Source organism: Arachis ipaensis, chromosome B6 (genome assembly GCF_059453495.1).
Source record: "Arachis ipaensis isolate K30076 ecotype BB chromosome B6, ASM5945349v1, whole genome shotgun sequence".
In the NCBI taxonomy this organism is placed as follows: domain Eukaryota; kingdom Viridiplantae; phylum Streptophyta; class Magnoliopsida; order Fabales; family Fabaceae; genus Arachis; species Arachis ipaensis.
In genome coordinates this window covers 40947626-41019714 of record NC_142441.1, presented here as the reverse complement: position 1 = coordinate 41019714, position 72089 = coordinate 40947626, and the positions used below count along the sequence as shown (strand labels likewise).

The 72089-nt window shown below is 37.6% G+C and overlaps 1 pseudogene; it reads right to left on the bottom strand.

The window, feature by feature from the left end:
• Positions 1-21051: 21051 nt before the first annotated feature.
• On the bottom strand, positions 21052-60232 carry LOC148555267 (uncharacterized; annotated as a pseudogene).
• Positions 60233-72089: the final 11857 nt, after the last annotated feature.

Genomic DNA, 72089 nt, shown 5'->3' with positions numbered 1-72089 from the left:
TGGGTTTCTAATCTAAGATTGGAACCTTCGTGGTATAGGCTAGAATTATTGGCGGCCATTCCTGATATCCAAAATGTCTAAACCTTGTCCGTGGTATTCTGAGTAGGATCTGGAAAGGGATGACTGTGACGAGCTTCAAACTCGCGATTGTTGGGCGTGTGACAGATGCAAAAGGATCAATGGATCCTATTCCAACATGATCGAGAACCGACAGATGATTAGCCGTGCAGTGACAGCGTGCGTAGAATATTTTCACTGAGAGGACGGAAAGTAGCCATTGACAACGGTGATGCCCAACATAAAGCTTGCCATGGAAAGGAGTATGAATGATTGGAAGAAGGCAATAGGAAAGCAGAGGTTCGAGAGGAACAAAGCATCTTCATATGCTTATCTGAAATTCCTACCAATAAATTGCATAAGTATCTCTATCTTTACTTTAGGTTTTATTTATCTTTTAATTATCAATCCTCCATAACCATTTGAATCCGCCTGACTGAGATTTACAAGATGACCATAGCTTGCTTCAAGTCGACAGTCTCCGTGGGATCGACCCTTACTCGCGTAAGGTTTATTACTTGGACGATCTAGTGCACTTGCTGGTTAGTTGCGCGGAATTGTGACAAAGTGTGATTCACGTTTGAGAGCTCCAAGTCTTTGGCGCCATTGTTGATGATCACAATTTCGTGCACCAGCCCAGAAGCAGGAGATAAAATTTCAGTTGATGCTTGTGTCTTTGTATTAATGATAAACTATTTTCATAAATTGATGTTTGCTGACGAAGCAGCGAATGATACTCCCGGGCCACCATGGGTGGTGTACTGGACAGGGAGGAGGCTGGTCGACAGGATTGCTTTTGAGGCAAAGAATGAAGTAGTAACTAAACAAAACCATTTCCCTTGAAATTTTGGTTCAGTTGCTTCTTAATTATTGTGCTAACTAAATAAGTTTCTGTTTATGGCCTCGTAAAAAGAGTAGAGCTGAGGGAGGAAGAGAGAGAAGAAAAGAAGGGAAAATGAAGGAAAAAAAGAAACATGTCATCCTGCATTCATCTTCGGAAGAAGAAACTGATTCTGAATATGAGTATACTTCTCACCATGACATATCAGAAATTATCTATTTATTTAAAGTAATATATTGTTATTTTAACAAAAAATTTTGTATGTATTGCAGAGGAGAAGAAGAAATGCAGAAAACACCACCAAAGAAACAAAAACAACCACAAAAAATGGCGAAGAAACAAAGCAAAAAAGGAAGATTGTTCAACCGGATTGATCTTTGGAAATCGAACTGAATCGAAATATGAGTAAGATTCAAAAATAATTATTTTATTATTGTAAATATATATTCTATTTTTATTGATGGAGTCTTTTTTTTTCTGCTTGTTCAAATCTGAACTAATTTCAGTTCATTTGGGAATTAATTGAAGTTCACTTGATGATGCTAATAAGTATTGACCAAATTTTTTATTCCTTAAGTAATTTTGGTTCATTTCTTAGTTTAGTTGAGGTTCATTTGATTTAGTTTCTCTTTAATTTGCTGAACTTGTTCATGTGTGCTTGTTTGGTTAGTTATAGCTCTGATATTTGTCAGCTTTATACATTCAATGTATTTTTATTGATGATTGAGTCTTTTTGACTGCTTGTACAAATCTAAACTAATTTCAGTTTATTTGTGAATTAATTGAGATTCACTTGATGGTGCTGATAATTATTGACTAAATGTTTATTTCTTTAATAATTTCGGTTCATTTTTTAGTGTAATTGAGGTTCATTTGGTTTAATTTTGCTTGAATTTACTGAATTTTTTCATGTGTGCTTGTTTAATTAGTTATAGCTTTGAAATTTGTCAGCTGTATACATTCAATGTGTTTTTGGTCATGATTGAGTCTTTTTGATTTCTTGTTTAAATCTGAAATAATTTCGGTTCATTTGTGAATTAATTGAGGTTCACTTGACTGCTTGTTTCTCTGCTTGTTTTCAAACATGGATTGTATGTTGCAATCATTTAAAAATTTTGGTTAATTTCATTTTGAATTAAGGTTCATCCTGATTTTAAATCAAAACCTTTTGTATGTATTGTTAGAAGTGAAGAAATAGAGGAGATCAGTAAAAAAGGAAAAGAAACAGAAAAAAGAATGAAGAAAAAACTGGCAATCCTGAAAAACAAAAGTAGCTCGAGCTTAAACACAGAGAAATGACTACAACTCGACGGACGCGCGATATGATTCATCACAGACATAAGATTCAGTTTCTTATATAAATTTCTTTTTCTTTCTCTGCTAAATTTTCCTAAAACCTGATGTAATTTCTTTGGTTTTACGGAATAATATTTATTTATTTTTGCTTAGATTGCCAACTGTAAACTTGGGCAGTGAAAATGAACCTGTGTTTCAAACATAAAGAAGCTTGGAACGGTCTGTAAACGCACCGAGCAATACCATGTAATTTCTCTTAACATTTATTTACTATTGCTTTTAATTAGAATATCTTGGTTGATGATTTTAATTTGGTATCCTTGTTATTAGAATAAATACCCCTAAATCCCCAGTTAGACTTTTTACAAGAAAAAATGGCATGAAAAAAAGGAAAAATAGAATTTATAACCTAAAACTATGTAAGTTTACATAGTTACATTGCTCTGTTAATTTTAGGTAATAATAAGTTTTTTTTAATTATTGACATAGAATTTTATTTACTATGAGTAGTCCAACAACTGATCGTAAAAAACAAATCCTTGTAGTTCGACAACAAAGTCCGTCTCAACCTCTAGATATGTGAGTTTTTCAATTTACTTGCCTATTCTAATCAGTGTGCATATTTCATTTAGTGCAGATTTCTAATTTACTTTATTGCATGTTAACTCCTTTCTTGTTTACCTTCATTAGAGTTCCTATTGCAATTGCTCTTCCATGTTCTCTTGAAGAAGAGCTAAAACAAGCAAAAACCTTTACCTCATGAAAGAATGTTACCGTCGGTCTAGAATTTTCACACAAAAATAATCTCGTCAAAGTATAGATCTAAACCAACAAACAACCCTCAATCAAAGTTTAATTTTGGTTTTCACAAGTTCAACCCAATAAAAATAACCGAGAGTATTGCTCCCGGGTCGTTCTCCCTAGGAATTGCAATCAAGTTCTCAAGGTTTTCTATCTTAATCATAACACAATAATTATCAAGAGCTAATCCTATTTCGTTATCTCCAACATCGAGAGAAAGTCAAATACGTCTAGTTAATCTCAATCCATAAGTCATAATCAACTTACTAATTGAATTAGCAAAAGATTAGCGTCAATGGAAACAATATTAACTTACAACTCTAGATCCCCAACATAATTTGGGTATTAATGACTTAAGAGCACCTAATTTCTCCTTCCAAGCTAAGAATGCACAAAATCTACTCTGAACCTAAATCAAGCATTTTATCAAACACTTGGTGTGCATAAAAATAAAAGCATATTGAATTACAAGAAATAATAAAATTTACTATTACCAAATGCAAGAAAATAACAACAATAACTCAAACAAACAACAAGAAACATAAAAAGACAATAATTGCATAAAATTAAAGTGGCATGAAAGGGAAATTAATAAGAAAAACTAAGAGAATAAAGATGTAAGAACAAGATATTACAAGAAAATCTATTTGAAAACAAGAATTAAACCATAAATCTAAGAGAGATTAACCTAAATCTACCCTAAAACTACCCTAAAACATGTTTTTACACTATCCTAATTGCTTCCCATTATTCCCTCTTGAATTCTGCCTCAAATAGCTTCAGAAATGAGTTGGATTTGGGCATGGATAAGCTCAAAAATTGCCCCCAGCATGTTCCTTTAAGTTGGTCACGTGTACGAGTGACCTGGCGAATTCCTTCCTCACGCGTACGCGTGGGGCACGCGTGCGCGTCGCTATGATTTTTGTAAGAACCGGTTTAATTGCTTTAGTAAAAATAATAAATTTTTAGTGCCCGAAGTAGAATCAAAATTTAGAAATTTTAATTTGAAATTATAAAGGTGAAATTTGAATTCAATAGATTTTTCTGACTTGGAAAATGTATCTTTTTCGAAAAATTTTGTAAAAATGCGTACTAGCGCTTAAGCCGGCAGTACCGGCTCTAGTCTATCCAGTACCGTGTATTTTGAGAAATAAGATTATGAAAATTGATTTATTGTTTTGAAAGGATAAAAATAATTTGAAAAATCGAAAATCGGGCACTAATCTTTTTGGCCCAAAGTGGGCCAAACGGAGCAAAAACACTAACGGGTTGGACCGGGCCCAAGGCCCAACATATATAAGTGAGTTAAATGAGCAACTCAGCTCATTTTCAGCTTCCAAAAAGAGAGAGGCGCGGTTTGAGAGAAGAGAGGAGAAGAGGTGATGTCACTATTCATCATCACCTTCCGGGAGCCATAACTTAAGCTACGGAACTCCGATTGACGAGCCGTTTACGGCCATGCAAAGCTCTTGATGAGCTCTTCGTTTATATTTACGAAAATCTGGTAAGAAATAAAAAATCATACCGCAGTTTTCTGCCCTAACTTTCTGCATTTTTGGGGTTTGGTTTTTGAGTAAGTTTTGTGATTTTGGTTGTTTAGGTGATCTCTAGTAGTGGGTAATTATTGGATTTTACTCCTAATCTCGTTGGATAAGGTAAGTCTCTTTAAACTCTTGTGGTTTGATGTTTTGGTTAGCCATAATGTTGATTCTTGGTATGTTATGTGTATGGCTTGATATTTGGTGAATTCTTGGAGGTGGTGTTGGTGCTTAAGGCTTGTTGATCTTGTTGGAATCAAGTTTTGGGTGTTTGCGCATATTGGCAATTGGCCAAGGTATGGTTTCAGTTTCCTTTATGTAATATGTAATATTTCTAGACACTTAAGCTAGTTGACCTTAAGATAAGATTGAATGTTTGGGTGTATGTTTACCTGTATGTAAATTTGATGTTTGATGATAAGTTGTATAGAGGTAGATGATGAATGTTGTGATTTATTGTTGTTGATGATGAGTGGGAGGTTGATAAGGGGCATGAGGGTTATTGGTGTTGATGATATATTATGATGTTGGTTGATGTTGATGAGTATATATGTTGATTGTGGTAATATGAATGTTGATAATGATTGCTAATGTTGAGGTTAATTGATGAGGAGTATGAATATTGATTTTGATGACAATTGATGAAGGATGTGAGTTTTATGAGGATAATGTGAGGAATAAACATTTAAATGGATTTGGTTAATGTTAGATATTATTTTGTGATGGTTATTGAAATTGATGACAATTTGTAGTGGTTGTTGATGTTGTTGTTGGTTGATGATGATTATGAGTATTTATGATGGTTTGGATTATTGAATAGTTGATATGGTTGAGAACTATTTAGTATGGATTCATGAGTGATTTTGGTATTGTGGTGAGTTGGCTTTGATTTGGTTTTAAGTTGAGAGTTGTGGTAAAATGAATTTTCAAGGTTTTGGTAAAAATAGATTTTTGGTGAACTTTGACAGATCATAACTTGAGTCTCAAAGCTTAAAAATGAATGAAACTTATTTTAAATTAAAGATGGCTTTAAGAGCTTTAAATTGATATAAAGTTTATAGAAAATAGATTTTTGTAGAGTGAGTTATGATCATTCAAAGTTTGGTGTTGAAATCTGAATTTTGTGAATGCTGCAGAATTTAGAATTTCTGGTTTGTGTGCGCACGCACAGCCTTATCCGCATGCACACTCCTGTGAGCTTTTGAACCTGTGTGCACGCACAGCCTTGTGTGCACGCACACACAGGGGAAGGCTTGCTGATGAGAGCGTTAGCACACCCTGTGCGCACACACAACCAACGAAGTTTTGCAACCTGTGCGCATGCACAGCCCTGTGCGCACGCACACGTTGGAAGGTGCACTCTATTGAGGGCGTTTGCACGCCTTGTGCGGATGAACAGAGTTGAAATTTTTACTACCTGTGCGTACGCACACCTCTATGTGTACGCACACATTTTGAAAACTTTCCTGGGCGTGCACACGCACACCCTTGTGCGTACGCACATGCCCTGTTTTTCAACTAAAACCTTGTTTTTAACTGTTTTACCTTCCCGGAAAGCTTGCAAACTTTCGTAACACTTGTTTAAAACCTTTTTCCAGTTTTAGGTTCTTGAGTCAAGGGGGAAAACAAGAAAGTGATAAAAAGTGTATTTTTAGTTATGAACTTAGAGCCGGTGACTAGGTTTGGAAGGTTTGTGTAATTTCTAGTTGAATTGGTGAATGTGGAGTTGTAAAGTATACGGTTGAAGAGATTTTTGAGATATGGAATTGCTTATGATGAACTTGAGAAATATGAATGTTTAAGGATGTTAATAGAAATGATGATGGTTATGATGAGTTGAGGACTCAAAAAGGAATGATGATCTTGTTGAATGTGGAAAGTGTGCCAGGCACTATATCCTTGGAATAATAGTGTTTAAAGGAGAGTGTGTCAGGCATTATATCCTTAGAATATTGAGAATTGATAATTGAAAGTGGATTAAGATAAGAAATGGTGATGACTGGCGATGATTTGAGGTGGATGGACTTGTTGGATGTAGAAAGTGTGCCAGGCACTATATCCTTGGAATGATACTGTGCTAGGCACTATATCCTTGGAATGATTTATGATGAAATAGATGTTGTTGTTGTTTTCCTTCTCTGCCGCAAGAGTGTGACAAGCACTATATCCTCGGAATGAGCATGCAAGTGTGCCAAGCACTATATGCTCGGAACGATAGTGTGCCAGGCGCTATATCCTCGGACGTGGCAGAAAGGCGACATCCGGAAGGATGTGTTGGGTTGGCATTCATAGACCGACAAGTGATATCACGAGCCAATTGAACAGGCATTCATCATGTGCATCTACTATGTGTTTTGTTTGCTTTGCCTAATTGCATCTCTTGCCTAAATGAATAATATGCTTATTTGCTAGTTGTTTTACTTGTTGTACATGTATATTACTTGTGATTTACTTGCTTGTATTACTTGTCATTGTCTGGTGCTGAGGAGATAGGTAGGCGGTGGCAATGGGATCGCACGGAGGTTAGGTTGGCGAAGGTTGTGGGATACAGGTATGTGAATAGTATTAGTTAGAATTTCTCCTAAGTTTAGATAACCCGGTTTATGGTTTAAGTTCTTTATTTATTTAATTTTTGTTAAGGCTTGAATATCCGTATTCGATGTGAAGTTCTAGGATTGCCTTCGGCATCCCGGAGCTTTACATCTTACATATTGGGAACTGTTACCATACTGAGAACCTCCGGTTCTCATTCCATACTTTGTTGTTGTTTCTCAGATGCAGTTCGTAATTCACCTCGGTGAAATTGCAGACATAGTGGCAGAGCGGAGTATGGTTTCTTCCTGGTTTATTCAGTTTTATTTTGTTGTAGTACTTTCTCTCACCCTTTTGTTTTAGACTTTACGGCCTTAGAGGCTTATTTGAGAACTAAGTTGTATAAGCTATTTTAACTCCAAAACTCTGTATTTTCTATTTGTAACTAGTCGGCTTAAACTCTGCAAGCTGTGGCTAGTTGCCTTATGATTATTATACTCTTATATCTATATATGTCCTATTCTCTTGCATCTATACCTTGTGTCTTGTACGTTAGCTTTGTGTGAACATTTTGCGCTTTTGTAATTCTATCTTTGAGCTTAATTCTTCATCGGGCTTCTAGAATATATTATTTCCTTCTATATAAATATGTATAAGCCTTAGAATTGTCGTAACCTTTGATTAACCTTTGCTTTACGGCTAGAGGTAAGGCTTAGGGTAATTAGGGTATTACAATTTTCACCAAATTCTCATTTCTTCATGAATTCTCTACTTTGCATGCTTTTTCTTCACTTCTTCAATCCAATCCTTGCCTTGTAAACCTGGAATCACTCAACAAACATATCAAGGCATCGAATGAGATTAAAGTGAATTAAATTTAGCAATTTTAAGGCCTGCAAAGCATGTTTTTAATAATCAAGCACAATTTAGGGAGAATTCCAAAACCATGCTTATTTTATTGAATAAATGTGAGAAAAGTTGATAAAATTCACTAAATTTAACACAAGATAAACCCTAAAATTGAGGTTTATCAACCTTTCCACACTTAAACTAAGAATATCCTCATGCTAAACCAAGAAAGATACAAGAAAGGGGTATCAACATTTATTCAATGTAAACTATCTAAATGCAACATATCTATATGCATGCAACTACTTGGTCAAAATAAATCAATTTCTAATAATACATATATGAACATAAGGGCTGAAGCAATCACAATCAAATCAAATCCATAATTGAATTGAGTTATTGAAAAGAATTTATGAACTTGCAAGATAAGAGATGATCATGGGTGAAAACATAGAACTAAGCAATCAAACCCCTCACTGGATGTGTATCCGCTCTAATAGCCCAAGTATATAGGGTTGATTCACTCAATTATCCTTTAATCATGCTTTCTAAGATTTGTTTTTCATCTAACAATCAATAATTATTCAATGCATGCATACAAAAATCATGAGGACTTTTCAAGGGTTGTATTGGGGCTAGGGTCAAGGTAAGGATATATATGGTTAAGTGAGCTTGAAATTTGCATCTTTGATTAGTCTAAGCTCTCACTAAACACATATAACAATCTATATACTTCTAATACAATACCTAGCTACCCGTTCTTCACTTTTAACGCATACTCATGCATTTTCTTTCAACCATAACGCATATGCATTGTTATTATTACTCTTCTTTGGGGCATTGTGTCCCCTTTTTATTGCTTTTCTTTTTCTTTTTCTTTTCCTTCTCTTTATTTTTCTTTTTATTTTCTTTTTTTCTTTTTTTTTTTGCAATGAAATATATACAAAAGTATCAATGCATATATTTTAAATATTTAATGCATGAGTATGTATCCAATTTCCAAGATTTTCAATAAAACTATAAAATACACTTTTTTCTCACCCAATGTTCCCAAACTTCTCGTACTTAAAATGATATACACTCTCACTAGCCTAAGATAATCAAAGATCCAAACAAGGGACATTTATTATTTTTCACTTAGGGGTAGTGATGTGCTAAAATTAAGAACAAAAGGAAATTAAAATAGGCTCAAAATTGGTTAACAAAGAAAGATAAAAGGGTAGGCTATTTGGATAAGTGAGCTAAATGAAATGATAGCCTCAATCATATAAATGCATTGATACACAAAATAATGGATATAAAGAATCAAAAAATCAAGGATTACAATCATAGAAAGAGAATAATACACACAAGAATGAAAATAGTGGTTAATATGATGTAACCACACAATTAGACTAAAAACTCATAAGCTTATGTGTTCTTAGCTCAAAAATATGTTCCACAATATGTAATTCAAGCAAGTTATGAAATTTTATTTTCTCAAATCAATTGGGGTGCCCTATAGATAAATTCTTTGGAAAATTTCATTATTTTGACTAAGCTTATTATATATATATACAAACCAAGAAAATGCAACTAAAAATTATAAACGACCTAGTAATTGAAGAATAATAAAATGTGAAAGTATTAGGATTAGAAATTTTTCACCCAAAAATTGGCTGATTGGTCGGACGACCTCTCCATACTTAAAAGTTCACACCATCCTCGGTGCATTCAAAGATGAGCAAGGGGGTATGGCGACTTCACGGATTGCCACCTTCAGTTGGTGGATCAACCGGCTACTGCATGTTCTTTCTTCTCTTCCCTTTTTGCTTATGGTGGGTCATCCTGAAAGATAGGAAACAGGATAGTAAGATGAGTAAATGAAAAAGCAAGGAAGCATAGATTGTTAGAATGAGGTAATTATCACTAAAATGAAGTGAGTGAAATAGTGTGTGACATTGATGAAAATAAGTATGTGAGTTCTAAGTTGCTTGCGGTTTAGAACACACACACTAGCATTGAAAACTATGTCACAATTACATAAAAAGAAGCATACACTTCACCCATTCTAGTGTACTTGAGAAACTCTAAAGAAAACTTGTCAGTTAAGACAAACAAACAAGCAATAAGGAGGCATGAAAGCACTCAAGCAAATAATCAAGCAATTGTGAAATGGATGATGAATGGATATTGGTTGATGTGCAAGAGAACTTAACAAATCAAATGAAATATAGAACTCACACATCAAACAATGACACACATTGAAGTTTGTTTGCATCACCTAATTGACATGAAGTAGGACACATGGTTGCTATGCATCTTAGGAAAACAGAGATAGAAGCAGAAATCGATCACATAGCAAGCATGATCCATATAGCTTAAGAATTTCAAAAAAAATGCCCCTATGTGAGCTTACAATCCTATTTCACAAATGAAACATTATGCCAAAATGAATAGTTTCAAGTATGTATAGAGCACATAGTTAAACAATTAAGGGTCAACATGTCATTAAGGCATAATCATAACATATGGATGTATATGATCAAGCAACACAATGCATTAAGATAAATGCACATCATCCGACATCAAGAAATTGCCTAGTCATGGTCAAAGAATTTAAATCACATGGTGGCCAAAACATACAATTCAAAATATTTGGAATGCTTTGAAGGCAATTCACAAGTACTTGGCATGTAAAAACATCAAAGAAGAAAAATTCAACAAGACACAAATTACAACCTCAATAAGGGAATCCAACAATAAAAAATTTCAGCATCAAGAAACAGCAAATCAAATCAATAATCTAATACTTAGCACCAAAAATAAAAAATTAAACTAACTAACTAACCAACTAACTAACTAATTAAAGGAGATGATGGTTGATGGTAAATGGTACTGATGGATGATGGTTGGAGAAGGGAAGAAGAGAGGAGAAAAGAAAAGAAGAAAAGAAATGGAGAGAAGAGAAAAAAAGAAGAGTGTGTGAACAGAGGGGGGGTCACGCGTACACGTGGGTCATGCGTACGCGTGACGAGGAAAAATGGGAGATGACGCGTACGCGTGGGTCATGCATACGTGTGGGTCACGCGTACACGTGGGAAGAAATTGTGCTAGATGCACAATTCCCACACACTACGCACACAACTCACTGTTTGGACCGTGCAATGGCACAATCCACGCACGATCCTGTTATGCTTAAATTCTGGGGGTTACACGTATGCGTGGGTTAAGCGTACGTGTGATAGGGCTTTTTTTTAAGAAGTATAAAAAAATAGAACAAAACTATCCCAATCACTATATACATTCTTAAAACCAACCAAAATTCAAATTTACTAAAATTCTTAACTCTTTTTGAAAAATTTTTCAAATATTCCACTAGGCAATTCAAACAAAGATGAAATTCAAAACAACTAACCTACAACTTAAGGCATAATTCTAAAGAAACAAACTAACACGTAAGGCAATATATACAAGAGTAATATAAAGAGAGAAAAACACCTAACAATGGCAACTCAATTCATTCATCAACTATATATACAAGAGAATGGAAAGAGGTTACCATGGTGGGGTGTCTCCCACCTAGCACTTTTATTTATTGTCCTTAAGTTGGATAATTTGGGAAGCTCCTTGTCATGGTGGCTTGTGCTTGTACTCATCTTGAAACTTCCACCAATGCTTGATCTGCATTGATTGCCAGAATTTCCAACCAATTGTACCAAGTCTTGATAAAGTTCCACAAAAGCTAAGGGCTCCCAAAGTTTATCCTCATCACATATGCCGGGATCCCAAACTTTGTTCTTACACCCATCTTCAAGTTGGTTCTTATGATTCCATCCAGGTGATAAGCAAACAGAATTCTCATTTGAGCACCAAGACATCCTCCTAGACCAAATCAATTGAGAACTATACTAACCCTTGCATATAGACCTTAAACTTCCAACCATAATAAACCTTGATTTACAATACCGACCACTAATCATCTCTCTTTTTCTCTTAAAGTCATAAAGAGCTCTAAGTTGGCTATCCGTCTCAAGCAAACCATATTCAAGTGGGAAAGTAAAGCTTAGGGATAAGAGAGTTACCCACTTGAATGAAAGAATGGATGGTTGCTTAGTGAGAGAGGCTTCCAACGGCCTTGTAGTTTCCATTTTCTTGTGCTCTTCTTGGATTACCTCCGCCTCTTGACAAGCTTCCCCAATTTCAATTCCTTGTTCACCAACTTCTTCTATACATTCCTCATTTCTCAAGCCATGTGTCGGAGGTTGTGCATGGTCCTCCTTGTCATCAATCTCACAACACAATGAGGGAGGTTCAACAATTTCAAAAGGCACATTGGTTGGTGCAGAATCATCTTCAATCGTGGAGCTTGCTTATTGCTCAACCTCTTCTAATCTTTCATGATTCATACTGTGCCTTGGAGGTTGCGTGAAGAACTGATTCTTGCCAATAAAAAATTTTATAAAAAATAATAATCACGTTGTAAGTATAGTTTCTAAACCAGCAAAGAATCCTTTCGTACAAAAACTTTGGTTGTCACAAGTAACAAAACTCAATAAAATTTATAACCGAAGTATTTAAACCTCGGGTCGTCTTCTCAAGGAATTGCAGGGAGGTGTGTTTATTATTGGTTATGGAAAAAGTAGAATTTTGGGTTTTTGAAATAGGGAACAAGTAATTTAAATGGCAAGAAAAATAAATTAATAATTATAAAGACTCTTGGTAAGGTATGAGAACTGGAAATCCCATCCTAGTTATCCTTATCAGGTGTGATGAGAATTGTTTATTGCTCCCACTTAGTTAACTCTTACTAAATAAAGAAAAGTCAAGTGGACTAATCAACTTGATTCCTCAAGTCCTAGTCAACTCCTATGGAAAGACTAGCTTTAGAGGGATCCAAATTGATCAGCAAATTCTAATTTTCAATCAACAGCTGAGTTTGACAACTCAAGTGTCACCAATTACTCAACAAAAGCAAAAGGAGAAAAATCTAAATTATTTATATCATAGATAGAAGAAAGCAATTATAAATCTGAAATACCTCAATTTTCATTTAAACATAAATTTAAATCTAACATAGGAAGATTCATAAGCCAATTTGGCAACATAAGTAATTAACACGTAAAAGCGTTAGAGTAAATAAAAGTATAAGAGAAACATAAATTAAAGGAACATTGAACCTGGAATTAAGGAGAAACAATCCCAAAATTAAGAGAAATCCTAAATCCTAAATCCTAAGAGAGAGGAGAGAGCCTCTCTCTCTAGAAAACTACATACAAAACCTAAAATTGTGAATATGAAAGTTGTATCTAATTGTGTTGACAAATGGATACATTCCCCCACTTTATAGCCTCTAATCTATATTTTCTGGGCCGAAAACTGGGTCAAAAACAGCCCAGAAATCGTCCCCAGCGATTTCGGGTACGTACAGGTCACGGCAAAGTCACGCGTTAGCGTCGTCCACGCGTTAGCGTGAATTGGGTTTTTGCCAGGTCACGCGTCCGCGTGATCCATGCGTTCGCATTGCCTGGCTTGAAACAGCTATGACAAATTATATATTATTGTGAAGCTTCAGATGTTAGCTTTCCAACGCAACTAGAACCACTTCATTTGGACCTTTGTAGCTGAAGTTATGACCGTTTGAGTGCGAAGAGGTCAGGCTGGACAGCTTTAGCAGTTCCTTCAGTTTCTTGTATTCCTTCCACTTTTGCATGCTTTCTTTCCATCCTCTAATCCATTCCTACCCTATAAACCATGAAAACACTTAACACACATATCACGGCATCGAATAGTAATAAGAGAGGATTAAAATTAGTTAAATTTAAGAGCGACGAAGTATGTTTTCAATCATAGCACAAAATCAGGAAGGAAATTGTAAAACCATGCATTTTGTATGAATAAGTGTATGGAAGATTGATAAAATCCACTCAATTGAGCACAAGATAAACCATAAAATAGTGATTCGTGTGGGCATGCTTGTGCCTAAGGCACGCCTCCAGCCACGCTTTCGCGTGACTCGCTACTTCTTTTCTTCCTTGTTTCTAATGCACTAATGACGCGGATGCGTCAGCAACGCTTGCGCGTCGAGTGAATTTCTTTTTATGCAGTATGCAAATGCAAATGCAGGCTATATACAGCTATATGCAGAGATTATGAGAAAAGTCATTAACAAAAATAAAAATAGAATAATGTAAAATAAAACTAAGACTGAAACTGAACGATCATACCATAGTGGGTTGTCTCCCACCTAGCACTTTTAGTTAAAGTCCTTAAGTTGGACATTTGGTGAGCTCTTTGTCATGGTGGCTTGTGCTTGAACTCATCTTGAAACTTCCACCAATGCTTGGACTTCCAATAAGCTCTATCAATACCAAGTAAATTTCTCAAGCTTTGATGGAGTTCTTCACAAGCTTTGAGCTCCCAAATTTGATCCTCATATATTCTCGGATCCCATATCTTGATCCTACACCCGTCTTCAAGTTGATCATCATGATTCCATCCGGGTGGTAAGCAATCGAAATTCTCACTAAGGCATCCAAACAGCCTCCTAGACCCATTCAATTGAGAATTGTACCAACCTTTTTACTTCAATTTGGAGCATGCAACCATATAGAACCTTGCATGACATTTCTTACCACTAACCATCTCCCTCTTATTCATAAAGCCACAAAGAGCTCTAAAATGCCCATCCGTCTCAAGCAAAGCATATTCAAGTGGGCTAATTAAGCTTAGAGATGAAAGATTTACCCCTTTGAATGAAGGGATGGATGGTGATGGCTTTGGGGGAGAGGTCTCCAACAACCTTGGCAAGGTGATCTCCAGCTCCATTCCCTTGGGCTCTTCTTTGACAACTTCCACCTCCTTGCAAGCTTCTTCAATATCAACCTCTTCCTCTTGGTAGCTTTCTTCCAATTCGATCACTTCTTTATTGTTCACCAAGGGCTTGGGAGGTTGTGCTTCTTCTTCTTTAATCTCCATGTCAAGTCCAATGGGAGAGGATTCAAATGTAGATAAGAATTCATCAATGATTGAATCTATCTCTTGATTATTCCCTTCAAAGTCTTCAACCATGATATGCCTTGGAGATTGTACACCCTCCTCAACATCAAATTCAAACTCCTTAGAAGGGGGTTCTATGACTGGGCTTTCCCATGGACGTTCTGCATCTCCTAAGTCTTCGACCAATTCTTCTTCTTCGATAATTCTGGCTTCCTCCACTTGTTCCAATACAAAGTCATGCTGCTCACTGTCCACCGGAGTTTCTAGTATTTCCTTCATGCTACGTTCTTTATTAGATTTTCCACATGATGCCATAGGGGTTCCTTGAGTGTCCGAACGTCTGGAAGGTAATTGATTTATTGTTTGCTCCAGTTGATGAAGGGTTGCATGAAATTGATCTACTGTTTCTTTGAGGCGAGCCTGTGGTTCTTGGGTCGATGGTTATGGACATGGTGTATATGGAAGTGATGGTTCTTGGGAGTAATTGGATTGGAATTGATGTGGATAAGGGTTAGGGTCATATGGAGGTGAATGGTTGTAGGTGGTTTATGAGTATGGTGGTTCAAAGCTATGTTGAGGAGGTGGTTCATTGGCATATGATGGAGCTTGCTGGTAACTACAAGGGGGTCCACCATATCTATCATCTTGGTACGTACCTTGGAATGGCTCTTGACCATAGTAATTTGGTGGAGGTGGTTTGTCACGAAGGGGTCCACCATGACTATTGTCTTGGCATGCATTGTAGAATGGTCGTTGTCCATGGTATCTTGGAGGGTGTTGCTGCCGAAAGGGTTGATTAGATCCTCGTGGCTCCTTCCATCTGTGATTTTTTCGACCTTGATGCATGTTCCTGTTATAGCTTCCATTCCTTTCAACAGCATTAGAACCAAACTCAAAGCGACGGGGGTGAGAACTCATAGTAGCTAATGAAAAATTAAAAACAAAAATAAAAATAAATAAACAAACAAAATAAAATATTTACAATAACCAATAATAAGGCACATGTTTGCAATTCCCCGGCAACGGCGCCATTTTGACGAACTGATTCTTGCCAGTAAAGAATTTTATAAAAATAATAATCACGTTGTAAGTATAGTTTCTAAACCAGCAAAGAATCCTTTCGTACAAAAACTTTGGTTGTCACAAGTAACAAAACCCAATAAAATTTATAACCAAAGTATTTAAACCTCGGGTCATCTTCTCAAGAAATTGCATGAAGGTGTGTTTATTATTAGTTATGAAAAAAGTAAAATTTTGGGTTTTTGAAATAGGGAACAAGTAATTTAAATGGCAAGAAAAATAAATTAATAATTATAAAGACTCTTGGTAAGGTATGAGAACTGGAAATCCCATCCTAGTTATCCTTATCAGGTGTGATGAGAATTGTTTATTGCTCCCACTTAGTTAACCCTTACTAAATAAAGGAAAGTCAAGTGGACTAATCAACTTGATTCCTCAAGTCCTAGTCAACTCCTATGGAAAGACTAGCTTTAGAGGGATCCAAATTGATCAGCAAATTCCAATTTTCAATCAACAGCTGAGTTTGACAACTCAAGTGTCACCAATTACTCAACCAAATCAAAAGGGGAAAATCCTAAATTATTTATATCATAGATAGAAGAAAGCAATTATAAATCTGAAATAACTCAATTTGCATTTAAACATAAATTTAAATCTAACATGGGAAGATTCATAAGCCAATTTGGCAACATAAGTAATTAACACATAAAAGAATTAGAGTAAATAAAAGTAGAAGAGAAACATAAATTAAAGGAACATTTAACCTGGAATTGAGGAGAAACACTCCTAAAATTAAGAGAAATCCTAAATCCTAAATCCTAAGAGAGAGGAGAGAGCCTCACTCTCTCTAGAAAACTACATCTAAAACCTAAGATTGTGAATATGAAAGTTGTATCTAATTGTGTATGATGAATGGATGCATTCCCCCACTTTATAGCCTCTAATTTGTGTTTTCTGGGCCAAAAATTGGGTCAAAAACAGCCCAGAAATTGCCCCCATCAATTTCTGGTACGTACAGGTCGCGGCAAAGTCACGCGTTAGCGTGGATTGGGTTTTTGCCAGGTCACGCGTCCGCGTGATTCACGCGTTCTCATCACCTGGCTTTAGGGCAGTTATATCAAATTATATATCATTGTGAAGCTTCGGATGTTATCTTTCCAACACAACTGAAACCACCTTATTTGGACCTCTGTAGCTCAAGTTATTACCGTTTGAGTGTGAAGAGGTCAGGCTGGACAGCTTTAGCAGTTCCTTAAGTTTCTTGTATTCTTTCCACTTTTGCATGCTTTCTTTCCATCCTCTAAGCCATTCCTACCCTATAAACCCTGAAAACACTTAACACACATATCACGGCATCGAATGGTAATAAAAGAGGATTAAAATTAGTTAAATTTAAGAGCGACGAAGCATGTTTTCAATCATAGCACAAAATCAGGAAGGAAATTGTAAAACCATGCATTTTGTATGAATAAGTGTATGGAAAATTGATAAAATCCCCTTAATTGAGCACAAGATAAACCATAAAATAGTGATTTATCATTGAGCATTATCCTCCTCAACATCAATTTCTAGCTCAATGGAAGAAGGTTCAACAACTTCCACAAAATCATCAACAACATTACTTGGTGTAGAAGTGTTCTCAAGCTTGGAATCCATCTCTTGTTCAAATTCGCCTAGGTCTTCAACCACTTCTTCTTCTTGAACAATCTCCATCCCTTCCACTTGTTGCAAAACACACTCCATCTCCTTGTTCTCAAGTTAAGATTCTAAGATCTCTTTCATGCTCCGCTCTTTGGTTGATTTTCCACATTCATCCATGGAAATGCTTTGTATGTAGCATGAATCCAATGAGTCCAAGTTGGCTTTAATTTTGGCAAGGTTAGCCATGATAGCTTGGTGAGATTGATTACCATTGTCGATCTAGAATTTCCTCAAAATAAGAATATGTTCGTTGCAAGTATAGCCTAGACCAACAAACAATCCTCTCAATCAAAGTTTAGATATTTTCAATTCAAAACATATAAACCGAGAGTCTTTCAACCTCGGGTCATTCTTTCCTAGGATGCAATTGAAATGTTACTCCCTTGGTTGTTAAGGCAAAAAGGGATTTTGAATTAAAGAACAAAAGATTAAAGAACTAAGAGATGATCAGAATTGTAATTAATGCAAGTAAAGAGAAGATGAGATCAAAACTAGTGAAAACGCTATAAATGCAATAAGAGCCTTGACTTGGAAATGAGGATCTAAAGAATCCTATCATTGCCATAACCACAACTATGGTAATTATCATGAGTTAATCTCGCCTAGTTAACCCCTAACATCGAGGAGTAAGTCAAGCAAGCATAATTGACCTTAATCCATAAGTCCTAGCCAACTTACCAAACTAGTTGATAAAAGGCTAGCTTTAATGGAAACAAGAGTCAAATAACTTCCCAAGAATTACCACTAAATGTCAGACATTATGACTTTAGTATCCTAGGAACTCAAATCCCAAGCCAAGGTGGGAAAATCTACTCAAAATCTAGAGTTGGCATTTTCACAAACACCTTGTGTGCATAAAAGTAAAACATGAACAAAACCAAATATAAACAAGCAATCAAACATAAAGGAGCATGAAACATAAAATTCATTGATCAAAACTTCAAGAAACACAAAATTGCAAATATGAACAAAGTGACTTGAACCAAAGGAAATTGAGAATAAACACAATGTAATTAAAGAGGAATTAAAGAGTACTTACAATTAAAGATGATCAAAATCCAAAATTAAGCTTGCTATAAAATGCTACAATGGAAATTGATAAATCCTAGGAGAGAAATTCTACACTACTCCTACTCCTACTCCTAATTACTCTCTAAAAACTATCTAAGTGAGCTCTCCCCTTAAAGCCTTTGTTGAGTTCCCCTTCATATAGCACTCCAATTCAGCATCCAAGCCTTCCAAAATGTGCCAAAAGGCCTCAGAAAATGCGCTGCACGTGTTTCATTAATAAAATCACGTGTTGGGACCTGTGCAGATGGAGAGATGTGTGCATCTGCACACTTGGCTGAAAGTTGACCTGTGCGTATGCATAGGTACTTGTGCGCACGCACGCAAGCTTGTGCGGACGCACACTTCGCTGTGTGTGCTTTTGCTTGTTTTCTTCATGTTTTCTCCCTTGTACATGCTTTCTTCCACTTTTGGCTATCCATTCTTGCCTCTAAGGCCTGAAAACACTCAGCAAACATGTCATGGCATCAAATGGAATAAAAGTGGAATTAAATTGCTCATTTCAAGCACAAAATTGCATGTTTTCACATTTAGGATCAAATTGGGGACAAAACACAAAAGTATGCTATTTTGGTGCTTAAGTGTGAGTTCATGTGCTAGAATCCATCCAAATCAAGCTAAAACATATCGGAAAATATGGACTCATCAATTCTCCCACACTTAAACAATAGCATGTCCTCATGCCAAACCAACAAGAAAAATGATCAAAGGGGAAATCAACTTATTAAATGCAACTATCTATATGCATGCAAGTATACTATTTACTATCTATATGTATCTATCTATAGTTTCTATTGAATTGGTGAAAATAAACAATCAGATTTCCAAGCAAGTATAGACAAACAGGGCCAAGCAAGGAAATAATCCAATGCAAGCAAAATTCTAAAGAATTGATTTAACTCATCAAAAATGAAGCAACTTGCAAGAACTCATGATAAGAGATATAGGAACATAGAATTCAGTAATTGAACCCTCACTAGGTGTGTATACACTCAAATCACTCGGTGTCTAAGATCTATTTACTCAAATCTTTTCCTAATCATGCTTTCAAGGTTTTGCTTCTCATCTAACAATCAACAACAAGTGATACATGAGTGAAATTATCATGAGGACTTCATACGGTTGTAATGGGGTTAGGGTAAAGGTGGAATAGATATGGCTAAGTGGACTAAAATGGTTTGAATCCTTGATTAGTTTAAGTATCCAACTCAACATATTTCAACCAAATCACAAAAATGCATTCTAACGACCCATTACTTCTTTTTCACAAACACTCATGTATGATTTATTATTCACAACACATATGCATTCCTTATTCATTTTTCTTCACTTAGGGATAACTTTCATCCCCATTTTATGATGATTTTTTTTTTTTGAAAATAAAAATGCATATGATTTTAGTAGTTCATACATGATTATTCCTATTTTCCAAAATTTTCCATAAAATACCCAGATTAGACATTTTCAATCACTACCAATGTTTTCCAAAATTTCTCCCACACTTGAATGAAACACACTCTTTCAACCTAAGCTAATCAATGATGCAATCCAAGGTAAATTCATGGTTTTCCGCTTAAGGTTGTAATGTGCTAATATTAAGAACAATGGGGCAAATAAAGCTCAAAAGGGGTTAACAACGGTAAATGCAAAGGCTAGCCTATATGGGTGAGTGAGTTATGCAAAGACGGCGTCAATCATGCTCAATGAAATTCAAAACATCAATCATTGGACATAAAGAATCAAGCAAAACCAAGATTACAATCATAGAAGAGATATAACACTCAATAAACAAAATTAGTGGTTGAAATGTGTAACCACTCATTAAAACTCAAAAACTCACAAGGTATTTATTCTTTATTCTTCTATGTTCCAAAGAGAAATCATTCAAGCAAGTGTAAAAATAGTTTTCCAATCAATTCCATAGAATGCCCTTTAAACAAAACTCTTGGAAAATCTTGTTGTTTTTCACCAAAATTATTTCCTATATGTATGTATGTTGTGATGGATGCAAAATTTTTTTTCAAAATTTCCTAGTTCTTTTCCTAATTTTCAACAAGCAAAAAGTAACATGAACAATTAAGATCAAAATGAACTAGGTGCTATACTATTCACATCATCCAATCATAATCCATATATATACTATATACCATGCAAAACAAGCTCAAGACATATATATATATAAACTAAAGTACTAAAATGTAGTGTATAAGACAAAGTATCAGAAATATTTACAAAAGGCATAGTAAAAACTGAGAATAAACTAAAAGAAAAGTGTTTAGGAGAGAATGTTTACACCCAAAAATAGAAGATCCTCCCCCACACTTAAATCATGTACTGTCCTCAGTGCTCAAAAGAATCAATCTGAGGGGATCAACCATGAGAAGGTCCACCGTGAGATGGTGGTGGGTAGTGATGACGCTGATAAAAAATGATGGCTTGGGATGTCTCTGTGGTGGTCTCAACTGTCGGCTCCTCAACTGGCTGGTCAGCTGGCTCTGCTGCCATCTCTACTGTCTGCTCAGCTCCAGCTGCCGGCTCCTCAACTCTCTGATCTGCTCCCTCCTCAACCATGGGCTCCGCCGGTCTCTGCTCAAGGGGTCGACTGCATGGCCAGCTTCAGCTGCTGGCTCCTCCGGTTCAGGCTCCTCGGTCTCGGCCTTGGGTTCTGGTGTATCTGGAGGAGGTGGCCCAGGGTCTTTACCCTCAAACTTTGCCACTATCCACTGGAAGCGGCGAGCATTGCAGCGTTCGAAATGGTAGAGGAGCTGAATGATCTCCCGACCCAGCTCATAGGGTGTCTGAAGTCGTGGTGTGGGTGCGGGAGATGTAGGAGGTGCTGAGGGCTCTGCTTCTGATGGTGGCTCAGTGGTCTTTCTCTTCTTCTGTGGCGGTCTGTCATAGTCACCGTATGGCAGGAATGGCTGTTTACTGATGAAGATAGACGTTTGGTCTGTTGGGCGTCTCTCTACTCCAGATAAAGCGGCTAATCTGGTGATCATCGATGGGAATGAAATGTTGTACTTCTATTGTTGGTTTACCTTCCACATCGACTCTCTGATAAGGGGAAGAACAGAGATCCTCTTCCCCTCCAGAATATCCCAAAGCAAAACCGCCACACGGACCCTAATGTGCGTGGCATGCGTGCTCGGTAGAATGTAGTCAGCAATGATCTACTGCCAGATCCTTGCCTCAGGATTTAGATCAGTGCACGTGATGCTCAATGGGACCGCCTTATCTCCTTTGCTGTTGGTGCACGAATTGTGAATCACACTTTTCACAACGCGTACCACTAACCAGCAAGTGCACTGGGTCGTCCAAGTAATACCTTACGTGAGTAAGGGTCGAATCCCACGGAGATTGTTGGTTTGAAGAAATCTATGGTTATCTTGTAAATCTTAGTCAGGAAATCAATTATGTTTATCAGTTGAATTGCGAATAACCAAGAGAGCATAAATTAAAGGTTACTTGTTGTGCAGTAATGGAGAATATGTTGGAGTTTTGGAGATGCTTTGTCTTCTGAATCTCTGCTTTCCTCTGTCTTCTGATTCACGCACGCACGTCCTCCTATGGCAAGCTGTGTGTTGGTGGATCACCGTTGTCAATGGCTACCTTCCATCCTTCCAATGAAAACTACGCTCACGCGCTCTGTCACAACACGGCTAATCACCGGTTGGTTCTCGATCCGGTTGGAATAGGATTTACTATCCTTTTGCGTCTGTCACTAACGCCCAGCCTTCAGGAGTTTGAAGCTCGTCACAGTCATTCAATCCTTGAATCCTACTCGGAATACCACAGACAAGGTTTAGACTTTCCGGATTCTCATGAATGCCGCCATCAATTCTAGCTTATACCACGGAGATTCTGATTAAGGAATCTAAGAGATACTCATTCAATCGTATGTAGAACGGAGGTGGTTGTCAGACACACGTTCATGAATTGAGGAAGGTGATGAGTGTCACAGATCATCACCTCCTTCACAATTAAGCGCGAATGAACATCTTAGATAGGAACAAGCGTGTTTGAATGGAAAACAGAAATACTTGCATTAATTCATCGAGACACAGCAGAGCTCCTCACCCCCAACAATGGGGTTTAGAGACTCATGCCGTCAGAGAATACAAAGTTTAGATCTGAAATGTCATGAGGTACAAAATAAGTCTCTAAAAGTTGTTTAAATACTAAACTAGTAGCCTAGGTTTACAAAAATTGGATAAATTATGATGGATGATGCAGAAATTCACTTCTGGGGCCTACTTCTGTGTGCTGGGGCCCACTTGGTGTGTGCTGGGGCTGAGACTTAAGCAATTCACGTGCAGAGGCCATTTGTGGAGTTGAACGCCAGTTTTTGTGCCAGTTTGGGCGTTCAACTCCAGTTTTTTATCCTTTTCTGGCGCTGGACGCCAGACTTGGACAGAAGACTGGCGTTGAACACCAGTTTACGTCGTCTATTCTTGTGCAAAATATGGACTATTATATATTTCTGGAAAGCCCTGGATGTCTACTTTCCAACGCAATTGGAAGCACGCCATTTCGAGTTCTGTAGCTCCAGAAAATCCACTTTGAGTGCAGGGAGGTCAGAATCCAACAGCATCAGCAGTCCTTTTTCAGCCTGAATCAGATTTTTGCTCAGCTCCTTCAATTTCAGCCAGAAAAATACCTAAAATTACAGAAAAACACACAACTCATAGTAAAGTCCAGAAATATGAATTTTTTCCTAAAAACTAATAAAAATAGACTAAAAACTAACTAAAACATACTCAAAACTATATGAAATTATCCCCAAAAAGCGTATAAAATATCCGCTCATCACAACACCAAACTTAAACTGTTGCTTGTCCTCAAGCAACTAGACAAATAAAATAGAAGACTAATAGGTTGAGAAGCAATAATATCTCAGAGTTTTTTGATTGAAGCTCAGATCCTAATTAGATGAGCGGGACTAGTAGCTTTTTGCTTCTGAACAGTTTTGGCATCTCACTTTATCCATTGAAGCTCAGAGTGATTGGCATCTATAGGAACTTAGAATTCAGATAGTGTTATTGAGTATCCTATTTCAGTATGATGATTCTTGAACACAGCTATTTTATGAGTCTTGGCCGTGGCCCTAAGCACTTTGTTTTCCAGTGTTACCACCGGATACATCAATGCCACAGACACATAACTGGGTGAACCTTTTCAGATTGTGACTCAGCTTTGCTAAAGTCCCCAATTAGAGGTGTCCAGAGTTCTTAAGCACACTCTTCTTTTTGGAGTTGGACCTTGACTTTAACCGCTCAGTCTCAAGTTTTCACTTGACACCTTCACGCCACAAGCACATGGTTAGGGACAGCTTGGTTTAGCCGCTTAGACCAGGATTTTAGTCCTTTAGGTCCTCCTATCCACTGATGCTCAAAGCCTTGGGATCCTTTTCATTTGCCCTTGCCTTTTTGGTTTTAAGGGTTATTGGCTTTTTCTGCTTGCTTTTTCTTTCTATATTATATATATATATATATATTTTTTCTGCAAGCTTTGTTCTTTGCTGCTTTTTCTTGCTTCAAGAATCATTTTTATGATTTTTCAGATTATCAATAACATGTCTCATGTTCATCATTCTTTCAAGAGCCAACATATTTAACAGTCTTAAACAACAAATTCAAAAGACATATGCACTATTCAAGCATTCATTCAGAAGATAGAAAGCATTGCCACCACATTTAACCAATTAGAATTTCTTTTATTGAACTCGAAATTTTATTGCTTCTTATTCAAGAGATCTACTATTTTATTCATGTTTAATGATGATGAGAAAAATAAACTATAGCTTAATTGGAGATAAAATCAAATAGATACTAATTACTATTATATGACTTCTAAGGTAAACTTTTATAAGGACACTGTCACAGAGTTAAGGCAGAAATTGGAAATTAACAACCTTTATTCTGGGGGCACGGGGGTTCCTCTGATCCTTGGGATGCTTGGTCCTACAAGAGAAGACTTTTGGCGCTTCAGTTCCCTTAAGTCACGCCCCTGCTCCTCTTGTTCTTTAAACATATAGGTCAGCATTTGACTGTGTTCCTTCTGTTGTTTTATTATTTGCTCCATAGCTTCCTGTATCTTGGTGACAGACGTCTCAAGATATTCCCAATATTCTGCTTGAGGAATCTCTGGGAGGAATTCCTGTGCTCTCTTCTTGATAGGATCCTCCTGTGCTTGTTGTCTCTCCATTGATGCTTTGGTGATTGACTTTTCAATTAGGATATATTCAGTTATTCCGATCCTTACTCCAGCGTCCTTGCAGAGCAGAGAAATCACGCTTGGATAAGCCAACCTGGCCTCAGTTGAATTTTTGTTAGCAATCTTATAGAGCTCAGTTGAAATCAGCTGATGAACCTCCACTTCCTTTCCCATCATGATGCAATGGATCATCACTGCTCTTTTAACCGTGACTTCAGAGCGGTTGCTAGTGGGCAACAGAGAACGCCAATGAAGTCCAGCCATCCTCTGGCAACTGGTTTGAGATCCTCTCTCTTGAGTTGATTTGGGACGCCCTTTGTGTTGGTGGTCCACCTGGCTCCAGGGATACATATGTCCTCTAGAATTTTATCCAGGCCAATGTCTGCTCTCATCATCCTCCTGTTGAAGGAGTCTGGATCATCCTTTAGCTGAGGTAGCTTTAATATCTCTCTGATCTTGTTAGGGGTGGTGTGAACAATCTTTCCCCTGACCGTGGTCCGAAATTCATAGTAGGCAGTTCCAGATACTTTTTGCTTGTCAGTCTGCCACATATTAGCATAGAACTCCTGGACCATGTTCCTTCCTACTTTCGTTTCAGGATTAGCTAGGACTTCCCAGTTCCTGATTCGAATTTGTTCCTGGATCTCCGGATATTCATCTTCTTTCAGATCGAATCTAACTTCCGGGATCACTGATCTTAGACCCATTACTTTAAGATAATGGTCTGAATGTTCTTTAGATAAGAACTTCCCTTGATTCCAAAGTGGTTTTGGAACGATCTCTTTCTTGCCTCTTGGAGTGGATTGTTTTCCTTTGGGAGCCATGATCTTAGTGATCTCGGATAAACACACCAAACTTAAAGGTTTGCTTGTCCTCAAGCAAAATAAAAGAAAGGAGAGGGATAGAAGGAGATCGAGGTGCAGTTGTTGATGGAGGAGGGGGGAGGCCGAACCCAATTTTAAAGGGGTAGGGGGGTGTTTTTTTCGAAAAATTGGAAGAGATAAGATAAAAAGATTGAGTTGAAAAAAGATAAGATAGAAGATAGAGTTTAATTTTGAAAAGATATGATAGATTTTTGCAAAAGATAACTCTGAATTTTGAAAAAGATAATATGGATATTTGAAAAAGATATGGATTAGTTGAAAAGATTTTTGAGTGAAAAAGATAGATTTGTTTTCAGAAAAGATTTTGAAAAGAGTTGGATTGAATTTGGAAAGATGGATTTTTAGAAATTAAGGATTTTAGAAATCAGGGTTCTTGACATGTTCATGTAAAAATCATGCATTGAAGCATAAAATTTGAAATTAAAATAGAAATACGTGTGGGATAAATGGATTTGGCTCCTCCCTGTCTTCCTGGCGTTTGAACGCCCAAACACTGCTTGTTTTGGGCGTTCAACGCCCAAATGCTGATCTCCTGGGCGTTCAGCGCCCAGTTGCTGCCATTACTGGCGTTCAACGCCCATTGGGTGCCTGTTTCTGGCGTTGAACGCCCAGATTGCTGCCCTTACTGGCGTTCAGCGCCCAGTGGATGCCCATTTTGGGCGCTGAACGCCCAAAATGCCCCTTTACTGGCGTTTTCTTGCCATTGAGCTCCCTATCTCTGTTTTGTGTGCAGATTCCTTCTGTAACCCTGTAAACTTATACAAATGATTCTGTACCTTAGTGTCAGTGAACTTTATATAAACAAATAAAAATAAAAATAAAAATAGGGCAAAAATGCTTAGAGGATTGATGCCCCATGGCTGGGTTGCCTCCCAGCAAGCGCTTCTTTATTGTCTTTAGCTGGACCTTGCTGAGCTTTTAATCTAGCTTCAGCCTTGAGCATTCTTGCTCAATGTTGCCTTCAAGATAATGCTTGATTCTCTGTCCATTGACAATGAACTTCTTATCAGAAACAATATCTTGAAGCTCCACATAACCATATGGTGACACACTTGTAATCACGTATGGTCCCCTCCACCGGGATTTCAGTTTCCCGGGGAATAGCCTGAGTCTAGAGTTAAACAACAGGACCTTCTGTCCTGGTTCAAAGATTCTAGATGACAGCTTTCTGTCATGCCATTTTTTTTTATTTTTCTTTATAAAGCTTGGCATTTTCGAAAGCTGTGAATCTGAATTCCTCTAGCTCATTTAGCTGGAGCAATCGTTTTTCTCTTGCTAATTTGGCATCAAAGTTTAGGAATCTGGTTGCCCAGTAGGCCTTATGTTCCAGTTCCACGGGCAAGTGGCATGCCTTACCATACACGAGTTGGTATGGAGAGGTCCCTATAGGGGTCTTGAATGCTGTTCTGTAAGCCCACAGAGCATCATCCAAGCTCCTTGCCCAATCCTTTCTACGGGTATTTACTGTCCGTTCCAGGATTCTCTTTAATTCTCTGTTAGAGACTTCAGCTTGCCCATTGGTTTGTGGATGATATGGAGTGGCCACTTTGTGGCGAATTCCATACCGAACCATGGCAGAGTAAAGCTGTTTATTGCAGAAGTGAGTACCCCCATCACTGATTAACACTCTAGGGACACCAAACCTGCTAAAGATATGTTTCTAGAGGAATTTCAGCACTGTTTTAGTATCATTGGTGGGTGTGGCAATAGCCTCAACCCATTTTGATACATAGTCAACTGCCACCAGAATATAAGTGTTTGAATATGATGGTGGAAAAGGTCCCATGAAGTCAATTCCCCATACGTCAAACAACTCAATTTCCAAGATTCCTTGTTGAGGCATGGCGTAACCATGAGGCAGATTACCAGCTCTTTGGCAACTGTCACAATTACGTACAAACTCTCGGGAATCTTTATAGAGTGTGGGCCAATAGAAGCCACATTGGAGGACCTTGGTGGCTGTTCGCTCACCTCCAAAATGGCCTCCATATTGAGATCCGTGGCAATGCCATAGGATTCTCTGTGCTTCCTCTCTGGGGACACACCTACGGATAATTCCGTCTGCACATCTCTTAAAGAGATAGGGTTCATCCCACAAGTAGTACTTTGCATCAGTAACTAATTTCTTCTTTTGTATTCTATTGTACTCCTTGGGTATGAACCTTGCAGCTTTATAGTTTGCAATATCGGCAAACCATGGTGCTTCCTGAATGGCAAATAGATGCTCATCAGGGAACGTCTCAGAGATCTCAAGAAAGGGGAGGGACGTTCCTTCCACTGGCTCTATCCGGGACAGATGATCAGCTACTTGGTTCTCTGTCCCTTTTCTGTCTCTTATTTCTATATTAAACTCTTGCAGAAACAATACCCATCTGATGAGCCTGGGTTTTGAATCCTGCTTTGTGAGTAGATACTTAAGAGCAGCATGGTCAGTGTACACAATCACCTTTGATCCTACTAAGTAGGATCTGAACTTGTCAATGGCGTAAACCACTGCAAGTAATTCCTTTTCTGTGGTTGTGTAATTTTTCTGGGCATCATTTAAAATGCGACTAGCATAATAAATGACATGCAGAAGCTTGTCATGCCTCTGTCCCAATACTGCACCAATGGCATGATCACTGGCATCACACATTAGCTCAAATGGTAATGTCCAGTCTGGTACAGAGATAACTGGTGCTGTGACCAGCTTAGCTTTCAGTGTTTCAAACGCCTGCAGGCATGCTGTGTCAAACACAAATGGTGTGTCAGCAGCTAGCAGATTGCTTAGAGGTTTTGCGATTTTTGAAAAATCCTTTATAAACCTCCTATAGAATCCTGCATGTCCTAGAAAGCTTCTGATTGCCTTAACATTGGCAGGTGGTGGTAATTTTTCAATTACCTCTATTTTTGCTTGATCCACCTCTATTCCCTTGTTTGAGATTTTATGCCCAAGAACAATTCCTTCAGTCACCATGAAGTGACACTTTTCCCAGTTCAAAACTAGGTTGGTCTCTTGGCATCTTTTCAGAACAAGTTTCAAGTGATCAAGACAGGAGCTGAATGAGTCTCCATATACTGAGAAGTCATCCATGAAGACTTCCAGAAATTTTTCCACCATGTCAGAGAAAATAGAGAGCATGCATCTCTGGAAGGTTGCAGGCGCATTACATAGCCCAAATGGCATCCTTCTATAAGCAAACACTCCAGATGGACATGTGAATGCTGTTTTCTCTTGATCCTGGGCATCCACTGCAATCTGGTTGTAGCCTGAGTAGCCATCCAGAAAGCAGTAATAATCATGACCTGCTAGTCTTTCTAGCATCTGGTCTATGAATGGTAAAGGAAAATGATCCTTTCTGGTGGCTGTATTGAGCCTTCTGTAGTCAATACACATGCGCCACCATGTAACTGTTCTTGTAGGAACCAGTTCATTTTTTTCATTATGAATCACTGTCATGCCTCCCTTTTTTGGGACGACTTGAACAGGGCTCACCCAGCGGCTATCAGAAATAGGATAAATAATCCCAGCCTCTAGTAACTTAGTGACCTCTTTCTGCACCACTTCCTTCATGGCTGGATTTAGCCGCCTCTGTGGTTGAACCACTGGTTTGGCATTGTCCTCCAATAGGATTTTGTGCATGCATCTAGCTGGGCTTATGCCCTTAAGGTCACCTATGGACCACCCAAGAGCTGTCTTGTGTGTCCTTAGCACTTGAATAAGTGCTTCCTCTTCCTGTGAATTTAAAGCAGAGCTTATGATCACTGGAAAAGTGTCATCTTCTCCCAGAAATGCATATTTCAAGGATGGTGGTAGTGGCTTGAGCTCGGGTTTAGGAGGTTTTTCCTCTTTCAGAAGAAAGTTCAGAGGCTCTTTCATGTCCTCTGAATCCTCCAAATCAGGCTGAACATCTTTAAAGATGTCTTCCAACTCTGATTCGAGACTCTCAGCCATGTTGATCTCTTCTACCAAAGAGTCAATGAGATCAACTTTCATGCAGTCTGTTGATGTGTCTGGATGCTGCATGGCTTTGACAGCGTTCAACTTAAACTCATCATCATTGACTCTCAGGGTTATTTCCCCCTGTTGGACGTCAATGAGGGATCGTCCAGTTGCTAGGAAGGGTCTTCCTAGAATGAGAGTGGCACTCTTGTGCTCTTCCATTTCCAGCACAACAAAGTCAGTGGGAAAGGCGAATGGCCCAACTCTGACAATCATGTCCTCAATTACGCCTGATGGGTATTTAGTGGAACCATCAGCAAGTTGGAGACATATCCGGGTTGGTTTAACTTCTTCAGTTAAGCCAAGCTTCCTGATAGTGGATGCAGGTATCAGGTTGATGCTTGTCCCAAGATCGCATAAAGCTGTCTTGGTGCAATCACCTTCTAATATGCATGGTATCAGAAAACTCCCAGGGTCTTTAAGCTTTTCAGGAAAGCTTTTCAGAATGACTGCACTGCATTCTTCAGTGAGGAGAACTCTTTCTGTTTCTCTCCACTCCTTTTTATGACTCAATATCTCTTTCATGAACTTGGCATAAGAAGGTATTTGCTCAAGTGCCTCTGCAAATGGAATCTTTATTTCAAGAGTCCTTAGATAATCTGCAAAGCGAGCAAATTGCTTATCCTGCTCCTCTTTCCGGAGTTTTTGAGGATAAGGTATCTTGGCTTTATATTCCTCAACCTTAGTGGTTAAAGAAGCCTTTTTAGAGGGGTTGTTATCAGCACTTGTGTGTGTCTGATCCCTCACTGGCAATTGAGTGCCAGAGTCAGAAGCTGGAGTGACGTTAGACGCCAGCTCACTGTCTGTTCCTGGCGCCTGAACGCCAGAAATGTGCCCATTTTGGGCGTTTAACGCTGGATTCTGCCCCATTTGGGCGTTCAACGCCAGATTCTTGCCCATTTCTGGCGTTGAACGCCAATCCTGCCTTGTTTCTGGCGCTGAACGCCAGTTTTGGGCATGGTCTGGGCGTTCAGCGCCAGCCTTCCACCCATTTTCTGGCGTTTTAGTGCCAGAATTATTTTTCCCTGGGCTCTTACTGTCCTCAGGTGAATCTTTGGTGGGTCGCTCATTTCTTGAATTTTTGATGCCTTGAGGTGGGGTATTTAATGTTTTCCCACTTCTTAATTGAACTGCTTGGCATTCTTCTGCTATTTGCCTTGATAGCTGCTGCTTTGTTTGCTTAAACTGTTCGTCCATATGTATATTAGCTATCCTTGTCTCCTGTAGCCTGTCTTTGAATTCAGCTAGCTGCTTTGTTAGAAAATCCAATTGCTGATTGAATTCAGCAGCTTGTTTTACAGTACTGAATTCAGCAGTTACTGTTTTAACCTCTTCATTCATGGAAGGGTTGCTGCTTAGATACAGATGCTGATTCCTGGCAACTGTATCAATGAGCTCTTGAGCCTCTTCAATTGTCTTTCTCATATGGATAGATCCACCAGCTGAGTAATCTAGAGACATCTGAGCTCCTTCTGCAAGTCCATAGTAGAAGATGTCTAACTGAACCCACTCTGAAAACATTTCAGAGGGGCATTTTCGTAGCATCTCTCTGTATCTCTCCCAGGCATCATAAAGAGATTCATTATCTCCTTGTTTAAAGCCTTGGATGTCCAGCCTTAGCTGTGTCATCCTTTTTGGAGGAAAATACTGATTCAGGAATTTTTCTGTCAGCTGTTTCCATGTTCTTATGCTGGCCTTAGGTTGGTTGTTTAACCACCTCTTAGCTTGATCTTTTACAGCAAATGGAAACAGTAATAGTCTGTAGACATCCTGATCTATTTCCTTATCATGTACTGTGTCAGCAATTTGTAGAAATTGTGCTAGAAACTCTGTAGGTTCTTCCTGTGGAAGACCGGAATACTGGCAACTTTGCTGCACCATGATAATGAGCTGAGGATTCAACTCAAAGCTACTAACTCCAATGGAGGGTATGCATATGCTACTCCCATATGAAGCAGTAGAGGGGTTAGAATATGACCCCAGAGTCCTCCTGGGCTGTTCATTTCCACTTATGTCCATGATGGACAAAGGGATATAACTTGGATTGATTTACCTTTTTAATTATTTTATTTTATGGAAAGAGGACAACTTAACCAAAAATAAAAATAACAAAAATTATGATTTTCGAAAAAGTGAGGAGAGAAAAAGTGGTTAGAAGGTTTTGAAAAAGATATGATTTGGAAAAGATTTTAAATTTTTTTTTTTATATAATTTTCGAAAATTTATTTTTTTTTTTAAAAAAAAATAGAGAAAAGATAATTTTGAATTTAGTGAGGAAAGAGAAAAACAATAAGATAGCACAAGATTTAAAATTTTTAGATCTAATGCTCCTTGTTTTTGAAAATTTTGGAGGGAAAGCACCAAGGAACACCAAACTTAAAATTTTTTTTTGAAAACCACTAAAATTTTCGAAAACCAAAGGGAAATCAACAAGAAAACACCAAACTTAAAGTTTGGCACAGGATTTAATAGAAAAATTATTTTGAAAAAGGTTTTTTTTTTTTTTAAAAATATGATAGCCAATTACCATGAACATAAACACCACGTTCTAACTAACTGAGCTATAAATTTAAAGTGTTTTAACAAGGGATAAATAATAAAAGACTCTAAACCAAAAAAAAGAGAATTTTTTTCTAATCTAAGCAACAAAATAAACCGTCAGTTGTTCAAACACGAACAATCCCCGGCAACGGCGCCAAAAACTTGGTACACGAATTGTGAATCACACTTTTCACAACGCGTACCACTAACCAGCAAGTGCACTGGGTCGTCCAAGTAATACCTTACGTGAGTAAGGGTCGAATCCCACGGAGATTGTTGGTTTGAAGCAATCTATGGTTATCTTGTAAATCTTAGTCAGGAAATCAATTATGTTTATCAGTTGAATTGCAAATAACCAAGAGAGCATAAATTAAAGGTTACTTGTTGTGCAGTAATGGAGAATATGTTGGAGTTTTGGAGATGCTTTGTCTTCTGAATCTCTGCTTTCCTCTGTCTTCTGATTCACGCACGCACGTCCTCCTATGGCAAGCTGTGTGTTGGTAGATCACCGTTGTCAATGGCTACCTTCCATCCTTCCAATGAAAACTACGCTCACGCGCTCTGTCACAGCACGGCTAATCACCGGTTGGTTCTCGATCCGGTTGGAATAGGATTTACTATCCTTTTGCGTCTGTCACTAACGCCCAGCCTTCAGGAGTTTGAAGCTCGTCACAGTCATTCAATCCTTGAATCCTACTCGGAATACCACAGACAAGGTTTAGACTTTCCGGATTCTCATGAATGCCGCCATCAATTCTAGCTTATACCACGGAGATTCTGATTAAGGAATCTAAGAGATACTCATTCAATCGTATGTAGAACGGAGGTGGTTGTCAGACACACGTTCATGAATTGAGGAAGGTGATGAGTGTCACAGATCATCACCTCCTTCACAATTAAGCGCGAATGAACATCTTAGATAGGAACAAGCGTGTTTGAATGGAAAACAGAAATACTTGCATTAATTCATCGAGACACAACAGAGCTCCTCACCCCCAACAATGGGGTTTAGAGACTCATGCCGTCAGAGAATACGAATTTTAGATCTGAAATGTCATGAGGTACAAAATAAGTCTCTAAAAGTTGTTTAAATACTAAACTAGTAGCCTAGGTTTACAAAAATTGGATAAACTATGATGGATGATGCAGAAATTCACTTCTGGGGCCCACTTCTGTGTGCTGGGGCCCACTTGGTGTGTGCTGGGGCTGAGACTTAAGCAATTCACGTGCAGAGGCCATTTGTGGAGTTGAACGCCAGTTTTTGTGCCAGTTTGGGCGTTCAACTCCAGTTTTTGATCCTTTTCTGGCGCTGGACGCCAGACTTGGGCAGAGGACTGGCGTTGAACGCCAGTTTACGTCGTCTATTCTTATGCAAAGTATGGACTATTATATATTGTTGGAAAGCCCTGGATGTCTACTTTCCAACCCAATTGGAAGCACGCCATTTCGAGTTCTGTAGCTCCAGAAAATCTACTTTGAGTGCAGGGAGGTCAGAATCCAACAGCATCAGCAGTCCTTTTTCAGCCTGAATCAGATTTTTGCTCAGCTCCTTCAATTTCAGCCAGAAAAATACCTGAAATTACAGAAAAACACACAACTCATATTAAAGTCCAGAAATATGAATTTTTTCCTAAAAACTAATAAAAATAGACTAAAAACTAACTAAAACATACTCAAAACTATATGAAATTATCCCCAAAAAGCGTATAAAATATCCGCTCATCAGCTGTACTCCCAACTGGCCTCAGGCAAGCCAATCTTTTTCAGAACAACATCCAAAGAAAGCTTGCCCGTTGTCACGTCCTTCACTATCTGAGTGAAAGCATCCCTAGCCGGAAGAATATGCGGAATATCCAAGAGGGCCTCTAAAGTAGTATCATAGGTTTCCAATGTGACACCTCTCAGAAAAACAGTTGGGGCATCCCTCTTTAGGAAATTTCTGTAGAATTCCTTGACTTGGTGGTCATTGACTTCCACCGGATCGAATTCTACAAATTTCCAATGGTAAAAATTTAATCTATTGAGAATCTGTTCTGCATATTTCTCGGGCAGGTTTAGCTTCCTCTCGTAGTAAAAGGCTCGTTTTGCCAGTTTCTTGTACTGTTCTTCGGCTTCAGCGTTAATGAATGTGTCCGGTTGGTCACTTGGAGGCACAGGAGGAGGACGAGCCAAAGGATTGGCTTTCTCCTTCCCTTTGTGAGCCATCCTGAAAAAGACAAAAATAGAGTATAACTCAGAAGAAACAGATAAAAATCACAGAAAAAAGAAGGATATAATCAAACAATTCAAGTAAGAGCCAATAAGATAAACAAACACTTAATTAAGGGAAAATCTGGGTAAAGCAATCAAATGCACAAGAGGAAATGTATTTACCCTTAATCAAGCCACCTAAGTGACAAATGAAGGAATGAACAACCATTAAAGCATATATATGACTTAGGTGTGCAATGCAAGTGAATGGACTTGAACGAAATTGAGCATTGCAATTGTGCCTTGGAAGATGGAAGATTTAGAAAAAATTGGCGTCAAAGGCAATAATCAAAGTCATAGTGAAAGCATGCAGTTATTCATGTTGAGAGGTAACTTCTTGTCCAAAGCAATACTTGGTTGAAGAACAGATTGTATTGCTCAAAAACATAAAAGGACAAGTGCCTATGTATATGGTCATTAACGTTAAACACACATGAGTAGGCATTTAATCAATTCATTCAAAAGACCAATGTGTGTACTACTGCAAATGGCACCAAACAGATTTCAAAATTTAGGAGTTTAAGGCTGGTTTGGTGTTTAAGCAAAAGGAATGAGCAGTCACTACACAATGCAGCAAACTAGCATGTTATGTACTTGCAAATGCATCAAACAAAATGGTTTCAGCTTGGTATTCTACACAGCTACAAATGTCAAGTTTAGTTTGATGTCTCAGCAAAAATAACACAAGGTGTACAATCAAAATTAAATCTTAGGCAGCATCAAAATCAACAGAAAATTGCACAAGTCTGAAATTAACAATGCAAGATGGGAAGAAAATTTAAAACCTATGCTGATCAAACACAGAAGTTGAATCAAAAATTCCATTCAGTCATTATATCAAGCATGTTATGTGCATTAGTGAAACAGCATTCTCAGTTCAATCAAAGCAGCATTCAAAAATTCAATGTAGCAGTTATCCAACCCAGAAAAATCAGAAATAATCAGCCAATCAACAGTATTCAGTCCAGAAACAGAAGTCTTCTAACCAAAAACCACCTAGTTACTAAAACAGAAATTAAAAGCAGTTAAAGAAAGAAAATGAAACAGAAACAGTAAAGAGACAGGTTACAGGAAAGAAAAGGGGAACCTGTAATGTAGAGGGAGAAAGAAGGGGAAACAGACGGGGAAGGAAGGTGGTGGTTGTGCACGCACAAAAGTAAAACATGAAAAATTATAAAGTAAAATGGAAAACTATAACCAACTATCAAAAAAACCAAATATAAACAAGCAATCAAACATAAAAGGAGCATGAAACATAAAATTCATTAATCAAAACTTCAAGAAACACAAAACTGCAAATATGAACAAAGTGACTTGAACCAAAGGAAATTGAGAATAAAGACAATGTAATTAAAGAGGAATTAAAGAGTACTTACAATTAAAGATGATCAAAATCCAAAATTAAGCTTGCTATAATATGCTACAATGGAAATTGATAAACCCTCGAAGAGAAATTCTACACTACTCCTACTCCTACTCCTAATTACTCTCTAAAAACTATCTAAGTGAGCTCTCCCCCTAATGCCTTTGTTGAGTTCCCCTTCATATAGCACTCCAATTCAGCATCTAAGCCTTCCAAAATGGGCCAAAAGGCCTCAGAAAATGCGCTGCATGTGTTTCATTAATAAAATCACGTGTTGGGACCTATGCAGACACATAGATGTGTGCGTCCGCACACTTGGCTGAAAGTTGACCTGTGCGTATGCACAGGTACTTGTGCGCACGCACGCAAGCTTGTGCGCATGCACACTTCGCTGTGTGTGCTTTTGCTTGTTTTCTTCATGTTTTCTCTCTTGTACATGTTTTCTTCCGCTTTTGGCTATCTATTCTTGCCTCTAAGGCCTAAAAACACTCAGCAAATATGTCATGGCATCAAATGGAATAAAAGTGGAATTAAATTGCTCATTTCAAGCACAAAATTGTATGTTTTCACATTTAGGATCAAATTAGGGACAAAACACAAAAGTATGCTATTTTGGTGCTTAAGTGTGAGTTCATGTGCTAGAATCCATCCAAATCAAGCTAAAACATATCGGAAAATATGGAATCATCATAGCTTCATGCCTCTTTTGGACTTTCTCTTGCTCCTTTTAAACCAAGATTGCTCTAAGCCGATCCATCGCTTCCGTGAGATAATCCATTGGCTCTTGTTTCACTTGGCTAACATAACTACGATCATATTGTCCTTGGATTGATGGATATGGATATTCTTCCATGGAAGGTTGTGGTAGAAGGGAAAATTCATCATGTGGTTGAAATTTCTCATACATGGGAGGTGGTTCATCTTGGTAAGAATAGTGAGATAATGTATATGGAAGTGGTGGTTCTTGGGAATGTTGGTGTTGGAATGGTGGTGGCTCTAGGTATGGTTCATGTGGTTGTTGGTATGGTAGATATGGGTTAGGATTATATGGAGGTGAATGGTGGTATAGGGCTTGTGAGTATGGTGGTTGAGGGCTATGTTGAGGATAAGGCTCATAGGCATATGGTGGTGGTGATTGATAATCACAAGGAGGTCCACCATAACCATTGGATTGATATGCACCATGAGATGGTTCATGCTCATAGTACATTGGAGGAGGTTGTTGCCAAGAAGATTGATCATATGCTTGAGGCTACTCCCACCTTTGATTATTCCATCCTTGATGTATGCTCTCATTGTAATTTCCATTTCTTACAACATTGTTAGAACTAAACTCATAGCCAAATGGGTGAGAATTCATAGTGACAAGAGAAAATAAAAATGAAAGCCAATAAGAAACAAAGAAAACAACTCCTAAAACTAGCAAGAACTAACAAAGAAACAAAAAGCAAACATATTCAAAATATTCACATATGAACAATAACCAACAACTAGCACACATTGCAATTCCCTAGCAACGGCGGAAAAAACTTGAAAGAAGGTTACCGTCAGTCTAGAATTTTCACACAAAAATAATCTCGTCGAAGTATAGATCTAAACCAACAAACAACCCTCAATCAAAGTTTGATTTTGGTTGTCACATGTTCAACCCAATAAAAATAACCGAGAGTATTGCTCCTGGGTTGTTCTCCCTAGGAATTGCAATCGAGTGCTCAATTATTGGTTATGAGATTCACAAAGGTGGCTTGATGATAAGAAATGTGAAATTAAAATGCAAGAATTTAAATGACAAGAAAATAAAGAAAATAACTAAAGATAACAAATGCTAAAGAGGCATTCATGGCAAGAATTGAGAATCAAGGTTTTCTATCTTAATCATAACACAATAATTATTGAGAGCTAATCCTATTTCGTTATCTCCAACATCGAGAGAAAGTCAAATAAGTCTAGTTAATCTCAATCCATAAGTCCTAATCAACTTACTAATTGAATTAGCAAAAAATTAGCGTCAACGGAAACAATATTAACTAACAACTCTAGATCGCCACCATAAGTTGGGTATTAATGACTCAAGAGCACCAAATTTCTCTTTCCGAGCCAAGAATACACAAAATCTACTCTAAACCTAAACCAAGTATTTTATCAAATACTTGGTTTGCATAAAAATAAAAGCATATTAAATTGCAAGAAATAATAAAGTCTACTACTACCAAATGCAAGAAAATAACAACAATAACTCAAATAAACAACAAGAAACATAAAAAGACATCAATTGCATTAAAGAAAATGAAAATCAACAAGAGTGCTCATAAAACTAAACTGGCATAAAAGAGAAATTAACAAAAAAAAACTAAGAGAATAAAGATGTAAGAACAAGAGATTGCAAGAAAAACTAATTGAAAACAAGAATTAAATCCTAAATCTAAGAGAGATTAACCTAAATCTACCCTAATTCTAGAGAGAAGGGAAAACTTCTCTCTCTAGAAAACTACCCTAAAATATGTTTCTACACTATCTTAATTGCTCCCCCTTGTTCCCTCTTGAATTACGCCTTAAATAGCTTCAGAAATGAGTTAGATTTGAGCCTGGATGAGCTCAGAAATCGCCCCCAGCGTGTTCCTTTAAGTTGGTCACGTGACAAGTGTCACGCATATACATGGGTCACGTGTACGCGTGACCTGGCGAATTCCTTCCTCATGCGTACGCGTAGGGCACGTGTGTGCATCGCTATGATTTCACCAAATTCTCATTTTTTCATGAATTATCCACTTTACATGCTTTTTCTTCAGTTCTTCAATCCAATCCTTGCCTTATAAACCTAGAATCACTCAACAAGCATATCAAGGCATCGAATGGGATTAAAGTGAATTAAATTTAGCAATTTTAAGGCCTAAAAAGCATGTTTTTAATCATTAAGCATAATTTAGGGAGAATTAGAAAACCATGCTTATTTCATTGAAAAAATGTGAGAAAAGTCGATAAAATCCACTAAATTCAACACAAGATAAACCCTAAAATTGGGGTTTATCACTCTGTCACTTCACAAACTCAAACAGAAAAAGCTGTTGTTAATAGGTAAGTTCTACTTAAAATACTTTTTATTAGTTTTGATGCTATATCATAATAATTTTGGTTCATTTTAAAATACTTTTCTGTGTAATCCAGCTACCCTCCATAACCTCGACAGCAAGCCCTCGCAGAAACTTTGACAATGGAATCAGAGCAAGAAGCTCTTGTTAATGAGTAAGTTCTACTTAAAATTATTTTTATTAGTTTTGATGCTATATCATAATAATTTCGATTTATTTTGAAACACTTTACTGTGTAATCCAACTGCCCTCTGCAACCTCATCAGCAAGCCCCACAGAAACTTTGGCAAGAAAATCAGAACAAGAAGCTCTTGTTAATGAGTAAGTTCTATTAAAAATCCTTTTTATTGGTTTTAATGTTATATCATAATGCTTTTTTATTATTTTTGAAAACTTTTCTTTGTCATCTTGCAGTCCTCCCTATCCTTAACATTGAGAAGATGACTTTGGTGCACCTTCGTTCAGCCATGTGATGCACCACTATTTTGTGGTACATTTTTGGCTGAATTTAGTGCATTTTATCCCTCATTCTCACACTTATGCATACAATTCACATGTTTTACATTTTCCTTCTTAATTTTGTGCTGTGATTGAAAACATGCTTCTTTGGCCTTAAATTTGATAATTTTAATTCTCTCCTACTACCATTTGATGTCGTGATACATTTGTTAAGTGTTTTCAGGATTTATAGGGCAAAAATGGCTTAGAGGATGGGAAAGAAGCATGAAAAAGTGGAAGGAACACAAGAAATCAAGTAATTCAGAATCTGGTAGCGATGCGCACGCATGGGTGACGCGTACGCGTGGTCAGTGAAAAGTCCAGCGATGCGTACGCGTGGCTAACGCGTATACGTGACAGAGCGTTGGTGCACAAAATTGTGATCATCAACAATGGAACCAAAGATTTGGAGCTCTCAAACGTGAATCACACTTTGTCACAATTCCACACAACTAACCAGCAAGTGCACTGGGTCGTCCAAGTAATACCTTACGTAAGTAAGGGTCGATCCCACGGAGACTGTCGGCTTGAAGCAAGCTATGGTCATCTTGTAAATCTCAGTCAGGCGGATTCAAATGGTTATGGAGGATTGATAATTAAAAGATAAATAAAACATAAAGTAAAGATAGAGATACTTATGCAATTCATTGGTAGGAATTTCAGATAAGCGTATGAAGATGCTTTGTTCCTCTTGAACCTCTGCTTTCTTATTGCCTTCCTCCAATCATTCATACTCCTTTCCATGGCAAGCTTTATGTTGGGCATCACCATTGTCAATGGCTACTTCCCATCCTCTCAGTGAAAATGTTCTACGTACGCTGTCACCGCTCGGCTAATCATCTGTCGGTTCTCGATCATGTTGGAATAGGATCCATTGATCCTTTTGCATCTGTCACACGCCCAACACTCGCGAGTTTGAAGTTCGTCACAGTCATCCCTTCTCAGATCCTACTCAGAATACCACAGACAAGGTTTAGACGTTCCGGATCTCAGGAATGGCCGCCAATAATTCTAGCCTATACCACGAAAGTTCTAATCTTAGATTAGAAACCCAAGAGATACACATTCAAGCTTGTTTGCATGTAGAATGGAAGTGGTTGTCAGTCACACGTTCATAGGTGAGAATGGTGATGAGTGTCACATAATCATCACATTCATCATGTTCTTGGGTGCGAATGAATATCTTGGAGAAGAAATAGACTTGAGTTGAATAGAAAAACAATAGTACTTGTATTAATTCATGAAGAACAGCAGAGCTCTACACCTTAATCTATGGTGTGTAGAAACTCCACCGTTGAAAATACAAAAGTGATAATGGTGTAAGCATGGCCGAATGGCCAGCCTCCAAGGTCTAGGGACTAAACGTCCAAAGATGAAAATACAATAGCAAAAGGTCCTATTTATAGAAAACTAGTAGCCTAGGGTTACATAAATGAGTAATTAATGCAGAAATCTTCTTCCGGGCCCACTTGGTGTGTGCTTGGGCTGAGCATTGAAGCTTCCATGTGTAGAGACTTTTCTTGGAGTTAAACGCCAGCTTTTGTGCCAGTTTGGGCTATCAAATCTCGGGCAAAGTATGGACTATTATATATTTCTAGAAAGCCCAGGATGTCTAATTTCCAACGCAATTGAGAGCGTGCCAATTGGGCTTCTGTAGCTCCAGAAAATCCACTTCGAGTGCAGGGAGGTCAGAATCCAACAGCATCTGCAGTCCTTTTTCAGCCTCTGAATCAGATTTTTGCTCAGGTCCCTCAATTTCAGCCAGAAAATACCTGAAATCACAGAAAAACACAACTCATAGTAAAGTCCAGAAGAGTGATTTTTATTTAAAAACTAATAAAAACATAATAAAAACTAACTAAAATATACTAAAAACATACTAAAAACAATGCCAAAAAGCATATAAATTATCCGCTCATCACAACTCCAAACTTAAATTGTTGCTTGTCCCCAAGCAACTGAAAATCATATAGGATAAAAAGAAGAGAATATACAATGTATTCCAAAAACATCTATGAAGATCAGTATTAATTAGATGAGCGGGGCTTTTAGCTTTTTGCTTCTAAACAGTTTTGGCATCTCACTTTATCCCTTGAAGTTCAGAATGATTGGCTTTTATAGGAACTCAGAATCCAGATAGTCTTATTGATTCTCCTAGTTAAGTATGTTGATTCTTGAACACAGCTACTTTATGAGTCTTGGCCGTGACCCAAAGCATTTTGTTTTCCAGTATTACCACCGGATACATAAATGCCACAGACACATAACTGGGTGAACCTTTTTAGATTGTGACTCAGCTTTGCTAGAGTCCCCAATTAGAGGTGTCCAAAGCTCTTAAGCACACTCTTTTTTGCTTTGGACCATGACTTTAACCGCTCAGTCTCAAGTTTTCACTTGACACCTTCACGCCACAAGCACATGGTTAGGGACAGCTTGGTTTAGCCGCTTAGGCCAGGATTTTATTCCTGTGGGCCCTCCTATCCACTGATGCTCAAAGCCTTGGATCCTTTTTATTTTACCCTTGCCTTTTGGTTTAAAGGGCTATTGGCTTTTTCTGCTTGCTTTTTCTTTTTCTCTTTTTTTTTTTTTTTTTTTTGCCATTTTTTTCGCAAGCTTTTCACTGCTTTTTCTTGCTTCAAGAATCAATTTTATGATTTTTCAGATTATCAAATAACATTTCTCCTTTTCCACCATTCTTTCAAGAGCCAACAATTTTAACATTCATGAGTCAACAAATTCTAAAAAATATGCACTGTTCAAGCATTCATTCAGAAAGACAAAAGTATTGCCACCACATCAAAATAATTAAACTGTTTTAAAATTCGAAATTCATGCACTTCTTTTTCTTTTTCAATTAAAAACATTTTTCATTTAAGAAAGGTAATGGATTCATTTTCATAGCTTTAAGGCATAGACACTTAGACACTACTGATCATGTAATAAAGACATAAACATAAATAAACATAAGCATAAAAATTCGAAAAACAGGAAAATAAAGAACAAGGAAATTAAAGAACGGGTCCACCTTAGTAATGGCGGCTTGTTCTTCCTCTTGAAGATCTTATGGAGTGCTTGAGCTCCTCAATGTCTCTTCCTTGCCTTTGTTGCTCCTCTCTCATGGTTCTTTGGTCTTCTCTAATTTCATGGAGGAGGATAGAATGCTCTTGGTGCTCCACCCTTAGTTGTCCCATATTGGAACTTAATTCTCCTAGGGAGGTGTTAATTTGCTCCCAATAGTTTTGTGGAGAAAAATGCATCCCTTGAGGTGTCTCAGGGATTTCATGGTGAGGAATTTCCTCATGTCCATGAGTGGGATCTCTTGTTTACTCCATCCTTTTCTTAGTGATGGGCTTGTCCTCATCAATAAAAATGTCTCCCTCTATGTCAATTCCAACTGAATTGCAGAGGTGACAAATGAGGTGAGGGAAGGCTAACCTTGCCAAAGTAGAAGACTTGTCCGCCACCTTGTAGAGTTCTTGGGATATAACTTCATGAACTTCATTTTCCTCCCTAATCATGATGATATGGATCATGATAGCCCGGTCTATAGTAACTTCAGAGTGGTTACTAGTGGGAATGATTGAGGGTTGGATGAACTCCAACCATCCTCTAGCCACGGGCTTGAGGTCATGCCTTCTTAGTTGAACCGGCTTCCCTCTTGAATCTCTCTTCCATTGAGCGCCCTCTTCACAAATGTCTATGAAGACTTGGTCCAACCTTTGATCAAAGTTGACCCTTCTAGTGTATGGGTGTGCATCTCCTTGCATCATGGGCAAGTTGAACGCCAACCTTACATTTTCCGGACTAAAATCTAAGTATTTCCCCCGAACCATTGTAAGCCAATTCTTTGGGTCCGGGTTCACACTTTGATCATGGTTCTTGGTGATCCATGCATTGGCATAGAACTATTGAACCATTAAGATCCCGACTTGTTGAATGGAGTTGGTGAGAACTTCCCAACCTCTTCTTCGGATCTCATGTCGGATCTCCGGATATTCGCCCTTTTTGAGCTTAAAAGGGACCTCGGGGATCACCTTCTTCTTGGCCATAACTTCATAGAAGTGGTCTTGATGCACCCTTGAGAGGAATCTCTCCATCTCCCATGACTCGGAGGTAGAAGATTTTGCCTTCCCTTTCCTCTTTCTAGAGGTTTCTCCGGCCTTTGGTGCCATAAATGGTTATGGAAAAACAAAAAAAGCTTTAGCTTTTACCACACCAAACTTAGAAGGTTTGCTCGTCCTCGAGCAAAAGAAGAAAGAAGAGAGTAGAAGAAGAAGAAATAGAGGAGATGGAGGGGGCTTAGTGTTTCAGCCAAGGGGGAGAAGTAGTGTTTATGTTGTGTGAAAATGAAGGAGTGAAGATGGGTTTATATAGGGGGGTAAGGTTCAGCCATTATGGGTGGGTTTGGGAGGGAAAGTGGTTTGAATTTGAATGTTGGGGTAGGTGGAGTTTTATGATGGATAGATGTGAGTGGTGAAGAGAATGGTGGGATTTGATAGGTGAGGGGTTTTGGGGAAGAGGTATTGAGGTGATTGGTAAATGGGTGAAGAAGAGAGAGAGAGGTGGGTTAGGTGGGGATCCTGTGGGGTCCACAGATCCTAAGGTGTCAAGGATTTTTCATCCCTGCACCAAGTGGCGTGCAAAACGCCCTTTTCTGCCAATCCTGGCGTTTAACGCCAGCTTCTTGCCCATTCCTGGCGTTAAACGCCAGTCTGGTGTCCATTTCTGGCGTTAAACGCCCAGAACGGTGCCAGACTGGGCGTTTAACGCCCATCTTGCTACCCTTACTGGCGTTAAGTAAGTTTCTCCTCCAGGGTGTTCTGTTTTTAATTCTGTTTTTCATTCTGTTTTTGCTTTTTCAATTATTTTTGTGACTTCACATGATCATCAACCTACAGAAAACATAAAATAACAACGGAAAATAGGAATTTAACATAGATAAGTAAAATTGGGTTGCCTCCCAACAAGCGCTTATTTAATGTCAATAGCTTGACAGTGGGCTCTCATGGAGCCTCACAGATGTTCAGAGCAATGTTGGAACCTCCCAACACCAAACTTAGAGTTTGAATGTGGGGGTTCAACACCAAACTTAAAGTTTGATTGTGGCCTCCCAACACCAAACTTAGAGTTTGACTGTGGGGGCTCTGTTTGACTCTGTATTGAGAGAAGCTCTTCATGCTTCCTCTCCATGGTTACAGAGGGATATCCTTGAGCTTTAAACACAAGGAAGTCTTCATTCACTTGAATGATCAATTCTCCTCTGTCAACATCAATCACAGCTTTTGCTGTGGCTAGGAAGGGTCTGCCAAGGATGATGAATTCATCCATACACTTCCCAGTCTCTAGGATTATAAAGTCAGCAGGGATGTAGTGGCCTTCAACCTTTACCAAGACATCCTCTACAAGTTCATGAGCCTGTTTCTTTGAATTGTCTGCCATCTCTAGTGAGATTCTAGCAGCTTGTATCTCAATGATCCCTATCTTCTCCATTACAGATAGAGGCATAAGGTTTATACTTGACCCCAGGTCACACAGAGCCTTCTCAAAGGTCATGGTGCCTATGGTACAAGGGATTTAGAATTTTCTAGGGTCTTGTCTCTTCAGAGGTAATTTCTGCCTAGTCAAGTCATCCAGTTCTTTGATGAGCAATGGAGGTTCATCCTCCCAAGTCTCATTACCAAACAACCTGGCATTTAGCTTCATGATTTCTCCAAGGTACTTAGCAACTTGATCTTCAGTAACATCTTCACCCTCTTCAGAGGAAGAATACTCATCAGAGCTCATGAATGGCAGAAGTAAATTCAATGGAATCTCTATGGTCTTTGTGTGAGCTTCAGATTCCCATGGTTCCTCATCAGAGAACTCCATGGAGGCCAGTGGACGTCCATTGAGGTCTTCCTCAGTGGAGATCACTGCCTCTTCCTCCTCTCCAGGTTCGGCCGTGTGGGTTGTGGTTATGGCCTTGCATTCTCTTTTTGGATTCTCTTCTGTATTGCTTGGGAGAGTACTAGGAGGGAGTTCAGTAATTTTCTTACTCAGCTGACCCACTTGTGCCTCCAAATTTCTAATGGAGGACCTTGTTTTAGTCATGAAACTTTGAGTGGTTTTGATTAGATCAGAGACAATGTTTGCTAAGTCAGAGTGGCTCTGCTTAGAATTCTCTATCTGTTGTTGAGAAGATGATGAAAAAGGCTTGCTATTGCTAAATCTGTTTCTTCCACCATTACTGTTGTTGAAACCTTGTTGAGGTCTCTGTTGATCCTTCCATGAGAGATTTGGATGATTTCTCCATGAAGGATTATAGGTGTTTCCATAGGGTTCTCCCATGTAATTCACCTCTTCCATTGCTGTGTTCTCAGGATCATAAGCTTCTTCTTCAGAGGAAGCTTCCTTAGTACTGCTTGTTGCTGCTTGCATTCCAGATAGACTCTGAAAAATCATATTGACTTGTTGGGTCAATATTTTATTCTGAGCCAATAGGACATTCAGAGTATCAATCTCAATAACTCCTTTCTTCTGAGTTGTGCCATTATTCACAGGATTCCTTTCAGAAGTGTACATGAATTGGTTATTTGCAACCATTTCAATGAGTTCCTGAGCTTCTGTAGGCGTCTTTTTCAGATGACGAGATTCTCCAGCAGAGCTATCCAATGACATCTTGGATAGTTCAGACAGACCATCATAGAAGATTCCTATGATGCTCCATTCTGAAAGCATGTCAGAAGGGCACTTTCTGATCAATTGCTTGTATCTTTTCCAAGCTTCATAGAGGGATTCACCTTCCTTCTGCCTGAAGGTTTGGACTTCCACTCTAAGCTTACTCAATTTTTAAGGTGGAAAGAACTTTGCCAAGAAGGCATTGACTAGCTTTTCCCAAGAGTTCAGGCTTTCTTTAGGTTGTGAGTCCAACCATGTCCTAGCTCTGTCTCTTACAGCAAAAGGGAAGAGCATAAGTCTGTAGACCTCAGGGTCAACCCCATGTCTTGACAGTATCACAGATTTGCAAGAATTCAGCTAAGAACTGATGAGGATCTTCCAATGGAAGTCCATGAAACTTGCAATTCTGTTGCATTAGAGAAACTAATTGAGGCTTAAGCTCAAAATTGTTTGCTCCAATGGCAGGGATTGAGATGCTTCTCCCATAGAAGTCAGGAGTAGGTGCAGTAAAGTCACCAAGCACCTTCCTTGCATTGTTGGCATTGTTGTTATTTTCGGCTACCATGGCTTCTTCTTGTTTGAAAATTTCTGTTAGGTCCTCTCTAGAGAGTTGTACTTTAGCTTCTCTTAGCTTTCTCTTCAAGGTCCTTTCAGGTTCAGGATCAGCCTCAACAAGAATGTCTTTGTCCTTACTCCTGCTCATATGAAAGAGAGAAGAAGAAAATATGAAATCCTCTATGTCACAGTATAGAGATTCCTTGAGGTGTCAGAGGAAAAAAAGAATAGAAGGAGGAGGTAGAGAAGAGAGAATTCGAACTTATCAATGGAGATAGAGTTCGAATTGCTCATTGAGGAGGGGTGTTAGTCCATAAATAGAAGGAGTTGAGAAGAGGGGAAGAATTTTCGAAATTAAAGTAAAAGATTTTGAAATAATTAAAAGAAATTTTGAAAATTTGGTAAAGGTTTTTCGAAAATTAAGATTAGGAAAGAAATTAAGTGATTTTTTGAAAAAGATTTTGAAATTAGAAATCAAAAAGATATGATTGAAACTTAATTTTGAAAAAGATGTGATTGAAAATATACGATTGAGAAGATATGATTGAAAATCAAATTAAAAAGAGAAAGTTTTAAAATTAAAGTTGATTACTTGACTAACAAGAAATTAAAAGATATGATTCTTAAAATTTAAAATTTGATCCTTTCTTAATAGGCAAGTAACAACTTGAAAATTTTGAAGTAAATCATTAATAGTAGCAAGGATTTTCTAAAATAATAAAAAATAGAAAGAAATTGATTTTGAAGAGATATGATTGAAAAGATATGATTTGAAAAAGATTTGATTTTGAAAAATTATGAAAATTTGAAAAATATTTGAATTAAAAACAAAATCTTCCCTCTAGTGTCCTTCTGGCGTTAAACCCCCAGAATGGTATCCATTCTGGCGTTTAACGCCCAAAATGCTACCCTTTTGGGCATTAAACGCCCAGCCAGGTACCCTGGTTGGCGTTTAAACGCCAGTTTTCCTTCTTCATTGGGCGTTTTGAACGCCCAGCTTTTTCTGTTTGATTCATCTGCTGAATGTTCTGAATCTTCAATTCTCTGTATTATTGACTTAAAAGACATAGTTTTGAAAATTTTTTTGAATTTTTCAATGATGAGAAATAATCAAAATACAACTTGTCTTAGGAAACTCAAATCAAACAAACAATGCATGCAGGACACCAAACTTAAAAATTTTCATATAAGAGACACTAACAAATTGAGAATGCATATGAGAAACAACAAAACACACAAAACAAGAGAATTTAAAGATCAGAGCAATGAAATCATCAAGAACAACTTGAAGATCAATGAAGAACAATATGCATATATTCAAAAATGCAAGAAGAAGATGATGCCAAGGCATCTTAGGCTAGTTTCACTAGCATTTTTCTGTTATTTTTAGTTGTTTTATGCATTTTCTTGAGCCTTAAGTAATCATTTGGGCTAAATAGTCATGCTTGTCTTAAATCATTCAAACATGAAGATTTTGATGCAAATTCCATGAGTTTTTAGTTATATTCCTTGAATGCTATGAATGAAAGATTTCTCATGAAATTTTGCAAGACTTTGATGCAGTTGTTTGGATGATTTCAGGGAAGAAGAGGCTAGGCAAGGAAGCAACAAAATCAATAAAGGAAGCTTGAATATCACATGTGGAGTTTAAGTTCCAGTTTAAGCTTAAACTGGAGCTTAAACGCCAAAACCATGAGAGCTAAGGAAATGCTGAAAGTGGCGTTTAACCTCCAGTTTAACCTTAAACTGGAAGTTAAACGCCAGAATTAGAAATGCACCAGGGAGCATTTCCACGTTTAAGCTCCAGTTTAACCTTAAACTGGAGCTTAAACGTGTTCGACTATTTTTTCTCCTCCAGGGTTGCTTTCTCATTTCCACGTTTAAGCTTCAGTTTAACCTTAAACTGAAGCTTAAACGTGCTCGAGCTTGTGCCTCCAGGGAGTGCCAGCGTTTAAGCTCCAGTTTAAGCTTAAACTGGAGCTTAAACGTGTTATATGGAACAGCTTGACCATGCCTTCTTCAAACATAAATAACTTGAGCTACAAAACTCCAAATGAGGTGATTCAAAATGCATTGGAAAGAAGACATCTAGAGCTTTCCAAGCATATATGGCATGCATGGTGGATACTAAAAGTTGAGGGAGAAAACAGCCCCGTAATGTGCATAGAAGAGCATAGTACCAACATGCAACCAGGCCAGCTGACCTCTTCACCTTCCATGGAGTATAACTCGAGTTGTAGAGATCCAATTGAGGTGTTTCCAGTTGAGTTAGAAAGCTGACATCCATAGCTTTCCAACGAGGTATAATAGTCTATATTTGGCATCAAATTGGCAAGGTTGACAAGAGAACAAAGTGACGACTCAAGAAAGGGGGGTGCAACGTTTGAGTGTAGTTTAATGGATCATTATCCTTTTTGGATCAATTATGTCACTCTACCCTTCAAGCAAGCAAGGCCCATCAACAACACCAAATCAAGGCCACAAGAATCATCTAGAATAGTTTATTTTCATTTGATTGTAATTTGCTTTGAATTTCATTTTCATTTTGTAATTTAGGGAGCCTATTTAAAGGCCTTAGTTTCTGCATTTGAGACACGGGGGATTGAGGGGGAATCCAGCCCCTGAGGAGGAGATTTATACACGGGAACTTTGGATCATTTTCTTTTGAGTTTTGTAATTGAATTCAGAGCTATGACTCACTAAACCCATTTCATTGGGTTAGGGAGCTCTATTGTAATTCAATGAATCAATAATAGTTTTATCTTCTTCTTCAATCTTTTCTCTTGAATTTTGTTAGAAAGCTTCTCGATCTAATTCCATTGGGTAGTTGTCTTGGGAAAGAAACTACCCATAATTGGAATCCTTCGGAACCTTGGGAAAGGAATGGAGGATTCATGCTAGAGAAGCTTTCTCACAGTGAATTGGATTGGGGTTTGGATGGATATTGTGACATGTAATCCTACCAAATTGTGGTTCATGAAACTGTGTGGTATAATCAGTGATCGAGCATCATCTCTTCTTATGAACATTTAAACCAAGGGATTGGGATCCAATCATATAAGATTGCCAAGCAAAATTCAATGAATGCATTGGTTGAGGAAGGGATAAAAGTTGTTTTGATTCGGAGATCTCAATATCTCCTAACACCCAATGAACTCCCCATTTCTGATTTACCACTTTCTCTTTACATTCTGCAATTAAATTCATGCAATCACCCCCATCCCTTTTAATTTCAGCAATTTAGCTTCTCGCTCTTTAATTCATGCAATTTTACATTCCGCAATTCTCATCTAAATCTTGATTCCGCTCAACTAGAACATACTTCTAATCCGAATTGCTCACTCAACCAATCCTTGTGGGATTCGACCTCACTCTATTGTGAGTTTTTACTTGACGATAACCGGTGCACTTGCCGGAAGGAATTTTGCCGATCGTGCAATTTCCTAAATCGTAGCATATCAAGTTTATGCGCATCAGAAGAAAGTCATGCAATTGACATCAAACTTAAAATTAGACACTAGACTCAAACAAGAAACATAAAATATTTTTGATTTTTATGATTTTATAAATTTTTTTCTGGTTTTTCGAAAATTGAGTGGAAAAGAAAATAAAGGGATTCAAAATTTTTAGTAAGAATTCTAGGAATCATTGCGATGTTAGTCTAAGACTCCGGTCCAGGAATTAGACATGGCTTACTAGCCAGCCAAGCTTTCAGTGAAAGCTCTGGTCCAAAATACTAGACATGGCCAATGGCCAGCCAAGCTTTAGCAAATCATTGCTCTCAACAGCAAAATTGATAGAAATCAACAAGCTCTTGTGATGATAAGTTGAAACCTCGGTCCAAAAGATTAGACATGGCTTCACAGCCAGCCAGATTTCAACAAATCATCATGAAACTCTAGAATTCATTCTTAAAAACTCTGAAAAATAAATAAAAAATTTTTTTTTTGAAAATAAAAAGTAAAAAGCATAAATATAAAATAAAATTACCTAATCTAAGCAACAAGATGAGCTGTCAGTTGTCCAAACTCGAACAATCCCCAGCAACGGCGCCAAAAACTTGGTGCACAAAATTGTGATCATCAACAATGGCGCCAAAGACTTAGAGCTCTCAAACGTGAATCACACTTTGTCACAATTCCGCACAACTAACCAGCAAGTGCACTGGGTCGTCCAAGTAATATCTTACGTGAGTAAGGGTCGATCCCACGGAGACTGTCGGCTTGAAGCAAGCTATGGTCATCTTATAAATCTCAATCAGGCGAATTCAAATGGTTATGGAGGATTGATAATTAAAAGATAAATAAAACATAAAGTAAAGATAGAGATACTTATGCAATTCATTGGTAGGAATTTCTGATAAGCGTATGAAGATGCTTTGTTCCTCTTGAACCTCTGCTTTCCTATTGCCTTCTTCCAATCATTCATACTCCTTTCCATGGCAAGCTTTATGTTGGGCATCACCGTTGTCAATGGCTACTTCCCGTCCTCTCAGTCAAAATGTTCTACGCACGCTGTCACCGCACGGCTAATCATCTGTCGGTTCTCGATCATGTTGGAATAGGATCCATTGATCCTTTTGCATCTGTCACACGCCCAACACTCGCGAGTTTGAAGCTCGTCACAGTCATCCCTTCTCAAATCCTACTCAGAATACCACAGACAAGGTTTAGACATTTCGGATCTCAGGAATGGCCGCCAATAATTCTAGCCTATACCACGAAGGTTCTAATCTTAGATTAGAAACCCAAGAGATACACATTCAAGCTTGTTTGCATGTAGAACGGAAGTGGTTGTCAGTCACGCGTTCATAGGTGAAAATGGTGATGAGTGTCACATAATCATCACATTCATCATGTTCTTGGGTGCGAATGAATATCTTGGAGAAGAAATAGACTTGAGTTCAATAGAAAAATAATAGTACTTGTATTAATTCATGAAGAACAGCAGAGCTCCACACCTTAATCTATGGTGTGTAGAAACTCCACCGTTGAAAATACAAAAGTGATAATGGTGTAAGTATGGCCGAATGGCCAGCCTCCAAGGTCTAGGGACTAAACGTCCAAAGATGAAAATACAATAGCAAAAGGTCCTATTTATAGAAAAATAGTAGCCTAGGGTTACAGAAATGAGTAATTAATGCAGAAATCTTCTTCCGGGCCCACTGGTGTGTGCTTGGGCTGAGCATTGAAGCTTCCATGTGTAGAGACTTTTCTTGGAGTTAAATGCCAGCTTTTGTGCCAGTTTGGGCTATCAAATCTCGTGCAAAGTATGGACTATTATATATTGCTGGAAATCCCAGGATGTCTAATTTCCAACGCAATTGAGAGCGCGCCAATTGGGCTTCTGTAGCTCCAGAAAATCCACTTCGAGTGCAGGGAGGTCAGAATCCAACAGCATCTGCAGTCCTTTTTCAGCCTCTGAATCAGATTTTTGCTCAGGTCCCTCAATTTCAGCCAGAAAATACCTGAAATCACAGAAAAACATACAAACTCATAGTAAAGTCCAGAAGAGTGATTTTTATTTAAAAACTAATAAAAACATAATAAAAACTAACTAAAATATACTAAAAACATACTAAAAACAATGCCAAAAAGTGTATAAATTATCCGCTCATCAAGCGTCACGTGCTGCATTAAACAGAAAATGCAAGGGGCAATTTCTGGGCTGCTTTGGACCCAGTTTTAGGCCCAAAAATATTGATTAGAGGCTACATAGTGAAGCTGGAAGGGGGAATCAATCATTCGCTTCTCATTCATTCACATTTTAGGTTTTAGATGTAGTTTTTTAGAGAGAGAGGCTCTCTCCTCTCTCTAGGTTTTAGCAATTTTAGGTTTAGCTTTTCTCAAATTCATATTTCTACCTTGCTTTTATTTAGTTTTCTTCTACTTTTATTTATTCTAGTACTTTAGTTTGTCTACTTCTATCATTGATTCCTTTATGTTGCCAATTTAGTTTATGAACTCTTATGTTTCCTTTGATCCATATTAATGCAATTTATGTTTTCATGTTTATGATTGCTTTCTTTACTTTGTTGCTATTGTTTCCTCTTGCAATTGTTGGTCTTAGATTTTGCTATGCCTTTTTAATTTTCTATGTTTTTATTTTATGCCTTCCAAGTGTTTGATAAATTTCTTGGTTGGACTTTAAATTAGATTTTTATGTTCTTAACTTGGATTGATCAATTAGAGACTCTTGAGTTATCAAAATTCTTTTGTTGATTGGTGATTGAGACTTGCTGGTTGGCTTAGGCTTCACTAAATCTGGTCTTTGATTAGGACTTGTGAACTTACGTTGATTTTGCTCACTTGACTTTCCTTCATTGTTAGAGGTTAACTAAGTGAAAGCAAAAGGCAATTACCATCACCATTGATGATGATAATGAGGATAGGAATTTCAATTCTCAATCCTTGCTAGGACTTTTCTTAGTTGTTATTTTATTTTCTTGTTATTTACATTACTTATCTCTTATCACAAAAACCCCAAAAATACTTTTCCATAACCAGTTATAAGTACACTTCCCTGAAATTCCTTGAGAGACGACCCGAGGTTTAAATACTTCGGTTAATTTTATTGGATTTGCTTAAGTGATAAACAATTTAAATATTGATTGAGGTTTAATTGTCGGTTTAGACTATACTTGTAACGCGATATTTTTTGTGAAAATATTTACCGACATTTTTTCTCTGTCACCTTGGCATAAGTGTACCGACCTTTGCACCAACAATAACACAGATTGAAAGTTTGGTAGAGGTGGTGATGGATGTTGGGGTGGCAGCAACATTGCAATTTGCGAAGGAAACAAGTCTGGAGCTGAGTTTGAGTACCCTTGAAAAGTACAAGACTCCGATAAAAGAAAAGGAAATAACAGAGGAGCTGAGGAAAAAATATTATCAGTGGATGACACATATCAAGATTGACAAAGAATGATTAAGCAATGAGTTTGATACCATATTCCTCTTAGACCACAAAGCTCATTTAGAGAGGACTAGATGCCACTTCTTGTCTCTAACACCCAGAGAACACATAAAAAATATGGTAAATTCTTATGCTATTACATTAACATTAATGATTTTCCTAAAAAGTTATATTCCCATATATCTAATAAATTTTGGTCCTATAGGTAGTCTCCACACTGTGTATGCTTCTCAACAACAAAAAATGTCACAAATTTGATGAAGAAATATACTGCATCTCAATAGATATTGTGGTAAGCTATCATTAAAGTTTATCATTAATTTTGATTCATTTTGATTATGTATGGTATTATACAAGAATTTTATTTCAGTTTATTTTGCAGAATTCTATGTTGGCAAAGCATAACCATGAGTACATTGATCAAAACACTAAGAAGGCCTTCCAGATTAAGAAATTTAAAGACTACCTACCTTTTCTTGACAAAAAAACTACCATTTCATCCATTTGTAAGTTGTGATTTATAAAACTTCTTAAATAATTCTATCATTTGGTATCATTTAGACTAAAATATTCTATCATTTTTCTAAACTTCAATTATTTGCACCAATTTTCCATGGAGGTCATTGGTAGCTGTGGATTGCTGATATTCAGAAGAAGGTCTTTCATGTGCTTGACCCCATCAAAAAAGAAGACATGTCTAGTGAAAGAATAGCTTTGAATAAATTTGTTGTAAGTTATTTACATAATACACATTTTTGTTGTAAGTTATCTATTATTTCTAGTCCTTCTGCTCTAATTAAATCATATCAATCACTTTTTGTGCCTGATTGAGCATTGGTTCGATCTTATATTTTGATCAGTGGTCAACAAACACTGTATCAATCTTCCTATTATTCTTTACTATAGTAGAGTTATTTAATATGTTTTACTATACTTTTCTATGTCTGTACTATTAATCATATTTTATTTTCATATTTCTTTATTAGTTGGGATTGCAGAATATATGCCATGAAATGGCTAGAAACAATTGATCCCAAAAAGATCAAAAAGCAAAAATACAAATGTAAAAACTGAAAACAGGTAAGTATCATAAAACATAGTTGATCCTCTACTTCTAAATTAATACATATTAATAAATTTCGGTTCATTTCTTGTTTAATTGAGGTTCATTTGAATTCAGAAATGAATTGGATGTGTTTTTGATGATGATTGAGTCTTTTTGACTTGTTCAAATCTGAACTAATTTCGCCTTCATTTGTGAATTAACTGAGGTTCACTTGATGCTGCTGTTAATTATTGACCAATTTTTTTATTCCTTAAGATATTTCGATTTATTTCTTAGTTTAATTGAGGTTCATTTGGTTTTGTTTGGTTTGACTATGCTGAACTTGTTCATGTATGCTTGTTTAGTTAGTTATAGCTCTGATTTTTGTCAACTGTATATATTCAATGTATTTTTGTTGATGATTGAGTCTTTTTAACTGCTTGTTTGATGAGAGAAAATCGATTCTACACAAACTAACCGACAAGTGTACCAGGTCGCATCAAGTAGTAAAACTCACAAAAGTGAGGTCGATCCCATAGGGATTGATGGATTAAGCAACTTTAGTATGGTGATGAATTTAGTTAAGCGAATGTTGATGAATTGAGCGAAATTTGATCAAACATAAAGTAAATTGCAGGAAAGCTAAAATACAGAATGTAAACTGACAGAAGAGTAAATTGTAGGAAGCTAAATGGCTGAAACTCAAAGTGCAAGAAATTAAAAGAGCTGAAACTTAAATTTCAAGAAAGGTAAATAACTGAATCTTAATGTGTAAGAAATTTAAATTGCAAAATCTAAATAGGCAGGAAACTTAAATTGCAACAATTGTAAAGGGGTTTGGGTGCTGGGAATCAAAACAGAATATAAACTACAGTTCTAAGGTGAAGAAAATTCAAATAAAGTGATTCATCAGGGATTGGAGATACTGTAATCCTTCATGAATCAAATTGGTCTCAACTCCTTTCTCAATCATTTGGTAGATCTATGGCGGATTGAAATTGATTGGATCTCAATTCCTTGGCAATCCAATCTCTCTAATCACAATCAATCTTGCCAATTCCTTGATCTAATTGTCATGAGAAGAGGTTAAGTGCATATCTCTCATCCATAAGCCACACTAACTCTCAGGATCTCAATTCCTCCCGAATAGTGTTGATCAAGAGAGTAGTAAAGGATAAAGCTTCAATTCTAATGCAAGTGATTCCCCTTCCAAGGCTCACACAAGTATTCACTGAATTAAACCCCCTTCCAGAGTGAGTAATTCAAAATCAAAACAGAAGATATCCAATAGCTACACAATTGAATTGAGAAGAAGAAGAATTTCATTGATTCATTAGAATTACAATAGAGCTCCTCACCCTAATAAAATTGGGGTTTAGTTCATCATTGCTCTAGTACCAAAAATAGAAAAGAAAATTTCAAAAGATGAAGAACATAAAAAAAACAGAAAGCAAATAAAATCCGATTTCAGAATTCTCCAGTATTCCTAAAAGGCATAACTAAAAGGAAAAAATAAAAAGAAGGTAAAAAGAAGAGAAAAGCTAAAAGGTAGAAGATCCTATTGAAATCAAATTTTTTCCTATTCATACACTTTCTAATTTAGTCATCCAGTACTTGGAGTGGGCTTTCTGGCCTTTGATGAAGTGGTTCAGGATTGGTACTTGGTTGCAGCTCCAGGGGAACGTAGCGCTCTGAAAGAGAGCGCAGCGTTCATTCACCAATGCATACATGTTTACTGCACGTGTGCGTCCTTGCTCGCTGAATGCTCATTACGCGTACGCGTGCTTCGCGCCCATGCGTCTCTTTTGCATTTTTGCACATCGACACATACGCGTCACATACGCGTATGCGTCATTACCATCTTCAGCCTCCATCATGCTTGCGTGCACCATTCACGCGTGCGCATACCTGATAATGTTTGTTAAATGAGCGCTCCGTTTGCGCCATAAACGCTCCCCACGCGTGCGCGTCTTCTGTGCGTGTGCGTGGGTGGCAAAATGTCAATTCCAAGCTTTCGCGCCACCCACGCGTTTGCATGCTTCATCCCAGATGCTCCATCGACGCGTGCGCGTCATATATGCGTGTGTGTCGGTTGCAAAACTTCAATTCCAAATTTAAATTTTGTCGCAGGTGCTCATTTAGGTAACGTAGCGCTCTCTTTGCAAACGAGTGCCAATTACATCCACGCATACGCGTCATGCACATGTACGCGTCGGTCTTCAAAAATCCTTGCCCAACGCGTAAGCGTCCTGTACGCGTGCGCGTCCCTAGAGAGCGTAGCGTTCTTTATTTGAGCGCAGCGTTACTCTGCACTTGCCCTCTTTCTCTTTATTTTTTTCACCTGAAATCAACCAAACATGCAATCAAAGTCTCACCAAAATCATAAAGTTTTGCATCAGTCATAATAATCACCTAATTTTTGTATAAATCTCATGATTTTGTATAAATTAATGATGTTTGATTGAATCAAGATGAACATGAAATTCCACTCCAATCACTTACTTATTGTGCAAGAAAGTGTATGAAACCTAATGAAACAAATGAAAATTGCTAGTAAAACTAGCATAAGATGACCTGTCATCACAACACCAAACTTAAATCTTGCTTGTCCCCAAGCAAGCACTAAAACATGAGAAAAAGGTATGAAGACAGAAAGCATATATGTCCTTATAAGCAGGTGATTGAATTTGGTTCATGGGATTTTATGCAGACAGAATGCAGCCCAATTATTATCAACTTCCAAATGTGAAATGTCTCTTTAAGTGTTAACTAGAGTTGCCCCTATAAGGCCTTATTCTTTATTGATCCTTGTTAGATTTTCTTTCTTCCCTTTGCTTCAGAAACTTATTTTTCAATTGTAGCTCAGTGTCAAGTGTTGCAGCAGCTTTTTAGCTCAATTTTACTCAACACCTCTTCACTACAGACACTTAGCTCACAATTCTTCTTAAGAACATTAATGCCCAGCACTTCTTTGGGTTACTAAATGTCTTGTAATTAGGTTGCTCTTGATAGTGGATTTTCGGTTGATAATCCCGAATTAGTTAATCCAAGTAACCAAGTTTTAAAATACTTTTCAGAACTTAATTATCCAAGCAAATCCTAATACAAAGACACCACAGGCATGTGTCCTAAGGTCCAAGCTATTGGTGTCTAGCTTTCTTATTTGTTTCTTTCATTTTTGTTGCCAATTCTTGCCTTTTCTTTCTTTCTCTTTTTTTTCTAAGGATATTTATTAATTGAGGGTCCATAGCAGTAACAGTAACTAAGTCTATACTTGAAAGAGATATTCTACCTTGAGGGTTTTATTATTGAGCTTACCAACTAATCAAACAATTACCACCACTGGTCCTTATTGTAATGTCTACCATATTGGACTTTTACTTTCTGTTTCAATCATATTTTCTTATTAAATCAAAAGCAAAGGGACAAGACACATCATTCAAGTAGATGAAAATGAAATAAGCACTTAGACCAGAATACTTAGTAGACACCAGAATCTGCACTAATTAGACTAATCAGCAGGGTATATAGAAACTTCCAATTTAGAACATTTCAAAGTAAAGGGGATTAAGTGACAATACAACCTCTTGGGAGTGTCTTCCAGCTTTTCTTTTGTCATCACCATCTATAACTTCTGTATTTCTTTTGGTGCTGATGTATGATTCTTTCAAGAGGTCGAATGCTTCCCTGCATAATCATTGGAAGTTGCTTGTTTCCCAAGCACTTAAGAAAACGGTTAGCATGTATGAACTGTTGTAGGTTTTTTAACTTACTTTGGTGTGAAAACACCAAACTTAGTCCCTTGCTACTGTCCATAGTAAGATTAATCATATGCATGAAACCTTGTGACTTTATTAAGTAAACCAGTAAAGAAATTCAAACAACTGTCAAGAGATTTCCCTGATTGCTTTGAAATTTATGACTCCTGATGTTCTTCAAAGGGTTATAGTGTCTTTCCATCTAATCTTGGTGGGACACCAAACTTAAAATCAGACATTCACCCTTTTTATACTCCTTTTGGTGCGCAACACCAAACTTAATTCCTTGCAATACAGGGGAACTCTTGAATTTTTTATTGAAATAGCTATGAAAAGAAAACTACCTCCAGTTGGGTTGCCTCCCAACAAGCGCTTGTTTATCGTCATTAGCTTAACATCCTTCATCCTTGTTCATCCTAGCTCATGAATGCTTTCCTCTTTGTTCCAGGGTCCTCCCAGGTAATGCTTGGCTCTGTGACCATTTGCTATGAATGTGTCCTTTGTAGCTTCATTCAGAAGTTCAAGACTCCCATAAGGGAGAACCTTTGTCACCAAGTAAGGGGCCAGTCCATTTAGACTTGAGTTTTCCAGGAAAGACCTTGAGCCTGGACTTATATAAGAGCACTTGTTGTCCTGGTTTGAACTCCCTTTTCAAGATTTTTTTGTCATGCCACTTTTTAGCTCTCTCCTTGTATATCTTTGCATTCTCATAAGCTTCCAATCTAAATTCATCTAGCTCATTGAGTTGCAATAGCCTTCTCTCTCCTGCTGCCTGAGAGTCAAGATTGAGGAGCTTAGTTGCCTAGTAAGCTTTATATTCTAGCTCCACAGGAAGGTGACAGGATTTTCCATAGATTAGCTGAAATGGTGATTTTCCAATTGGGGTTTTGAAAGCGGTTCTATATGCCCACAGGGCATCATCCAATTTTCTTGCCCAGTCTTTTCTAGTGATTCCAACTGTCTTCTCCAAGATTCTTTTTAGCTCCCTATTTGCCAATTCAGCCTGCCCATTAGTTTGAGGGTGGTATGGTGTGGCCACTTTGTGAATAACTCCATATTTGTGGAGTAGTTTTTCCATTTGTTTGTTGCAAAAGTGGCTGCCAGCATCACTAATAAAGCCTTTGGGCACCCCATATCTGGTAAAGATATGTCTCTTGAGAAACTGAAGGACAATTGGTGCATCACAGGTAGTTGTGGCTATAGCCTCCATCCATTTGGAGACATACTCCACTGCTACCAGAATGTATTTGAAGGAATAGGATAGAGGAAAGGGCCCCATGAAGTCCATACCCCAGAGATCAAATAGTTCCACTTATAAAATGAAGTTCTGAGGCATTTCATTCCTCTTTGTTAACCCTCCAGCTCTTTGACATTTATTGCATTGGTGCACAAACTCTCTGGCATCCTTGAATATAGTTGGCCAATAAAATCCACTTTGAAGCACTTTAGCTGCTGTTCTTTCTGGTCCAAAATGTCCACCATAAGCTGAACCATGACAGTGCCATAATATGTCTCTCATCTCATTTTTAGGGATACACATTCTAATCATCCCATCTGGACACCTCTTGAACAAGAATGGCTCGTCCCACAAGAATTTCTTGGCTTCATTACACAGCTTCTTCACTTGTTGCTTGGTGAACTCTTGAGGAATCTTTCTTCCCACCTTGTAGTTTGCAATATCAGCAAACCAAGGTGCTTGCTGGACTTGGAGAAGATGTTCATCTGGAAATTTCTCATTCACTGGTTGTGGTGTATCTGGGTTGGCCTCTTGTGGTAATCTTGACAAATGGTCTGCCATTTGGTTCTCGCTTCCTTTCCTATTCACTTCAATGTTAAATTCTTGTAGCAGCAGCACCCACCTAATAAGCCTTGGCTTGGAATCCTGTTTAGACATGAGATACTTGAGAGCAGCATGATCAATATACACTACAACTTTTAAACCAATCAAGTATTGTCTAAATTTGTCAAATGCATACACAATAGCCAATAGCTCTTTCTCTGTGGTGGTATAATTCTTTTGTACCTCATTTAACACTTTGCTTGCATAGTATATAACATGATGCAGCTTGTCTTTCTTTTACCCCAATACAGCACCAATTGCAACATCACTTGCATCACACATAAGTTCAAAAGGAAGTCTCCATTCTGGGGGTGTGATGATTGGTGCTGTAGTGAGTTTCATTTTCAAGGTTTCAAAGGCATGCTTGCAATTATCATCAAAGATAAAAGGATTGTCAACCACTAACAAGTTGCGTAGTGGTTTAGCTATTTTTGAAAAGTCTTTGATGAATCTCCTGTAAAAACCAGCATGCCCAAGAAAACTTCTCACTGCTTTTACATTGATTGGTATAGGAAGCTTCTCTATGATCTCTATCTTAGCTTTATCAACTTCTATACCTTTGCTTGAAACCTTATGCCCAAGAACTATCCCTTCAGGAACCATGAAATGCCATTTCTCCCAATTCAAGACTAGATTAGTTTCTTGGCATCTTTTTAAAACAAGAGTTAAATGATGCAAGCAAGTATCAAATGAATTGCCAAAGACAGAGAAATCATCCATGATGACTTCTAAAAATTTTTCTACCATGTCAGAAAATATAGAAAGCATACACCTTTGAAAGATAGCAAGGGCATTGCACAGCCCAAAGGGCATCCTTCTGTAGGCAAAGACTCCAAATGGACATGTGAAGGCAGTCTTTTCTTGATCCTTGGGGTCCACCGCTATCTGATTGTACCCAGAGTACCCATCCAAAAAGCAATAGTAGGCATGGCTAGCCAATCTTTCCAGCATCTGATCAATGAAGGGGAGAGGGAAGTGATCTTTTTTTGTGGCATCATTCAATCTTCTATAGTCGATGCACATTCTCTACCCTATCACTGTCCTTGTGGGAATGAGTTCATTCTTCTCATTAAAAATGACAGTCATGCCACCTTTTTTTTGGCACCACTTGGACCGGACTCAACCAAGGGCTGTCAGAGATTGGGTATATGATTCTAGCATCCCACAGCTTCATTACCTCTTTTTGAACAACTTCCTTCATGGTTGGGTTAAGTCTTCTTTGAGGTTGCACCACAGGTCTTGAGTCCTCTTCTAGCAGAATTTTGTACATGCAGATGGCAGGGCTTATGCTCTTGATATCATCAATCGTCCATCCCAACGCTGTCTTGTGAACTTTCAACACTTCAATCAACTTTGTTTCATCTTCCATGTTTTAAGAAGAATTGATGATTACTAGCAGGGTTTTTTCTTTTCCAAGAAATGCATACTTGAGATGTGGAGGGAGAGGCTTCAGTTTTTGCTTTGGCATTTCCTTTGTCTTTCCTTCAAAGGAGACTTCAGCTACTCTTTCTTCTGAGATATCTTGTTTTGTTTCTATTTCTTCTTCTTGCTCTTCAAGAGCGCTTGCTTCCAGTACTTTCTCCACCAGATCTTCAATCATCTCCACTCTCATATGCTTTTCTTTTTCAGGGGGTGTTGCATTGCTTTAAAGACATTGATGATTATTTGCTCATTGTGCACCCTGAGGATCATCTCCCCTTTCTCCACATCAATGATGGCTCTTGCTGTTGCTAAGAAAGGTCTACCTAAGATAATTGAAGTGTATCCTTCTTCTTCCATGTCTAGAATGACAAAATTGGCAGGGAAGATAAATTCCCCAACCTTTACCAATAAGTTCTCCACAACCCGTTTGGGTATTTTGAGTGATCTATCCGCCATTTGAAGTGACATTCTGGTGGGTTTGACTTCCTCTATTGCAAGCTTTTTCATTAATGAGAGAGGCATCAAATTGATGCTGGCACCTAAGTCACAGAGAGCTTTTTCCAAGGTCATATTGCCTATGGTGCATGATATGATGAAACTCCCAGGATCTTTGAGCTTTGGTGGGAGACCCTTTTTGATTACTGCACTGCACTCTTGGGTCAAGACCACTGTCTCTTTCTCATTCCAGCTTCTCTTCTTGTTGATAAGCTCTTTGAGTAACTTAGCATATAAAGACATATGCTCCAATGCTTCAGCAAGTGGTAAATTGATTTCCAGCTTCTTAAAGACCTCCAAAAACTTGGGAAATTGTTGGTCCTTGAGCTCTCTTTGCAACCTTTGAGGATATGGCAGAGGAGGGATGTAAGGTCCCACCACCTTCCTCTGTTCTTGTGGATGTTCTTCCATGACTTTCTTTTCCTTCCTTGGAGCTTGTGGCTCATCCTCTTTCTTCTTGGGATTCTCTTGGTCTTTTTTCTCTGCTGCCACTTCTTTCTTGCTGTTAGCCTTGTCATCCTCTGCTGGCTTCTTGTTAGCTTCTTGTTAGCTTCTTTGTCATTCCACAAAGTCTTTCCACTTCTTAATTGAATGGCCTTGCATTCTTCTTTAGGATTTAGGATGGTATCACTTGGGAAAGAGTTGGTTGGCCTTTCAGCTGGCTGTTTGGACAATTGTCCAATCTGTCTTTCTAAATTTCTCAGTGAGGCTTCATGGTTCTTATTGGCTAATTCTTGATGCTTCATCATTTTTTTCATTATTATCTCCAAATTAGAGATTCTTTGGGATTCTTGAGGTGGTTGTGGCTGAGTATTGGATGTGGATGGTGGATGAATATTGTTATGGTTAGTTGATGGGTTATTTGGTGGATAGAAATTGGATTGGGGGTAATTGTTTTGTGGTTTTTTGTATGGATTTTGGTTAGTGGTTTGATGGTTTTGGTGGTTTGTGTTGTGGGAGTTGTTTGGTTGGGGTTTCTTTGCCAAGAATGTCGGTTTTGGTTTTCTCCCCACTTGAGATTGGGGTGGTTCCTCCAAGATGAATTGTAAGTGTCTCTATGGAACTCATTCTGTCCAGACCCTTGATTGTGCATATACTGCACTTGTTCTGGCTGCTGCTCTTTATAGCTTTTCTCCTGCTGTCCCCATACAACTGATAGTTGAGTTGTAGTGCTCACTGCTGCAAGCTGCAAGCCATCCATCCTTTTTGACATCATTTCTATTTGCTGTTGAAGTTGCTGATGCATGATTTTATTTTGAGCCAAGATTGTATCAACTCATTCAAGCTCAAATACGCCTCTCTTTGGAGCTGTTTGCCTTTCAGAGGAGAAGAAATACTCATTATTCGCCACCATGTCTATAAGATCATGTGCCTCTTGAGTAGTTTTCATCATTTGCAAGGATCCTCCTGAAGAATAATCCAAGGCTTTCCTTGAACTCATGGTCAAGCCTTCATAGAAATTCTGTAGATCTACCCATTCACTGAACATTCCCTCTGGACACCTCCTGATCAAAGCTTTATACCTCTCTCAGGCTTCATATAATGATTCTCCTTCTAACTGCCTGAAGGTTTGCACATCAGTTTTCAGCTTAATGACTCTTTGAGGGGGTAGAATTTGGCTAGAAATTTGCTAACTAGATCATCCCAGTTGGTGATACTTTCTTTAGGGAAGGTTTCTAGCCAAAGTGTGGCTTTGTCTCTCAGTGAGAATGGAATAGCAAAAGCTTGTAGATGTCAGGGTGGACTCCATTGGTTTTGACAGTGTCACAAATTCTTAAAAACACATAGAGGTGTTGGTTTGGATCCTCAGCAGCACTTCCTCCATATTGACAATTATTCTGGACCAGAGTGATCAATTGAGGCTTGAGTTCGAAGTTATTGGCATGGACATTGGAGGTTAAGATACTGCTCCCACAATTCCTTGGGTTGGGGATAGTATAAGAGGCTAAAACTCTTCTCTGAGGCTGACCATTTTTGTTGGCCACATCCTCAGGTGGATTAGGTAGGTTACCCTCCATCTCTTAATCTCCTTCTTCTGATTCTTCTTCTCCAATAACTCCCTTCCCTCTTGCTTCTCTTCTCAATCTCAAGAATGTTCTTTCTGGCTCAGAATCAAAGGAGGTGGATTCACCTCTTCTCCCTCCTAGCATACAACCAAAACAAACACAAAAAGACAAACAGAGCACTCTGTTACTAGAGTGCAGTTAAAGTTTGCAGAAACAAAATTTCAAACAATTAAAGTGCTTAGCAAAAACAAAAAAGAATGCTTAATCTAGATTATCACCTTACTTAATCATTGTTAATCTAAATCAATCCCCGGCAATGGGGCCAAAAACTTGATGAGCGAAAATCGATTCAGCACAAACTAACCGACAAGTGTACCAAGTCGCATCAAGTAGTAAAACTCACAAAAGTGAGGTCGATCCTACAGGGATTGATGAATTAAGCAACTTTACTATGGTGATGAATTTACTTAAGCGAATGTTAATGAATTGAGTGAAATTTGATCAAACATAAAGTAAATTGCAGGAAAGCTAAAATGCAGAATGTAAACTGACAGAAGAGTAAATTACAGGAAGCTAAATGGCTGAAACTTACAGTGCAAGAAATTAAAAGAGCTAAAACTTAAATTTCAAGAAAGGTAAATAACTGAATCTTAAAGTGCAAGAAATTTAAATTGCAAAATCTAAATAGCCAGGAAACTTAAATTGCATCAATTGTAAAGGGGTTTGAGTGTTGGGAATCAAAACAGAATATAAACTATAGTTCTAAGGTGAAGAAAATTCAAATAAAGTGATTCATCAGGGATTGGAGATACTGTAATCCTTCATGAATCAAATTGGTCTCAACTCCTTTCTCATTCATTTGGTAGATCTATGGCGGATTGAAATTGATTGGATCCCAATTTCTTGGCAATCCAATCTATCTAATCATAATCAATCTTGCCAATTCCTTGATCTAATTGTCATGAAAAGAGGTTAAGTGCATATCTCTCATCCATAAGCCACACTAACTCTCAGGATCTCAATTCCTCCCGAATAGTATTGATCAAGAGAGTAATGAAGGATAGAGCTCCAATTCTAATGCAAGTGATTCCCCTTCCGAGGCTCACACAAGCATTCACTGAATTAAACCCCCTTCCAGAGTGAGTAATTCAAAATCAAAATAAAAGATATCCAATAGCTACACAATTGAATTGATAAGAAGAAGAATTTCATTGATTCATTAGAATTACAATAGAGTTCCTCACCCTAATGAAATTGGGGTTTAGTTCATCATTGCTCTAGTACCAAACACAGAAAAGAAAATTTCAGAAGATGAACAGAAAAAAATAGAAAGCAATTAAAATCCGATCTCAGAATTCTCCAGTACTCCTAAAAAGCAGAACTAAAAGGAAAAAATAAAAAGAAGGTAAAAAGAAGATAAAAGCTAAAAGGTAGAAGATCCTATTGAAATCAAATTTTCTCCTATTTATACACTTTCTAATTTAGTCATCCAGTACTTGGAGTGGGCTTTCTGGCCTTTGATGAAGTGGGTCAGGATTGGTACTTGGTTGCAGCTCTAGGGGAACGTAGCGCTCTGAAAGAGAGCGCAGCATTCATTCACCGACACGTACGTGTCTACTATGCGTGCGCGTCCTTGCTCGCTGAATGCTCATTACGCGTACGCGTGCTTCGCGGCCATGCGTCCCTTTTGCATTTTTGCACATCGACGCATACGCGTCACATACGCATACGCGTCATTACCATCTTTAGCCTCCATCATGCTTGCGCGCACCATTCACGCGTGTGCAACCCTGATAGCGTTCGTTAAATGAGCGCTACGTTCGTGCCATGAATGCTCCCTACGCGTGCGCGTCCTCTGCGCGTGCGCATGGGTGGCAAAATGTCAATTCCAAGCTTCTGCACCACCCACGCGTTTGCATGCTTCATCCCAGATGCTCCATCGACACGTGCGTGTCATATACGCGTGCGCGTCGGTTGTAAAACTTCAATTCCAAATTTAAATTTTGTCGCAGGTGCTCATTTAGGTAACGAAGCGCTCTCTTTGCAAACGACCGCCAATTACATCCACGTGTACGCATCATGCACGCGTACGCGTGGGTCTTAAAAAATCATTGCCCGACGCGTAAGCATCCTATACGCGTGCGCGTCGCTAGAGAGCGTAGCGTTCTTTATTTGAGCGCAGCGTTACTCTGCACTGCCCCTCTTTCTCTTCATTTTTTTCACCTGAAATCAACCAAACATGCAATCAAAGTCTCACCAAAATCATAAGGTTTTGCATCATTCATAATAATCACCTAATTCTTGCATAAATCTTATGATTTTGTATAAATTAATGATGTTTGATTGAATCAAGATGAACATGAAATTTCACTCTAATCACTTACTTATTGTGCAAGAAATTGCATGAAACAAATGAAAATTGCTAGTAAAACTAGCATAAGATGACCTGTCATCATTGTTCAAATCTGAACTAATTTTGGTTTATTTATGAATTAAATGAGGTTCACTTAATGCTGCTGAGAAGTATTGAGCAAATTTTTTATTCATTAAGTAATTTCGGTTCATATCTTAGTTCATTTTGGTTCATTTTTTAGTTCATTTGGGTTCATTTCTTAGTTTATTTCAGTTCATATGAATAAATTTCTTTCAATTGTAGGAACAAGTTGATGCTTTCAATTATGAATATGGTCCAACCATTCTCTTGGACAAGATAAATAAGTTGAGAGACAAAGTCATTGAGGGATCTGAAAGTATAAGAATCTCAAAGCCATCCACTGCCTTCTCAAGTCCTTTTTGTAGATTCTCATATGGGGATATAGAAAATAAATAGGTTCAATCTTCTAAATTATAATGAATTTCTATTGACATTCTTGAACACTACTTTGTAAGGAATTGTAAATGTTAAAATATATATTTGAAAATCTTTTCTTAAATTCCTTTTGATTTATTTGCTGGAAATGTCTGGGCTGTATTGAAATCATATTAATTTGAATGAATCTAAGTTCACACTGAATAGATTGAATGTATTTATCAAACCTCAACAGTGGAAAAAATACAAATGAACCGAAATTTAATCACAAATAAATCAAAATGTATTCTAATAAGCACATAAACTGTTTACCACAACACAGTTACAGAAGCTAATTTGAAAAATCAAAAAGTGACTATTCAATAAAACATAACACAAATCAGAAATTAACTCTTATTTTCATCAAAGAGGAAAACATTATATGAGTAAAACATAAATGAACTAAAATTTATTTTACTAAACACCGAAACTTCTATCATAGTGCGTCATATCTTCTCCAGGATAATTCATATCATGTGCATGATAAAGGTTGGAGCTTGACTGAATCATTGATCCACCATCTAAAATGTTCAACTATAAAAGAAGTAAATCATATATTAGCAAATGTACTAACATGCACAAACACATTTTTGCCTAATCAAAAGCAAATCAATGTTACCTCACTTAAAACTACCTTTTTCTTTTTCTTTGATGCATTTGTGATCTTTTTTCCATATTTGATCCCAGTCTATTCTTGGGACAACCTCTTGTTCTAACATATGGGAACTTTGAAGGTCATTAACATCATTCAACCTAGCATCTTCATAAGATAACGAACATTTACCTTTACTTTTCGCTTGATATTCTTGCATCTCAACTATGACATTATCAAAAGCGGGGTGCAGAATTCTAATCAACTCCTTAGATTTTGATGCAAATTCACAAATATTGTGTGAGAAAAACACCAAATCATCAAATCTCTTGCTTCTTGGCTCCAATAAAGGCTTGTCATGGCTGCTCTTGATATGTGTATGCCTCCTCTTTACGTTCTTCTCCAGCGTTACAATATATATTTCGGTGCCACTTTATCTACTCGCTTAAATCTTAAGACACTCAAAGAATGATAGCAAAATATATCCTTTGACTCAAACAATAAGCACTAGAATTTTACTTCACATGATATCTAATCGTATGTAACAACAAACTTGTTGAATGTTGAGTTAAAAACCTGTTCTACAACTTCATATGCCGTAAAAACCTAAAGCTGACTGCGTTGATCTTGTGATGTAATTTACCTTTCCTCTAAATTGTGCTTGAACTTTCCTGAACTTCTCATGAGTATACACATGCTTAGATTGAGCCTCTATTGATGATTTTGTTGCACACGGTATGACAGTATGAAAATCTGCATTATCAAATTCTCCCTTTCTTTGCTCTCTAATCCTAGGCAATTATCATATTGCTTCACAAATTAAATCAATGAGCTATTGCGTGTAATAAACTTGCTAAAAAAAACATGCATGCTCTCTCTCCTTTATGTGCTTCTCATCCTAGCCCGAAAGTGGTGATCAAGATAAACTGGAATTCATAAATGACGATCTTTATATAGCTCTACAAAATAGGACATAATTAAAAAATCAGACACAAAATGAACTGAAAGTTATACCCGTTTTCATCGAAAAATAACATCAATTAATTCGAATGAAACTACAGTTACCTGAAAGCCACTTATTACCTCCAAAACCATACTTCATGAGAAAATCATTTCAATTTCTGTCAAATGCATCTTTTGTAAATGAGTTCCAAACAACATGACTCATCTCTTTTTAAGTTTCTTCGTGTCTCTTGTAGCCATTTAATTTATGTAGAATCTTCTTTATAATATGCCAAATACACCATCTGTAAATTGTTGTTGGCATACAGGTCTCAATAGCCCTTTGTATCGATGCACATTGATCGGTAAGAATCCCTTTACTCCCATTCAAAGAAGCTAACATTCAAATAACCATTTGAATGACTAAATATCCTCATTTTTCATCAAAGAACATCCAAGAAGTGTCGATTGACCATGGTGATTCACACCCACAAAAGAACTAAAAACCAAATTGTACTTGCAATGGACACCAAAAGGAAAATCCATTATGAACCAAACCTAGTTATGCGTATGAACCAAATACTGTATCACAATGAACCAAAACCAGAATGGCAAAAATTACCTATTTGTGTTGTAAGTCATATCAAATAAAACATCTTCAAAATACTCATACACAGCCCTACTTCTTCATCAGCCTAAAATGCATTTTTGATAGAGTAATTGATGAGTTTGGAAAACTCTAATTTAATTTAGTGATGATCAAACATTATTAATATGATTAATTGCAAAATTATTAGTTGATTTTAATTTATAAATATTGATTTAAATAATTTTTCTATGCAGGATTTTACATTTGGGCCGAACAGAAAAGAAAAATTGTTGCAAGCCCAATTGTTTTAAAAATACATTCAGCATTGATGCAAAAATATTTTGATTCTTGTGGCTGAATTGTTATCACATTATTTGGGCTAGATTGGATTATTATTGCTACTAGCCTAATTATAATCTTTGCTAAAAGATCCAATACTTGGTTCGAATCTAATTGAGAAAGAAAGCAAATGTTTTGTTTCAATACTTCCAACGGATCCCATTTCTTATTTTGGGATGGATTTCAAAATTTAATTTGCTAGCATTGAAAACATAAATGAGAGAGAAAAAATGATTTGATGGCTTTAATGTAGCTTACACGCTACTACATAAAAGCAAGGGGAGTTGATCTTAATTAATTTATTTGTGATAACACTCATTACTCATAGCTTTGCCTTTTCTCTTTTCTCTCACTACTCTTTCTTCTTCAAGTTTTGGTAACTTCAATAGAAATTATGCAAGCCATTAGAAGCTACCAACAAAAAGAAGAAGAAGCTAGTAATAAGACCATCACAATGATGGCAAGAAAAAGAAAATTAAAAGTATGTTGTGGCTGAGATTCTCATCACCTATGGTAAGATTTTGTGAAGATATCTTGGCTTCTCTATACCCAAAAATGGAAGAGAAGATCTCGGTCAGAGAAGAAGATCCTTGGAAGGATGGCTTGACTCTGATTCTGCTCAACCACCACAAGAGGTAGCTACAGTGGCTACGTGATGGAAGAGGCAGAGATTGGAACAGATAAACCTATCATCATCAAGTATGCATCAAGGGCCAGGAATCCATCTTGGAGAGCAAGGCAAGGATGAAGATTGGTGACCAAGGAAGGACTAGAGGTAATTGCATGTTGGGTTTTGCATTAGTTATCTCTTCTCTCTCTCTGGCCAAACCGATTTTGGTTTGAAGAAGAAGAAGATTACCTTGGTTTGTTTGGTTTCAATCGTGGAGGCTTCTCCCTATAAGTAAGGGTGAACAGCCAGGGCTTGAAGCAAGGAGTGAGTGTACAAGGCACAGAGTTCTCATAGCTACTTAAGCTAACAGAAGTTCTTCTCCTTCAATGTTTTCTATATTGTATTTTTTGTTTAATTTTGTCTGTCTTGAGTCTCATGGAAAAAGGCAAACAGTGAGGTTTGTAAGAAAAAGCCATAGAGCGAAAAAAGGCAGAGAGTGCAAAATTAAAAGAAAAATCCATAGATGTCCTTAGAGGTCCTTTGTATATCTGTGTTGTGTTTCATGATTCTGTGGGAATCCCCTTGTAAGTTGAGTTAGCACTTTGCAGTTGAAAGCTTGGCAGTGACCAAGTCAAGTTCAGGATTGGGGTTTAGATTCCTATTTCCTACAACATAATTTGAACCAAACTCATAGCCAAAAGGATGAGAATTCATGATAGCAAATAAAAATAAAAACTAGCAAAAATAAGCAACAAAGTTCTAAGACTAACAAAAACTAACAAATAAGCAAAAAGCAAACATTCACAATATTCACAATAACCAACAATATAACACCATTGCAACTCCCCGGCAACGGCGCCATTTTGATGAACGAATTCTTGACGGTTTAGAATTTATCTAATAAAGTCTCGTTGTGAAGTATAGTTTCCAAACCAATCAAGAATTTTTTCATACAAAAATTTGGTTTTGTCACAAATAACAATCCCCAATAAGAATTAACCGAAGTATTAAGACTCCGGGTCGTCTCACAAGGAATTGCAATGAAGTGCTTAATTATTGGCTATGAAGGGGTCAAAAGGGGTTTTGTTGATATTGGCAAGAAATTTAAATGACAAGGAAAAGTAAATTAAGCAAGTAACTAAAGAAAGCGATTAATAAAGAGAGACATTCATGGCAATGAGTTGAGGTCATAGGCTTTCTATCCTAGTCATGCATGATTAATTCATCTTATCTAGTCAACTCCAACAAATAGGGAGAAAGTCAAACAAGATTAATCAATCATATCGCAATAATAACAAGAATTTATCTCATTATGTCATCTCATGAGAGAAAGTCTAACAAGACTAGCTAATCTCAATCCAAAAGTCCTAACCAACTTACTAATAAAATTAGCAAAAGATTAGCGTCAATGGAAACAATATTCCATAAGTCCTAATCAACTCACTAATGAAATTAGCAAAACATTAGCGTCAATGGAAATAATACTAGCTAACAACTCTAGATCACCAACATAGGTTGGGTTTTCATGACTCAAGATTGCCTAATTACTCTTTCCAAGCCAAGAATGCTCAAAATCTACTCTAACATCCTACCAAGCATTTTGTCAAACACTTGGAAGGCATAAAAGCAAAGCATAGTAAATTGATGACAAGAGTAAAATCTAACAACAATTGAATGTAAGAAATCAACAACAACAATCAAAGGAAACAAGATCTAAATGAATTACTTCAAATTACACTAAAAGAAAATAGGATGAACAAAAGTAGATCTACAAACAAAGTAGAAAAAAGTAATAACAACAATGGAAGAATGATAAATGTAACAACAAGGAATTAAGAAGAAGGAGTAGAAGAAAACATGAATTAAAACTTAGATCTAAGAGCTAAACCTAATCCTAATCCTAATTCTAGAGAGAAGTGAGAGCTTCTCTCTCTAGAAACTAAGCTAAAGCATAATGAAACTAGACTATGAC